The 70,506-nt window shown below is 36.8% G+C and overlaps 6 protein-coding genes and 1 long non-coding RNA gene across 12 annotated transcripts; 3 read left to right on the top strand and 4 right to left on the bottom strand.

Annotated features, from left to right (window-relative positions):
- Positions 1 to 18,290: 18,290 nt before the first annotated feature.
- Positions 18,291 to 21,508, bottom strand: LOC149926399 (zinc finger protein Noc-like). Its single transcript, XM_090159127.1, has 2 exons — positions 21,023 to 21,508; positions 18,291 to 20,444 (listed from the first exon to the last, which is right to left on the bottom strand). The coding sequence occupies exons 1-2, from the start codon at positions 21,080 to 21,082 to the stop codon at positions 19,008 to 19,010; spliced, it is 1,497 nt and encodes a 498-aa protein (XP_090015253.1). The 5' UTR covers positions 21,083 to 21,508; the 3' UTR covers positions 18,291 to 19,007.
- A 12,403-nt stretch (positions 21,509 to 33,911) lies between these two features.
- Positions 33,912 to 34,830, bottom strand: LOC149926398 (uncharacterized). The gene is made up of 3 exons (XR_016473800.1): positions 34,707 to 34,830; positions 34,419 to 34,593; positions 33,912 to 34,350 (listed from the first exon to the last, which is right to left on the bottom strand). It is a non-coding gene; the product is annotated as an uncharacterized LOC149926398 (long non-coding RNA).
- On the top strand, positions 34,754 to 35,971 carry LOC149926397 (ATP synthase F(1) complex subunit epsilon, mitochondrial-like). 2 transcript variants are annotated; one of them, XM_090158493.1, is made up of 4 exons: positions 34,757 to 34,953; positions 35,177 to 35,301; positions 35,443 to 35,479; positions 35,861 to 35,971. In XM_090158493.1, the coding sequence occupies exons 1-3, from the start codon at positions 34,925 to 34,927 to the stop codon at positions 35,454 to 35,456; spliced, it is 168 nt and encodes a 55-aa protein (XP_090014619.1). In that variant the 5' UTR covers positions 34,757 to 34,924; the 3' UTR covers positions 35,457 to 35,479; positions 35,861 to 35,971. The 2 variants fall into 2 exon arrangements, with proteins under 2 accessions (XP_090014618.1, XP_090014619.1); XM_090158492.1 differs by lacking the exon at positions 35,443 to 35,479 and having other exon boundaries at positions 34,754 to 34,953.
- Positions 35,972 to 37,340: 1,369 nt separating this feature from the next.
- On the bottom strand, positions 37,341 to 39,732 carry LOC149926396 (mitochondrial coenzyme A transporter SLC25A16-like). 2 transcript variants are annotated; one of them, XM_090158491.1, is made up of 9 exons: positions 39,231 to 39,732; positions 39,070 to 39,162; positions 38,934 to 39,010; positions 38,740 to 38,803; positions 38,566 to 38,687; positions 38,439 to 38,505; positions 38,212 to 38,374; positions 37,729 to 37,797; positions 37,341 to 37,646 (listed from the first exon to the last, which is right to left on the bottom strand). In XM_090158491.1, exons 1-9 carry the CDS (start codon positions 39,286 to 39,288, stop codon positions 37,475 to 37,477), a joined length of 885 nt encoding a protein of 294 aa, XP_090014617.1. In that variant the 5' UTR covers positions 39,289 to 39,732; the 3' UTR covers positions 37,341 to 37,474. The 2 variants fall into 2 exon arrangements, with proteins under 2 accessions (XP_090014617.1, XP_090014616.1); XM_090158490.1 differs by having other exon boundaries at positions 38,877 to 39,010; positions 39,231 to 39,729.
- LOC149926393 (N-acetylglucosamine transporter UNC93A-like) lies at positions 37,716 to 63,449 on the top strand. Of its 3 annotated transcripts, XM_090158486.1 has the most exons (8): positions 37,721 to 37,805; positions 49,209 to 49,369; positions 49,789 to 50,032; positions 52,103 to 52,395; positions 53,064 to 53,221; positions 55,123 to 55,469; positions 56,815 to 57,085; positions 62,669 to 63,449. In XM_090158486.1, the coding sequence occupies exons 3-8, from the start codon at positions 49,826 to 49,828 to the stop codon at positions 62,884 to 62,886; spliced, it is 1,494 nt and encodes a 497-aa protein (XP_090014612.1). In that variant the 5' UTR covers positions 37,721 to 37,805; positions 49,209 to 49,369; positions 49,789 to 49,825; the 3' UTR covers positions 62,887 to 63,449. The 3 variants fall into 3 exon arrangements, with proteins under 3 accessions (XP_090014614.1, XP_090014612.1, XP_090014613.1); XM_090158487.1 differs by lacking the exon at positions 49,209 to 49,369 and having other exon boundaries at positions 37,744 to 37,805; XM_090158488.1 differs by lacking the exons at positions 49,209 to 49,369; positions 49,789 to 50,032 and having other exon boundaries at positions 37,716 to 37,805.
- On the top strand, positions 39,528 to 41,646 carry LOC149926395 (translation initiation factor eIF2 assembly protein-like). The gene has a single exon (XM_090158489.1). It carries the CDS (start codon positions 40,022 to 40,024, stop codon positions 41,045 to 41,047), a length of 1,026 nt encoding a protein of 341 aa, XP_090014615.1. The 5' UTR covers positions 39,528 to 40,021; the 3' UTR covers positions 41,048 to 41,646.
- On the bottom strand, positions 41,087 to 47,902 carry LOC149926394 (carnitine O-palmitoyltransferase 1, liver isoform-like). Of its 2 annotated transcripts, none has more exons than XM_090158484.1 (16): positions 47,382 to 47,902; positions 46,155 to 46,318; positions 45,882 to 46,036; positions 45,430 to 45,552; positions 45,154 to 45,365; positions 44,900 to 45,090; positions 44,700 to 44,831; positions 44,450 to 44,634; positions 43,588 to 43,727; positions 43,322 to 43,521; positions 43,106 to 43,259; positions 42,976 to 43,047; positions 42,751 to 42,914; positions 42,532 to 42,688; positions 42,349 to 42,465; positions 41,087 to 42,280 (listed from the first exon to the last, which is right to left on the bottom strand). In XM_090158484.1, the coding sequence occupies exons 2-16, from the start codon at positions 46,277 to 46,279 to the stop codon at positions 42,095 to 42,097; spliced, it is 2,313 nt and encodes a 770-aa protein (XP_090014610.1). In that variant the 5' UTR covers positions 46,280 to 46,318; positions 47,382 to 47,902; the 3' UTR covers positions 41,087 to 42,094. The 2 variants fall into 2 exon arrangements, with proteins under 2 accessions (XP_090014610.1, XP_090014611.1); XM_090158485.1 differs by lacking the exon at positions 47,382 to 47,902 and adding an exon at positions 46,734 to 46,819.
- Positions 63,450 to 70,506: the final 7,057 nt, after the last annotated feature.

Below are 70,506 nucleotides of genomic sequence, written 5' to 3'. Positions count from 1 at the left end.
ACGTAAAGCGTTCTAAAGGTATTCTTATTTTATGGTAAACTTTTGTGAAAAAATAAATAGAATAATAACATAAATTTAATTTTAAATCAAGCAGTTCTATGTTCAACATCGCCAATAATAGATTGCATTGCTCCAAAAGTTGTTGAAAGCGCAAGTGAACCAGCTCCGGATGATAATGTTTTGTCATTATCGAACTTAGCTGTGCTATCTGAAGTAACAACTGAAGCTCAAGGAAAGGACCAATCTCACAAACCATCTAGAGTAAATGGATTTTTTAAGTTAATTAAGAGGCCATATTCCAATACTTGTTCTTTTTTAAGCCACGAAAATTTGGCCCGAGCAACTTTCTCCATTTTGTTCCCATAGACTACCGAAGGCACATTTAGTTCTCTACCAGACAAATGATTTTCTAGAAGTTTTGAAGCAGTATTTGCTTTATTTTTGGATGACAAAATCTTCTTAAAAGTAGTTCCAGTTAATCGCACTTTTCCTCCCTGTTTCCACTCGTCTGATTTTTGGTCTAACTGAGCGTGCATTTTGGCTTCTTCTAAATCTACTTGAACAAATTCCCTAAAGAACTGGGTTTCTTCAGTTGACATATTACGAGAAAAATTGTTCCCGTAGTGTGCTGGAACATTAATGGTATCCCCTAAAAGGTTACCAATAAAATTATTTATGTCCAAATCAGACGGGTCAATTTGGCGCCGTTTAGTAGGATTGTCAATTATTTCCCCATTTTCTAAGCTGTTAATGCAAAAAACAGGTTTCACAACTTTTCTAACGCAATCTAAATCTTTAATTTTTTGCGAATGATAGTGAGCCTGCACGTTAGCCTTCATTTTTCCCCATTTTTGAGGTTTTGATGTACAAGAGATCTCATTAGGGAGCTGGTCTAACTCTTCATACCGATTTATGTAAAATAGACCTGCTACACTGTGTTTACAAAATCCAGAGTTTCTAAAAAAGAATTTTAAATATGTTAGGGTAACTGCGCTTAAGGAGGCAGATATCGCGTACACAAGCTCTGGCTTTTTGAGTTTTTAAGCGCCTTTGGAAACCCAATCTTGGGCGGTTGACCAAACTTTGTCTATTGAGATTTTGTATGCATCAGCAGAAGTTCCCATTTTCGTCTTTTGTATATAAAAAAATCCCAAGTATAAAGAGGAGAGTGAAGCTTGAGCAACATGGTACTAAAAATAGCTAACTGCTATGCCTTAATCAATACTTTAACTAAGGGTTGATTTGCTAATTATTATTATTATTACATTTTTGGGATATGATGTTTATTCTTCATCACACCACAGACAATAATTATAAATAAAAACATTTACCCGCTTTTACAGGAGCAGTTGACACTTTGAATTACATGTTTTTTATCTTCCAATTTCAATACGTAAAAATTTACCATAACTAAATTTTATTTACGACTATTTCCCATAATTTACCATAACTAAACTTTATTTACCACTATTTACCATTGTTTACCATTGTTTACCATAATTAAATTTTATTTACCACTATTTCCCATATTAACCTTTTATTACCACTATTTACCATTGTTACCAAAATTAAACGTTATTTACCACTATTTCCCATAATTTACCATAACTAAACTTTATTTACCACTATTTACCATTTTTTACCATAATTAAAAGATATTTACCACTATTTACAATTTTTTACCATAGTTTACCACTATTTACCTTTTTTTTCATAATTAAACGTTATTTACCACTATTTCCCATTTTTTATCATAATTCACCACTGTTTACCTTTGTTTGCCACTTTTTACCATAATTAAACATTATTTACCACTATTTCCCATTTTTTACCATAATTTACCACTATTTACCTTTTTTTCCATAATTAAACGTTATTTACCACTATTTACCATTTTTTATCATAATTCACCACTGTTTACCTTTTTTTACCACAATTAAACGTTATTTACCACTATTTACCATTTTTTACCATAATTTATCACTGTTTACCATTTTTTACCACTTTTTACCATTGTTTACCAGTGGTTTGCACAATATTGGAAAACTGCGGGCAAGGGGAATCGAAGGCGGTGTTATTTTATACGTCGTGACAACAACGTCGGAATACTAACGTTTTAAATAACCAATGAGGTACCCGGCTGATTTGATTGACGTTCAAGGGGAGGGGCATACTCGTAGACCCCAAAGTAATTTGGAATTCACTCTGAATATCTTATATATTTGTATATTGCATAAATAACTACATTCTTCGTAATAATAATCTGTGCTCGCGCCATTTACTATTAAAAATGGAAACACTTCATACCTGCCTTCGATAACCTACTAATAAATAATAAAATGACCTATTATTAACATTTTTAGGCGATAGCATAAATTGCGAGGTATACTGGGTAAAATTTATTTCGGGAAACATTTGAGCGCCATCAAACGGTAGAAACCTTTAAAAATAGTCACGTGGTTATAAAATTTGCTTTAATGTTTACCGTTGAACCGCGACTTCCAGCTTCAATAAATAAATCTTTAAAGTTTAACTTTTAAAGAAAGTCATTAAGTCATACTTAAAATTTGGTGGTAAGTTATGTTTTTAAATATTTATACTTTTTTAAGGGGAACGGTCAAGCTTTAACCAGTTAGATACCCCTATAGCCCATTAAAAACTAAAATTTATGGTGAAAACCGCGTCAAAAAATCTTGAGTGGTTAATTTTTAATAAAATAAAGAAATTTCGGGAAATCGAAAAGCGCGCGTCCGCCGCGACACCTGGTGAGAAGTCGGTGAGACCGAAAAACAACGTAAAAGCGCCAAAAATTTGTTTTGTACGCGCGGCACGTTCCAGTTATAAGAGACCTAAGCCTAAATTGCGCGATTTTAAAAGTTAGAATAGTTCGCAAATCGCTCATACGGGGTTAGGGGCGCTGGCGGCAGCCCCTAAGATGGCGGCGAAAATTCAAACCTAAACACCTGGCGTTATTTTTCGTTTCAACTTTTTGGGCCAAAATCTATTTTTTCAAGACAAAAAAAGGTACGTGTTAGTATATTCAACGTCTTGTTAATCTTTTGATACGGAAATAAGGCCATATTTGGAAAAGCTTAGCCGTTCCCCTTTAATAGAAAATATATCATTTTGTAAAACTTAATTTAACGACGACTCGAACATTAGTATTATTATTGTGATAATGATGTTAAGTCATTGACTAGAAAATTTAACCTAGGCTTAATGTTTTGACCACGGCCAATTCCGATCGCGAAAGAGCGTTACAGAAAATGGCAGTTCTATGACGAATTTCCGGGAACATTTTAACATGTTAGCTACGACCAAAACAATTTACGCTATCGCATATTCATTACTTTCAACGAGATTCTCAGCTTGTAAATTTAAAATATGTCATTTTTATAATTTATTAAAATTTCAAGGGTGAAATCTTTAAAAAAAACCAGAATCATTTTTCAGCAAGCACCCACGTTTAACGCACCGTAGCCTTCAATTACGGAAATTAATTTTTTCTTATTTTAGGTTATTTTCCAACGAATTTTCGCGTCTAATTAGCTAGCTTATCTCTCTCGGTAACTTTGAAGAGATATCCGGGCGTATGATTGATTAACAGCGTAACGCCGAAGGAAATATTTCGCCCAACAAAAAAGGCGAATACGCCTTTTAAATTAGAATAATTACGAGCGCCAAAGCTGGTTTTTCGACGTCATTCGCCAAATATGCTCCGCCATGGCGTACAAGAGAGTTCCGGCCACATTTAGGGCTGAAATCGGTTATAAATTACATCATTTCTTAGTGCGCGCGTACGAAATACTTTAATTTGGGGCAATACATAATTCCCTCCCCTCATTTTTCTAATCACACGTTATACGTATTGTGAAATAAGTGGCTTTTGAGGAATCATCCCAATAAAAGTATCCCCGCTTTGGTAATGCTTTTATTTATCAAATCTACTAGAACGCCTTTCGTGAATCTAAAACCACGTACCTCATTATTAAGAAATTATATTTCAATAAACATCCAAATTATAATGAAAATAATTAATTTATAGCTCAGATATTGTTGTTTATATGTTAATTAAGGATGCGTTTAAAAAATAAACACTAAATATGAAACAATAAAGGTTTCAAGTGAGAAAAAACGTTTTCAGGGAGGGCACACTTCCTCTAATTGAAGAATTGGGTGTTTCTACTGTCGTTATACACCAGCGCCATGAGCGAGAAAAGAGAGAAGCTATGGCGCACCCTACCAAACAATTAGTTAATCAAGATTACTATACATACAGTAATATTATTTGACGTAATTTAGAATTTTAGTAGCATTATTTTTGAAAATACAAGCAATTTTATTTCCCGCCTTGTCGATGCGATTTCTCACGAGGGTTTGAAAACAATTTCTCCAAAGGAAGCTATTTTAAGGGTAAGTATGAACGTGACTGAAGTCTACGGTGTTGTTTGGGCTTTTGGCAGGGGTAATTCACTAATGACGTCACGTAAGGGGGTTGTATAAGCGTTATTATGAGTTAATATTATGTATCTTACGAAGGAAGTATCCGTATAAAATACTTTACGATGTAAAATATGAAAATTAAATTAAGTAAGGATATTAAATTATTTATAAACTATAATATATTTCGCCTGCGCAATTGTTTCTACCCTGTCATGGCTTTAAACGTGGCGACAACGCTGAATTATTAGTCAACAAAGTTATCGGAAATCTAGATAGTGGTTCAGCAACAAATCAACAGATGGCGGTAGATGACAGACAAAATCTAGTCTGATCTGATAAGAATTTACAGTAGGTTGAATCTATGGCATGCCTAAAAATCGTCAAAACTGTCATTTTCGTATAAAACCCGGCCACCTGTTTAAGACATTATAAGTCGCTATATGACTGCTTGGGGCCTAAGGCGGTGCCTTGGGTTGGTATTAGCTTACCTGATTATTATTATTATAAGCACATAAAATAAAATTAATAAATTGAAATATAATATATATACAGAGCTGTCTTTAGTACAGTAAGATACAGTGTTTTTTCTCTCGCCTGTTCTGGGTTTTTTGAGCAGGTTAAACATTGTAGCCCTATGACGTCATTTTACGCCAATTCTGTCTTGAAGAAGGAAGTAGTTAAAGGTTAAAGGTTATTTATTAGCCGTAGCAGCCGTAGTTTTGTTTTAAGATGTGGCTCATTTTTCTCATTTATTTATTAATTATAATCAGCTAGGCTAATACCAAGGCACCACCTTAGGCCTAAGTCATCAAGCAACTTTTAATAGCATTTAACAATTTAATTTTCGTAATTAAAAGCTTTCCACATGTGAAGGTGTTCAAAACCCGTCAGGTTTTCGTGAAACGAAATTTAAGCAGACGACAAAGCTAGATTAATCCCTCTACACCACCTTTCGAGGAGGAGTAAAAAGTGTAACGTTTGAGCTCTGGAACAAGCGAACAAAATTCGGGACCGAGTAAATCTTACCCCGAGAACAGGCTACGTTAAAACCTCAAAGTCATTCCTACCATCTTTGCAACGAGTGTTGAGGAGGTGTGTAATTTACGAATGACCCCTTTAAACAGTTTGTTGAACGTTACTCGCGTTGTAGTTTTACGCGCAGTATGGGTTGTCCTTCAACAATGCTTCTTGCTTGCCAAAAAAGCGCCAATTTGCGCGCCCAGAGAAATAAGGGTAGTAAACTTTAACCTGTTTTCAGCTTGATTTATGTTCGCCATAAACTCAGCCAAATGATAATTAATCGTCCCTGTTTCCTCGCGTGCAGTTGCGCTTCCAATTTTTGCGTATGACTGGCTGAGAAAAACTCAACTCCCGTTAAGACGCGGTGCGAAAAGGCTTATGTCAAAGCTGGCTTCCTTGTTTTTAGTAGTCTTTTCCTCAAGGTCTTTGGAAATTTTTGCTGTTCCCGAAACTAACTTTAAAGTGATTGATATTTTTACATAAGATACAATCTGTATCTGTGGGTTTGGAAAATTTTCTAATTCTAATTTTGACAAATATTTGGGCGAAACTAACTAATTTTTGATTAAAATTTTATTGCCTACAAATAATATAAAAAATTATATAATTTGATAATATATATATAGACAGAAGTATATAGTATATTTTACGACATAAGTTTCCAATATTTTCCCTATGTAAATGACCATACTTTCCTGGTAATAGTTATAATGATGTATTTGGAATAACTATGTTGACAAAATCCTCATCGTGGTCGAATTATTCGTACAAATCCCGTACACTCTAAAGAAAAATTATTTTAGAAATCTTGAAATCCACTTAAAAATCCCGAAATCTCGACGAAAATTAGTTCCTAAATATCGAAATCAGTCCAAAAACACAGAAATCAACACGAAAATCTTGCACTGTAATCTCAAAATTAGTTTCACTTAGAGCTATAAGTCACTGATGACATGGCCCTTGCAACACTAAAATAGTCACACGAAAAAATGATAAACAATTGAACTTTAAGATTCAAAATCCCAAATTTTCAACAAAGAAATTCACACTCAGTATAAATAAATAAATTGATTTTTAAATAAGAAATACCATGGCTGACATCCTGTCACGTGAAACTGCTGTTATTCTATAATAGAGACTTGGCACTCCGTAGCTTTGGCATGGCCGCCATTGTGGTATTATTTTTCTCCCCACGATAAAAACTATTTAAAAAAACTGTGACGTAGAACTGCCAAGTCCCTACTGCGTAATTTTAAACCAAAATTTTAAAAGAACTTAATTAATTATTGATAATGTTTTGGTAGTACCGATATCGATGACATGTTTAAATCCGTTCCAGGACAAGGAAGAGGCTCAAACACGGATACGTATTAATTTGAACACGAGGACAGCCCACAAACGATGGACAGCGAGAAATCAGCCCACGGGTCCAACAGGCAGGTAGCCCTCAACAACCGACACGCCGAACCGTTTTTACACCCGTATACTTATCCCGAGAAAATAGCCACCAGCGTATTATTATTAACGAAAGCGCGTTGCAAAAGTGACGGGCATGTATATACACGTAAAAAAAATCCAGAAGTTTGAAATGAGTGAGGTAGAGGAGACCATCCCACCTGTCTCAGGCTCGTTCCATTTCGCTGACAGTGATTGCTGTTTTTGGCGGCTCTTTTGCGCGACTGGAGGCGAGACCCGACTGAAAACATTCGCTCTGCGGGTCTCAAATGAAGGCTTCAAACGGAGATACGCTATACCTTTCTTTGGCCCGCTATACCATCATGCTGGACCTTCCCCTAGCATTTGGTCAGGGATTATCTTAGAGGAGCTATCGCTATAAGGGCAGGCCACCGTGTTTGAAGGTCGCTGGCGCCGTGTCCTGACAGAATTTGTCAATTACTTTACTATCGCCTTGGGACTTTAATTGTACCATCTTTCGGAATAAGTGACAAAAGGACTGAGTTTTATGGGTACAAGATGGGGTTGGACAATCGGCTTTCTCGGAACTTAAAACGCCCGCGGGCTCCTATACCGAACCCCGCCCTGGTACTGTTGATTTTTAATAGCTTTTTTCCTCCCAATTTCCTCCGATAGATGTCAGTGTTACGATTATACGAGGCGCTAAAAGGGAAGGATGGGTTTGGCGTGACAAAAGTGACTGATAAATTGCTACGGCCATTCCCGGAACATTTTTCTTAACATTTACCGACAAAGCCGACAGACCTATACGGTTGGAAGCTTTTATAATTAGACCCTAGGGTTCGTTTTACGACCTTTAAACTTGGTAAAAATCGCGGAAATTTACGACTTATAATTGGCAGTTTCGCCAAAGCACCTCAAGATGCCGCCACCGTAAAATTCCGGAAAATGAATGTATTAGCTTTTCACTTCCCTCTATTTGAAAGACGTTCCAGTCTTGAACTTTTCCCATTCAATGAAATACGGCCGTCAGTCATTCTATTTGATTTGCTAACGATTACCGTTCCTCCCCTCGGGGGGAAATAACAGTAATCCATTCTTTGATTAATCTAATTCCCATAAATCAAGTGTGGTAATTTTTCGCTCGGCGAACGGATCTAATGAGACCAGCCATCCAAAGCCAGATTTGTCATATATAAAATCCAGCGGGCTCATTGTCAAAATGTCAAATTAACTTTTTGATTCTATATTGCAAACAATTTTCCCCCGATTAAACGTCCCCCATTTTACCCCTTATCTTCGCATACCTCATTCATTTTCGACCGTTTGACGTGTGTAATGGATAATAATTTGTAGTTTCCTTCGTCAAATAACTCAATATTATTCCGTACTATTTTTCCTGTTAAGCTAGCTCTTAAATCATTTTTGTTGCGAGTAGAACTATGGAAAATTGGATAAAAATCTCAACCGCGTTTTTTATCTTTTATATCAGAAGTAACTTAATGCGCGTAAGTATGCCACTTCCTATTCTTTAATAATAATCAGCTAGACTAATACCAAAGGGTACCACCTCACTATCATCATCTCACTAAATTTTGGCCGACGAAGAGACTAGAATGAATCGAGTTTCCTGTTCCCAAACTTCCGCTTTCCCAATCACTCCACGAAATCATTCAGTGTCATACTTATTTTTGTTACGTTACTTATGGTATTACCGGTAAATTCGATTCATTCTTTAATGTTTATTTCAACATTTTATTCTGAATTATTGTATGCCAAAATTTTTCTATTATCTAAGAAATATTTTAGTAACGATTTCCCATTTGCAAACCATTTTCCAGGTTTTTCCCTAATTATTTCCCTGGATTTTCCCTGTCTCCTTTTATAACAAAATTTGGCAATTTTTAACAACAATTTGTAAACCAAATTAAATTCTCTGACATTTCTCTGACTTTTAAACTAATTTTTAGAATTCCCCGACTTTTACCTGATTCTTATTCCCATTAATTCCCCGACTTTTACCTGATTCTTATTCCCATTAAATCCCCAACTTTTCCCTGATTCTTATTCCCATTAGTTCCCCGACTTTTACCTGATTCTTATTCCCATTAGTTCCCCGACTTTTACCTGATTCTTATTCCCATTAGTTCCCCGACTTTTACCTGATTCTTATTCCCATTAGTTCGCCGACTTTTACCTTATTCTTATTCCCATTAATTCCCCAACTTTTACCTGATTCTTATTCCCATTAATTCCCCGACTTTTACCTGATTCTTATTCCCATTAAATCCAAAACTTTTCCCTGATTCTTATTCCCATTAGTTCCCCGACTTTTACCTGATTCTTATTCCCATTAGTTCCCCGACTTTTACCTGATTCTTATTCCCATTAGTTCCCCGACTTTTACCTGATTCTTATTCCATTAGTTCCCCGACTTTTACCTTATTCTTATTCCCATTAATTCCCCAACTATACCTGATTCTTATTCCCATTAATTCCCCGACATTTACCTGATTCTTATTCCCATTAAATCCCCAACTTTTCCCTGATTCTTATTCCCATTAATTCCCCGACTTTTAACTTATTTTTAAATTCCCCGACTTTTTACTGATATTTAAATTCCCAGACTTTCCATTAAATTTTAAATTTCCTGACTTTTCCCTGATTCTTAGGCCTATTTTTAAATTCCGGGACTTTTCCCTTATTTTTAAAAATCCCCGACTTTTCCCTGATTCTTAAGCCCATTTTTAAATTTCCAGACTTTTCCCTGATTTTTAAATTACCTGACTTTTCCCTGATTTTTAAATTTCCAGACTTTTCCCTGATTTTTAAATTACCTGACTTTTCCCTGATTTTTAAATTCCCCGACTTTTCACTTATTTTTAAATTCCCTGACTTTTTCGTAAATTTTAAATTCCCTGACTTTTTCGTAATTTTTAAATTTGCTGACTTTTTCTTAATTTTTAAATTTGCTAACTTTTTCTTAATTTTTAAATTTGCTATCTTTTCCAGCTACTGTAGAGGTCGCCACAATAAACTCCAGTCATTATCCGAAATAGTTCAGTATCTTGCTTATGTTTATTTCGCAGCTTACGGTTGTATGAAATTTGGAAGCGGCGTTTGGAAAATGTATCCGAAACGCGATAGATGATCTCGGGGACCTTGTCAAACGTCGTGATTTCTTCTGAAGCCCCGCGGGCTCAATATCCTCTAATCGCGATCATAAATCGAGCTACAAATAGAGCTCATCCGATACTAAAAAGGAAGGTTACGATACGACGAAGTTTGTATGGAAATAAAGTAAGCGCAATTGTCGGCGACGTTTCTGACATATTCGGTTTAATTAGTAGCGCGATCTTGAATTGGTTTTAATCAACTGTCAACGTTTATCGCTTGGTTATATATTATTTCTTCACTTACTGACTTAATGTTTACTGGAAGATTTCAAATTCAGCCTATCTAAGCGCGATAATCACCCATATACGAGGTCTGGGGTTTTTTGCCGACAAGCCGACGTCAAAATTAATTACCCTTCATTAATTTCCTGACGTACAACCTTAAAGAAATAACCTCCGAAAAATGAGGAAATATTTCCACCGTCGCGATTGATAATGTCTTTGCCCTGATCAAAAATATTTTTGTTTACACTTTGACTATGTTGAGATCATTTATACTTTAACTATGTTGAGATCATTTATACTTTGACTATGTTGAAATCATTTATACTTTGACTATGTTGAAATCATTTAGACTTTGACTGTGTTGAGATCATTTATACTTTGACTATGTTGAGAGCATTTATACTTTGACTATGTTGAAATCATTTAGACTTTGACTGTGTTGAGATCATTTATACTTTGACTATGTTGAGATCATTTATACTTTGACTATGTTGAAATCATTTAGACTTTGACTGTGTTGAGATCATTTATACTTTGACTATGTTGAGAGCATTTATACTTTGACTATGTTGAGATCATTTATACTTTGACTATGTTGAAATCATTTAGACTTTGACTGTGTTGAGATCATTTATACTTTGACTGTGTTGAGATCATTTATACTTTGACTATGTTGAGATCATTTATACTTTGACTATGTTGAAATCATTTAGACTTTGACTGTGTTGAGATCATTTATACTTTGACTGTGTTGAGATCATTTATACTTTGACTATGTTGAGATCATTTATACTTTGACTATGTTGAAATCATTTAGACTTTGACTGTGTTGAGATCATTTATACTTTGACTATGTTGAGAGCATTTATACTTTGACTATGTTGAGATCATTTATACTTTGACTATGTTGAAATCATTTAGACTTTGACTGTGTTGAGATCATTTATACTTTGACTATGTTGAGATCATTTATACTTTGACTATGTTGAGATCATTTATACTTTGACTATGTTGAAATCATTTAGACTTTGACTGTGTTGAGATCATTTATACTTTGACTATGTTGAGAGCATTTATACTTTGACTATGTTGAAATCATTTAGACTTTGACTGTGTTGAGATCATTTATACTTTGACTATGTTGAGATCATTTATACTTTAACTGTGTTGAGATCATTTATACTTTGACTATGTTGAGATCATTTATACTTTAACTGTGTTGAGATCATTTATACTTTGACTATGTTGAGATCATTTATACTTTGACTATGTTGAGATCATTTATACTTTGACTATGTTGAGAGCATTTATACTTTGACTATGTTGAAATCATTTAGACTTTGACTGTGTTGAGATCATTTATACTTTGACTATGTTGAGAGCATTTATACTTTGACTATGTTGAAATCATTTAGACTTTGACTGTGTTGAGATCATTTATACTTTGACTATGTTGAGATCATTTATACTTTAACTGTGTTGAGATCATTTATACTTTGACTATGTTGAGATCATTTATACTTTAACTGTGTTGAGATCATTTATACTTTGACTATGTTGAGATCATTTATACTTTAACTGTGTTGAGATCATTTATACTTTGACTATGTTGAGATCATTTATACTTTAACTGTGTTGAGATCATTTATACTTTGACTATGTTGAGATCATTTATACTTTGACTATGTTGAGATCATTTATACTTTGACTATGTTGAAATCATTTAGACTTTGACTGTGTTGAGATCATTTATACTTTGACTATGTTGAGAGCATTTATACTTTGACTATGTTGAAATCATTTAGACTTTGACTGTGTTGAGATCATTTATACTTTGACTATGTTGAGATCATTTATACTTTGACTGTGTTGAGATCATTTATACTTTGACTATGTTGAGATCATTTATACTTTGACTATGTTGAGATCATTTATACTTTGACTATGTTGAGATCATTTATACTTTGACTATGTTGAGATCATTAAACATAGACTATGTTGAGATCATTTATACTTTGAGTCATGCTGTAACAGTAAAATTTCTTCCCCATAAAATAAATCAAATCTGCCCGACGCCATTGAACGTTTTCCTGATCTAACCTTAAATGATTATTTCTTAAAATTTATTAATTTGTAAATATTTTAAATCAAACTTTTATCCGTTGACATGAGTTAGTCAACATTTCAGTCAATATTGTTGACCTAGATTGTTAAAAAAATATTGCGTTGTTGTTCACACGGCCCACATATAAATATTTTGGTTATAAAATTTGTAAATAAAGTCAAAAATTTATACCAATCTAGGCCATTAAAGTGATGCATGTACCTTCACAGGCTAGTGACAGTTTTCCCTCGACACCGCGGATAAATACACCTAATAATATCAAATTATGTACCATGGTTATTTTGAAATAAATAAATACAAATATTTTTATAAAATTCAATTTTAAAGTTTTTATTATTAATAAAGTGTTTTTAACTCCATGAAGTATCAGTCTTTTATAAACCTTTTAAATAATAATATAAAACTTTAAAATTGAATTTTATAAAAATATTGTTTTATTTATAAACTATATTTTTTTAGAATTTGACTATAAGCGTAATATTTAAGTCAATAACCTTAGAGGATACTTCTGATAATAATAATAATATAATAATATATTTGTCCTAACATCGAACGTATATACTTTTGATAATAGTAATATAATAATATATGTGAACTAAAATTGAACGTATATACTTTTGATAATAGTAAAAAAATCATATATGTGAACTAAAATCTAACGCATATACTTTTGCTAATAGTAAAAAATTCATATATTTGTCCTAAAATCGAACGTATATACTTTTGATAATAGTAATATAATAATATATTTGTCCTAAAATCGATAGTATATAGTTTTGATATTAGTAAAATAATAATACATTTGCCCTCAAATCGAACGACTTTCCTAGCATACACCGGTGTTCAGGGCAAAGACAACACCCAGGCGGTTATCCAAAAAAAATCCAAAATTTGTAAATTTCCTTAAACGGGCGTAAAAATCAATTAAAATTGGGAAAATTCCAAAATAAATTCAAAAAGCTTACTTTTAAGTAATCCCCGAAACGTAAACAATTTATACCCAAACCCGCCTAATGAAATAAAACTTTCGTTTGCCATATTTCCAAAGTTCCCTTCCCGCTAGGAGCGACAAACACATGGAGAACGCAGCTAGCCTTTAAACACGCTAACGCAGAGTTGTGTACAAATTTCATTGGACGAGCCTTTACGCTGCACGTTTTACGGGCGGGGGGGAAGACAATTTCCGAATTTTCCCCTTCCGACGGCAGCAGGCGCTAAAGCGTCTAACCAATGAAAACTGTACGCGAGAAAATGCACGACTTTTGACGGGTTGCGTTCTCCTTGTGTGGGGTGTTGTGTTTGTTGCTCCTAGATGGCAGCATCATTCTTTTATTTAATTAATTTCGGTTATCTTTCTCTCTCGGCAATAAGAGTAGATTCCATCCGCGATGTTTTGCCGGCAATGGGAAATAAAACACCATTCTTTCAAGTCGAGCCGCTCGCGAGGAGGGGGGAGGGGATAAGGGGGGCTGTAAATTTTCGGGTTCCAACCCGGAGGTTTTCTCCGCAGACTACGGCGAAGCGAAATGGGGGGTAGCGCATTTTCATTTCTGGCAAAAGAGGGAAATCCATCATTTCCGGCTGGCTTCCTCCATCTGCTTTTTCAAAGCTTAATGGTTCGAAACGGACCGTGCCCCCCCGGCATCCCCAAAAATCGGGCTCTCTTCATTGCCCGCCAGATAAGACAGCCCCGCGTTTTCGGTATTAAAAAGAGGTTCATCTTACCCGCGTAGCACCCTATTCCTTATACAGAAGAGTGGGTTGGTATCGTTGGTGTAGGGGTGGATATACGGAGATAATCCCCCTTTAATTTACAACCATATATTTCTCCAGTTTTGGCGCTCGATCGTTTTATCACGAGTCCGGGTTACGTTTGATAATATAAAACTCGACATAAACGTCTATGGAAATGGCCTTTTAACCTACAACCCGTTTTCGCGACGCGAATCACGTAGACCCTCTCGTTAAGTCCGTCGACGTATTCGCCTACTCCGTGTCGCCAACCATCCCCCCTTTCGGATACCCTTTCGGCGCGGACGTTGCGGAGTGGCGACGGAATGGGCCGGGTTAATAAAGGGACGCGTTACACTTAAATCCACACGAAGAATGGAGTCGTAATTTTGGTCGAACGATGTCGCTTTTACGTGATCGGAGCTGTAAATACCCCTTCGCTAGACGACCGGAACGTACGACTACTAGACATTGCGCAAATTCTGCCGCTATCTCTCTGACATCAGTGGACGGAAGTCACGCGTTTATAATTTAAAAAATATAAATGTTATATGAATATAAACCAGTTGGTTGCTCGCTTGAAGTCTTTGATTTCAGTTACTAGGTCCCTATGGCCATTAGTGCCCGCAATTTTCATAAGCATTTTGGGGATTAAAATCTCGAAATTATAGGATTTTTAGTAAGGATTATTTGATTAAAATCTCGAAATTATAGGATTTTTAGTAAGGATTATTTGATTAAAATCTCGAAATTATAGGATTTTTAGTAAGGATTATTTGATTAAAATCTCGAAATTATAGGATTTTTAGTAAGGATTATTTGATTAAAATCTCGAAATTATAGGATTTTTAGTAAGGATTATTTGATTAAAATCTCGAAATTATAGGATTTTTAGTAAGGATTATTTGATTAAAATCTCGAAATTATAGGTTAATTAAAGGAAAGAATTTTAGTAAAAATTATTTGATTAAAATCTCGAAATTATTAGTTATTTAAACGAATTTTAATACGAATTATAGGGATTAAAATCTCGAAATTATAGGTTAATTATAGGAATTTTAGTAAACATTATTTGATTAAAATCTCGAAATTATAAGTTAATTATAGGAATTTTAGTAAACATTATTTGATTAAAATCTCGAAATTATAGGTTAATTATAGGAATTTTAGTAAACATTATTTGATTAAAATCTCGAAATTATAGGTTAATTATAGGAATTTTAATAAGAATTATTGGGATTAAAATCTCGAAAAAAATGGTTATTTAAACGAATTTTAATAAGAATTATGGGGATTTAAATCTCAAAATTATACGTTAATTATAGGACCAATTTAAAGGAATTTTATAGAATTCAAATATAGAAATAAACAAGTTTTAAAGTAAATATTTAAAACGAGTCAGAAAATAAACTTTAAATATTTTTGTCTTCGGAGAAAATTTCTAGAGGGCCATATTTATTGTTGGGGTTTATTTGTTTTAGAATTTAATCAAGTTAATTTTAAGGAAATATGCTAAAAATATTGGAAAGAGAAATACATGAAGTATACGAACGCTGGAAATGGAAAACACTAAATCGTAAAATTCTAACTATTATTTAAATATTAACAGAACTTTTTAATATAAAGGATAATAATTAATTAACCTACTTAAAATACTGCTATTATTTTATAATAAAATGCGATTAAAAATGTTTTTTTGAAATATATTTAAATATTAATGGTTTAATATAAACGGTAGTATTTAATTAACCTACTAAAAAATACTGCTATTATTTATAAATGTGTTGTTAAAATCCTGCTACAATTTTAAAATGTGTTTTTGAAATATATTTAAATATTAATGGTTTAATATAAGGGGTAATATTTATAATTTTGCTATTATTTTAAAATGAGTTGTTAAAATCCTGCTATTATTTTCAAAGGTGTTGTTAAAATCCTGCAATTATTTTCAAAGGTGTTGTTAATATATATTTAAATTTTAATGGTTTAATATAAAGGGAAATATTTAATTAATCTACTAAAAAATCCCACTATTATTTTATAATATAAGATTATAAAAATGTTGTAGTTATAATATATAAAAAAAATTAAAATTAGTTTGAAAAGTAGAAACACGACGGCGTCAATCGTGACAATTTCAATACTTTCCCCTTAAGAAAACCGCGCGGCACTCTGAAACCAATTGTTTTGTCCAAGTATAGTAGGTGAATCGTATTGATACATTTCGAAGTACGTCACTGTATAGCTCCATTTGATAAGGCCACCCATAAGTAGTTCCGGCATTGATATTTCGCGGTACGGCCGCCCATAGGTCATACCCGTTTGATTTTCTACGGGTATTTAATATCCGAGCCATGATGTGGAAGTGAAGCAAAAATAAAGGGAGTCTTTTTCAAGAGGATCTATGCTCGTAGTCTTTAAAGTTCTTGAAGGAATCACGCTTCAAGCGCAGGAAGGGAGCTTGTCCATCGTGTTTCGCAGCGACCGAACCGAATTTGACGTCTGCCTCTTTTCACGGTGAACCGTATCATACGAAAAATCTAGGCAGTCACGTCAGCTTTCGGACTCATATTTTCTATTCGAAAAAGTGCCTGTTCGGCTTCTGTTTCTTCATCCTCTCCGAAACCGTGTCCAATTCCCACTTTTCATTCGCGTAAAATGCCACACGGGCGTTTTCTCTTCATATTGCCGTGAATGACAAATTTTAACTTGCCTTATTATGGACCATTCAATCGGTGAATACCAGAAGTATATCATATATATTTTACGAGAGAAATACCTTTGATAATGTGCCTACGCGGGCTTGACTGATTTCTTAAAACACGTTTAGGAAAAGTGTTTAATAATAATAATAATCAGCTAGGATAATACGCGAGGCACCACCTTAGGCCTAAGTCATCAAGCGACGGTTAAAGCCATTAATTCGGGTGGCCTGGTTACAATGCGCAGTAGGGTGGTGGTAACTATGAGCAACAAACACAAGGAGAACGCAGCTAGCCTTTAAACACGCTAACGCAGTGTTGTGTACAATTTTAATTGGACGAACCTTTACGCTGAACGTTTTACGGAAAGGAGGAAGACAATTTCCGAATTTTCCCCTTCCGTCAGCAGCTAAAGCGTCTAACCAATGAAAATTGTACGCGAGAAAATGTACGACTTTTGACGGGTTGCGTTCTCCTTGTGTGGGGTGCTGTGTTTGTTGCTCCTAGGTAGCAAGCCCTTCATGCCACGCGATCCAACAGCGCCCTACACTAACTATTACCGTTAACCTCTACAATAGATAAATATTCAAACGACTTTCTGAACTTCCGGTTGTGACGTCATGATTATCAGCGCTTACGAATCGAAGTCATCGGATCCATTCCGTAAAGTACGTTGTTTTTCTTAATATAGGGCTTCTGCTATAAATTCTGCACCTATTTTGTAAAGTGTATTTTAAATGTACCCTTAATTAACATATAAACAACAATATCTGAGCTATACATTAATTATTTTCATTATAGTTGGGATATTTATTCAAATATAATTTCTTAATAATGAGGTACGTGGCTTTAGATTCACGAAAGACGTTCTAGTAGACATGAGAAATTAAAGCACTATCAAAGCGTGAATACTTTTAGTAGGATAATTCCTCCAGAGCCACTGTATTTTACACTACGTATAACACGTGGATAGAAAAACTAAGGGAGGTAATTATGTATTGCCCAAATTCCTGAAAAGGTTTTACTCCCTTTAAATAGTGTGTTAAAGTTATGGCCGTTCAAGAATTTGTTTTAAAAATGAGTTACTAAAGTTTAATTTTTACAATATAAAACGGCTTTTGAAATTAATGACTTTACCAATTAGTAAGCTGACCTAATAAATATTACTTCGAAAAGGACTAAAATAAGGTACATTTAACCCGTTGATTGTAGGTAATTGAATCACTACCACTAACGTTTTTCTTTCCCCCATCTCGTCCCCCCTCGTGATCAACATAGGAATAAACTTAAAATAAGTGTAAATAAGAAATTCGTGTATTCAAATCGATAAAACTTTGTTTATTATTTCTCTTTAAAAACCAAATTAATTTTCAAGCTGGGATGGGCTAAAACTTATTTATTTTTGAAATGGTGGGAACTTAAATATTTATAATTCCTATATAATATGGTAATTAGTTTTTATCGTCTTTTTCTAGGAAATAATTTTAAAGCTTCTTAATATGAAATAATAAAAATATTTCAAAAGGTGAATTTTCCTTTATCAATAATATATTTGGGGTGATTTCCATTTTCTAGTTTAAATATATATTTATCAAGAAATTTTAATTTTTTTTGGCATTCGAGGTTAACAGTTTTGAAATTCTTTTTTCGTAATAATTTATATTCAAGGAATCGAGCGTTAAGTTATTATTACATTCACGGGAGATATTTTCTCCAAAACATTTGTTTTATCTCTTATTTAAAATTTTAGCGATTAGGTCTTCTGTCAAATTAAAAATTAAGGGGTAGGGGCTAAATAATAATTAATAATAATTATTGGCTGTACAAATCACAAAAAAATATTTACATTTACAATATTTATATCATACACATTGACTTTTTTGTTAACGTTTTAGCCGTTCTTGTTCAATATTTAGTACTGTACAATTATTTGATATTTACATAAAAAGTCCCCGTTTCTTTAATATTTTATAACGTTTTTTTAATTAAGGCTACGCACGTGTGTAATCTTGCATGCAGTAATATATAAGAAAAAGAAATATATCATGAAAAAAAAGGGAGAATGAATAGTTTTCAAAGATTCGCGAAACTCGTAACGATCGTAATGGTTTTCCAGGGACAGTAGTTTGATATATAATAGAAAAGTAGAGCACATGCCTGTGGATTAGATTAAGGGTGAACGGGAGGTCCCAGTCTTTGTCCGTAGAGTCCGTAGGGAGAGTAGTAGAGCCCCAGACCCGGGTGAGGAAGAGGCGGTAGTGGCGCCCCTTGGAAGCTGGGCAACGAAGGCGGCTTGTAAGGGTGGTACCTGCTGGCGGCGGCCAAGGAACTGACGGGACTTAGACTGGTGGGGTAAGCGCGTCTCAGACCGGCCTGGCTGCTCAAGGAGGCCGCCGTGGTGTAGTGCATATGGCACGCGGCGTTCCAGGCAGCCACCGAGGTGGAGGGGACGCTGAGAGCGGGCGACATGAGTGACAATGAGGCGGCTGCCGCGGCGGCGGCCGAGCCGTCCGTCGTCGAGAGGTTCGTGTGAGTTCTGAGGTGCTGCAACAGTTCCTCGGAGGTGGTGAATCGCTTTCCGCAATAAGTGTCTCCCACCATCCAACTGCAGACGTTGGGCCTGGGCATAATGGAATGGGGGTAGAGTTGCGAGTTGAGGGCCGATCCCGCCCCGAGGCCCGGGATGAGACTGGGTCCCAAGGCGTGCAGGGCGGAGGCGGGCCCCAGGCGGTCGTGGCTGCATTGCGTGCACCCGCTGGGGCACGCGGAGAGTTGAGCGCTCTGCATGCTGAACTGACAGTTTGTGCAGTAAGGGTCCCTGCAGACGGGCACCAGAGTGGTGCCGCCCGTGGCCGTTTTCACCCTCGCGTAGCCCACGTAAGGCGAGAGCGCCGAGGTGACCGAGAAGCCCGGTTTGAGTTGGTTGGCGCCGTTCTGGTTGGGGAACGAGTGCGGGGTGGTGGCGGCGTCGACCGGGATGTGTCCCGGGACCGGAGAGCACCCGGCGCAGTTGGCCAGAGAGCCCAGCGCCCCGTTTAGTCCGTGTTTGTAGGCGCCCAACGACAGGTGAGACATGGCACTTAGTCCTTCTTTGGCGACGAGGGTGGGGTCCATGCGACCCAAGTCCAGCCCGAGCGAGGCGCCGTACCCCAGTCCGGTCAACGTGTTCTGACTACCACTCGCGTTACCCGACGACAGACTGAGAGAAGCCGATTCGCTCGACGACGGGACGCTGTCCGACTTGCTTCCGTGGCCGCTGTCCGAGCCGGCCGGAGAGGCCTTCCCGCACGATCCGGCGGCCGGAGAGTGGACGCCGATGGCCGGAGAGCCGGACTTGGAAGAGGGCGTCTTCTTGCCGCCCCTCTCGCTGTCGTTGATGGAGTGGTCCTCTTTCTTGTCGTAGGGCTTGAAGGAGGACTTGTCCTCGCTGCCCATCGAGGACATGGAGGAGTTGGAAGACGTCGAGGAAGGGGACTTGTCTTTGTTTTTGTCTTGATCTCTGGCTTTCTCCAACCCGGGGATAATAGGTTTGTTGTTGGGATTGTCGGCTCCGATATTGCTGCAGGTCTGAGCCAATAACGCCAAAGGACTCTTTTTGGCGTCCAACTAAAATAAACAAATTAAAAAAACGATCAGATTAATCACTCGTTAATTACTCTTTTCAAAATTACATCCGTTTAAACTTCAAAGTTTCCTGGTACACATTACAGAAACAGACTTCAATGTCCCGAATATAAAGTAATTGGAAATATAAAATATATATATTTCTCTTTTCGTTTCCTTATTACGCGCTGTCAAATTATGATAAACGGCACTTAATCATTGTTATTTCGAGAGATATAAATTGTCGAAGCGGGCTGGGCGCGTTCTACTTCCATTTGGAACCGGTGGGGGCGCCACTTTACGGAGACTTTCGGCGCGTCGCTACGATTTCGAAAAAGAGAGGGTCGCGTTCGCATCAAGAGAAACGCCGCGAAAACGACCTTAACAATACATTAATTTATCCGCTTCTTGATACTTCATTTAAATTTAATTTCAAAATTAAAATAAGCGTTTAATAATAATATTAAATTAATAATATTACAATCGAGAATACGCGTTTGAAAATTATCGCAAAGTTGAACTAACAATGTAAAACCCCGCCGATTGTGAACTCTTTTAAAAATGTAAGTAAATTGACTTACCGTAGTTGGTAAGGGAGAGAGGTACTCGGGTCGCAAGTACTGATTGCTGGATGTGAGCATATTTGACTATTTCCCGGAAATTTAGGTCCAAAATTGAAGTCTCAATCCGGAGATTATTGGTAAAAATCGGCGTTTTGCGGGAAACGCAAACGCTTCTTTGGGACACTAGTAAACGAAACTTATGACGAAATATCCATTGGTCGTGATAAACATGGTGTCGAGTCCCGTGACGATCATGTTGGCCGCGCTTCCGCGATGCGAATGACTCTCCGGTCGGGTCTGGCGTTGCGCGGGCGAGACGGGAAAATCGTGAGGCGAACGAACGAGAGAGAGAGAAACGTAACTTCCGACTAGTCTGGAGTCCGGCTCGCGTCTGTCAGTTCGTAGTCGGCGTCGTGGTGATCGCGGATCCGAAACAGGAGCGCGCGCGCTCTGGTTGCCGATCTCTTTCGTAGCCGGAGCGAAGTACACTAGATCCGCCAGAGACGAGAGTGAATCCGTTTTCCACCACTTGGGTGCGCGTCAGTCGGCGAGTGTGCGCCGGGAAGACTGAGTGCTTTACGAACCGCGAGAACCAATCGCGGGAGGAGGGACTCCCGGAATAAGTTCCTTTTATTGGCGGAGGGACGCCAAAGTGACGTCACGTAATTAATTTTTCACTCCGAAGCCGGCGCGCGCGGGGGACGACGTTGACGGGAGAAGAGGCGATATAGGGGGACGCGAAAAAAAACCGTCGGCGAAAGGGGGGAGCGGTTGTTAGACTCGAAGATGGAAAGGGGTCGAAAAGGTGGGTTTTTCGCGGCGAGTTATCGCCAGCCAATGAGAGATCCGGTGGGCTAATGACTTGGCAAGCCGCCAGGCGTCACGCTTTACAACGCTATCCATCACGAAGCCGTCAAAAGTGCCAATCACGGTTGATTTATGTCAGCTTTTGTTGTCAGAGAACGCTGCGGACGCCGCCACTCCCGCGCTAAGAGGAAAAGACGCCGTTTTTACTGCCAGGTCTTTCGCTTCGGGACGCGCACGCTGCTAGACGTGACGCGTAAATAACTCTTTAACGACGAATAAATTTTAACAAAAAAATAAAACAATAAACCCATATACGATTGTAAAATTTTTAAAAATGGAGACGCGTTTTACAGCAAACTGGTTCGAGGTGACGCGTGGATGTTTGGCGTTCTAAATGTCGGGGTATATAAGATTGACGTTCCCTTTGCCTGTTTATTTTAAAGTAGCTATAATTTTATCTAGAAAAGAAAAATGTTCAACGGTTTTTCATTCCCTACAATTTTTTCTTACGTTTTAGCCGCCTCTCGAAACCCCGTGGTCTTTTCACCAGTCTCAGGGACTCCTCTAACACATCAAGGGTGGGCTCGTTCCCCGAAATCGCCCATAGTCCGTTACCGGTTTCAACCGTTTCTAAACCCAAAGGCGGACGTGGTAAAGTCTGTTCCTTTCGAAAGGTACCAGCCATTTTCAGCGTGAGGAATTGACGCGTAACGGTTAGTGGGTAGTAATAAAGTTCCATCCGTGAAGAAATTGCAGCGGCACGCTGGTTCTTTCCATCATTTCACTCTTGTTTAATTCATTCCCCCATTCCCTCCCCCACCCCACACACACACTTCAATGTGTATGTATAGAAAAAATCTCCTTCTAGGCTGGGGTACAAAAGATCCCTAGAGTAGTGGCGGAATAAAAAGACTTGGACGGGGGGACCAGGCGCAAACGGGGGTTTTGTTGCGGCCAACTTCAAAAGCGGAGCTGTCGGGGCAAAATGGTAGCTATCAATCACTCCGGGGGTCGGGGTCGAGCGTAGCTAAAAGTCCCCGTTTGAAGGAGACCACGTTAGACGTGTTGAAAATGGCTGACATCTCAATAGGCCCGCGCTTGGAACAATGAAGCGGCTCGCATCAAAGTGACGATTTGCCCCCCAAAAATCCACCCCATCTATCGGCGAACCCCCGAACGAATATTTTAACATGACCCCCTGTTTCTCCGCGATCCTTATCAAACGCTTGTTGGAAGCGGTCCACCTTGACAGCCGCGTAAAATCCTGTTCAAACGCTGGTCGTGGAGCATCGTGGAGAACTGTTAAGTTGACATTACCGTACCTGAGAACCTCTAGCGTAACTAGGTAACTTCAAAGCGTTATGAAAGGTTATCGCGGGTTCCGTTCGATGTTAGGATGTAATGGTCAAAGACGCGCTCATAGTTTCAAAGGGGAATGCCACTTGTTGAATGTCCTGTTCTTCGCCGAGTGTCTTATTTCATTCCCAAAACGAACTTCAGATGAGAGATAGCTTTGGCTGTGACAAGTAAATGACGGGAAATTCGACTATCAACGGTGGAAGGATTTGCTTCGTTGGAAACATGAAAAAAGCCTCGTTTGAGTCGTTTACAAAATCGACACACGTATTTCGTACTGCCCATTTTATGCCAGTGAAAGAATAATGAAAAAGTATAATAGAAAAGTAAGAACGGAGCCAATGTCCTTTTAATAGCAATCTCGGAACGACTTGCGAATTCCTGTTCTAATTTTCACTGGTTTTAATTGTGGAAATTGTTGCTTACGTTACACAGTTTTAAGCATTGAAATTGTTACGTTAAATAGTTTTAAGCATTGAAATTGTCGCTTACGTTACACAGTTTTAAGCATGGAAATTGTTGCTTACGTTACACAGTTTTAAGCATGGAAATTGTTGCTTACGTTACACAGTTTTAAGCATTGAAATTGTTACGTTAAATAGTTTTAAGCATTGAAATTGTCGCTTACATTACACAGTTTTAAGCATGGAAATTGTTGCTTACGTTACACAGTTTTAAGCATGGAAATTGTTGCTTACGTTACACAGTTTTAAGCATGGAAATTGTTGCTTACGTTACACAGTTTTAAGCATGGAAATTGTTGCTTACGTTACACAGTTTTAAGCATGGAAATTGTTGCTTACGTTACACAGTTTTAAGCATTGAAATTGTTGCTTACGTTACACAATTTTAAGCATTGAAATTGTTGCTTACGTTACACAGTTTTAAGCATTGAAATTGTTGCTTACGTTACACAGTTTTAAGCATTGAAATTGTTGCTTACGTTAAATAGTTTTAAGTATAGAAATTGTTGCTTACGTTAAATAGTTTTAAGTATTGAAATTGTTGATTACGTGAAATAGTTTTAAGTATTGAAATTGTTGATTACATGAAATAGTTTTAAGTATTGAAATTGTTGATTACATGAAATAGTTTTAAGTATTGAAATTGATGTTAGTCCACTTAATTAGAAAAGGTTTTGTTAAACTAGAAATTTAAAATTGAATTTTTAGTCGAAAAAACAGTATATCCGTTACCCCTATAAGTTAGCACAATCTACGTAAGTATAGCTCCAAAATGCTGGTGTTGGAACACTTTTAAAGGGGTTAATAATAGACAAAATATCAGAGTTGTGTTCTGAACCAATTTTTACCGTTTCGATATAGTTGGAAAAATAGGCCAACCATATCTTAAAATTTTTAATTAATTTTAAATATTTAAAGTTGTTTATTTTTTATAAGCAATTTTTAAAACATTTTAATCAATAACTCATTATTGTTTCCTACTAAATACTATAAAAGTGGTCGTTTTAAAATCACCTTAAAAACAAATATAAATTACATTTCGGTAGACATAGAAGACTATTACTAACATTAATAATAACCCACCAATAAATTTAAACTCCTATAATTAAATATATAAAAAAGACACTATTATAAAACCTCTTTTGTAAGGTAAACGTCTACTACAGAAATAATAGAACGCTTCGCCGAACTTCCTAAAACAGACAAAAATCCTCTCTACGGTCACCGTGGCGCCATCTATGTTTTCTCTTGGGAACTACTCATCAAACCAATACGTTTTTTGAGGAGTACTTTTTATCGTTGTTGCTGGGTCTACGGGTCTACCAGGTGGGCCAACGAGAGATCAGAGGGTAACAAACCCCCTCCCTGCTATCACGATTTGGCTAACGACAAGTTTGAATAACGTGACGTCCGTGACAGGAACAATTCGATCATTTTCGATATGATACGATATACGATACGAGATCGAGAGGGAACTCTAGAACACACGGAATTTAGTCGTTCGCTTTCCGTGTTGGTTTTTTGCCCAACACGCCATTCTCCCATTATCCAATTATTCGGCATTTTATCTCCCAAATGATCGACTTCGACTTTCGGAGACCCTATTTATAATCTCAAAATTAAATTGACATTTGAAGCCTGTCTGCCATCTAACCCCTTTCCTTCCAAATCACTAATGTTGATAATTAGCCTTTTCAGTTTGCGTTTAGCCACGTAGCGGCCGAAGCGAGAAGCTCATCAAATGTTCGAATTTTCGTCTGCTAAGTTGATGTTTGGTTTTATAATGATAAATCGTCTGATTATTGAACGAAAATTACCCAGTTCATGCGCCAGATAATTTTTGTTCGGTAGGCCAAGTGGGGGCCCTTATTTTTATTTGCGGGCCCCTATATTATTTCCTTAAACAAGATAAATATGAAGGTTTATCCTCAAAATTTAAATTTTATCTCTTCCAATGATAAATTGTCATCGAATTTGAATTAATTTAAAAGTTTTCTCTCAATTATTTTCGCAAATTTTAATTTTTGGGGCCCCTTAGTAAGATTTAGGGTCCCCTTGGTAATATTTCAAAACAACCCATTGCATACCCCTTGGCGCAGCCACTGAGTTACGAACTTCTCGCGTTGGACGTATCGAAACGTTTAGGTTAGAATCAATTACCCACAACATTGGAAAAAGCCCTTTCCACTCTAAGGTGACGAATAAATTTTATTTTTTTATTACGCCACAGATATCACGTCGTGTTTTTTTACAGGCAGTCAAATCCAATTTAATCTTTATTACCGAAGATTTATCGCTTTTAAGTAGCTTTTATTGCCAGCTCTATAGGCCCTGATAAGGGTTTCCATTTCGACAAGCTGGCCCTGTAGTCCCGGCCCGAAGCCCGCCGAATGCCGCTTCTCTGATATCGAGAATTAGTTTTGCATTAGTCCGTATCCGCAATTTTATTTCTCGTTTGCTGGCGGGGGGTTGACGGCTCCTTCCAGCGAGAGGGGTTGTCAGGGAAGCCATCTTCCGCTTCTTGTTCATTTTTACGAGCGCGCCAAAGTCGGGGGCTGACGCTTATCAAAATCCGCGCTCTGGTTTAGGCTGCCGTTTTTTTTTCTGGTTGGGCTGGCTTCGGCATACTTTACTTCTTTAACAATTTAATTGCCCCTCGTAAAACGGGGCGAAGGAAGTTGGCCGCTAGTTTCTCTTTGATCGTCCACGTTTGATTTTTACATCAGATCGCTGCCGACGCCGTTCGCGTAAGCCGCTTATGGCCGCCCTCAAAAAATATAGAACCCTGTTATAAATAATAATAAAATCTTGTTTGTCGCGGAGACCCTCTTAAGGAAATTTCGAAGCTTTGATTTGACCCTGACGATGCCGCCCGCGCTCGCGTATCCGCGCGCTATAACTCAAAAGATCCCTTATTCTTGGAATCTGAGGGTTATAAAAATGATAGAAATTCGGTTGAGTCATTTTTAATAGTTCTAGTCGATAGAACGTCGCAAAATATTAATTTTCTATCTCCTCATATGGTGGGAAAACTAAAGTTGGCCAAAAAATATTCTGAATCTGACAACACTGCTACTTTATGCCCGGCTGAGAATTGATTTGTCTGGCAGCGCTGTTTCTCCACACCGAAAATGGCGGACGTTACGCCGTCGAAAATTTTTATAATTTTGACCGTTATTTTGAATTATCGAATAAGATTATTCATATTGAGTACTTTTAAACTCTCCAAATAAACCCTGAATTTTTAGTACATTCTGTGTGCTTCTAATTAAATCGACGTTGTGTAGCTGTCCCTGGTAGGCAGGTTTACTCGGGTTTACTATGGACATCGAAGTCTGACATATCATATACATGTCTTCTGCGTCAGGAAAAATCGAAAGCAGACGAATATTCGCGTATTCTTAATACCTGAATACATTCTTGGTGGAACCATATTTAAACGGAGAATAAATTTAGATGCTGGATCGGAGAATTTCATGATTTTTTGACACCAAGAGCGCTGTTGTTTACTTTCTGTGAGAAGTCTGTAGAAACTTTTCAGTGATGCCAAGTAGTCAAAATGATATTTTCCTCACAGGGCCTTAAAATTTTCCTTTTTTAACACAAATTTACCCTAGTTTTTTCAAAACCATAAAAACAATTATAACACTTTCATTCTTTATCGGCCTTCAGAAAGTGATATTAGACAGGTTCAGCAAGCACCAGAAAACGTGTCTAGAGGAAACTTGTAGAAGGTGCAGGCTGTGCACGCAAAAGTACGTCCACAAAAAACTTTTCGGACGGTGGCATAACCTGACTATTGAATACGTAGCGACTTCTACGTAACCAATATTCAATTGCAGGGGTGCCAGGACAATCGAAAACATTACGCTTTCTTGCTAAGATTACTTTCTATTAATATTTTCTTCAAATTAAATCAATTGTTTTAATTAAATTTAAATTAGTAGCTTCACTTTCAAATCACCCTACTTCCATTTTCACTCAATTTCGCAAATTTTGGGTCTAATTTCAATATTTCGATTTCTAGGGGTCAAAATTTCCCTAGATCTGGGAAATTTCCCTTGATTGGCACCACTGAGCTTTGTGCAAATTTTGAACGAATTAGTCTTCCCCGATAACCCTGGCTTCCTGGAAGATGATTCGTTAAAAGAAGAAATTGTCAAAATCTATTAGCATAGTATACCGAAGTGCATTTGGCTGACTGTAAAATGGGCTATTAACAATTACATAACTGCCCTTATTACTACCCGTAATTTTCAAAACACTTAATATTATTTTTAAAGAACTCCTCAAAACAAATTTATAGCACCAGATGTTAATGAACTTCTGATTTCTTTTTTGATCACATTTTAATCCATATTTCTATTAATATAATTAATCCACTGTGGAAAATAGTCTTATTACAAATAATTATTTTCCAGCCTCGAAGTGTAATTATATTGTTATACTCGTTCATTAGTCAGCGTTCGAATCAAAATTTGACAGCGCATTTTTCACTTTTTCATCAGAGCCTTTTTTGTCGAGTAGGGAAAAGCGGGAGTCGCTTCTTCTGGCAGCCTCGCGAGCATCCGTTTTTCTTTCGGTTATAAGAGTTTTTATCTCGCTGCAAACAAAGAGCGGCCTGTTTTTCAAACGGCGCGGCATCGACAGAAGTGAGAGACTCGAGCTTTAGCCAGCTCTCCTCTTCAAAGAGGGAGCAATCGGTAAGCTTTAAGTGGCCGAGATTAGGGATAGGAGCGGACGGAGGCGACGGCGCCTTTTCAAGCCATTGTTTATGTATTTTATTGTACAATAATGTTTCTCCGCTGGCTCCAGCCTGCCCAGATACCACCGCGATGTCGAGGGACGCTTTCACGCCATGCCCCCGCTGTTTTTGCGTCTCGCTGTAGGCTCATTTTTTTAGAGTCGCTTTTAAACGCTGATGGATGGCGGAGATATTGCTTTGATAAACGCGCTCTATTTGGGATTTGCTAGTTCCAAGTTTCCTCCCTCGGGCGCCACTGCGCCAGTATCTGTACTTACGCGTTCCTCTAGCGACGTTGCGCGGACAATAATATTGACATGTTACCATATTTAATATATGAACATCTACTCAAAGAATGCATTTAGGTACCTAGAATAGTGGACGACATTCTAAAATCATACTCACTACAGGGTTGCCAACATGCGGAAACAGTTTTCCGCGCACAGATTGAAGATTCAAAGCGTCATTTAGTCGCGACCGAAACGAGTCTAGGTGGCGTAACGGCGCTAGCTTCTCCCAAGGTTCGTAAAAAAGGGAACTATAAGGTTGCCTCGATCGCGTGGTTTTTTTAACAAAATATTACGGCTTTTGCGTCGCTAGGTAAAATTGTGACGTCAGCCAGATGAGATCGTATTGAAAATCAACGGAGGCTCATCTGGGGGACGTCATCAATTTTAATTCGTACAGAAATTCTTTCAAACATCTTCTTGATCGAGACCCCCTTGAGCTTCTCCGAGGTAGCGCCTATGATCTAGCGTCTGCTACAAACAAATTAAAAATTAATGCCTTTTTTCTTAAATAAACTTATCAAAATGTAAGCCAACGATGCAAAAATTATATTAAAATGCAAGTATCATTACTTATAAAGTCAAATGAGGAAAAACTAATAGCATCTGCTTTAGCCGCTACCTATCTAGGTTTCAATGGTGAACCAAAGGTGGCGTAGCGGTAGTTTTCGGTCTCGAATATTAGTTATTAGTATGCAACTGTTATAACACTGTGAAAATGATTAAAAAATACAGTGAAACACGCAGCTGAATTGTTTTTCCACGAATAGAAATAAAAGTTTTCAAACTTTGTAGCGAAAGTTTGTCTGCTTTCGATTTTTAGTGACCCTGACTATTTCCATCTATGCTAACGTTTTGCGATTAAAAAGCGGACACGCTTTCGCTACGAAGTACGCGAGAGTGGTAGCAAAGGCTAATGTTATTTCCCCATTATCGTAAATAGGTAAATTCAGTCTCGCTTTTTTGTATCGAAATATTTGATTTAGTGACAAGCTATATAGATTGTAGAACGACCGTCATCGTTGCACTAAACGGAAGCAGTCATTCATCACTGTTTGAAAAATATCCTCGACAAGCTACCAATGTAAAGCGGCCGAAAGAGGAGAGAGTGGGAGGGCCAAATTAGTCATTAAAATACTTTTTAATTACGCTCCGTTTCATCATCGTCTTTTGGCCGGCAAACAAAGGGACGTCCGTCGAGCGGAACATTCGAGCCGCCCTCCCCCCTCCGACCACACTTTTTTATTCTTCGCTTCCTCTCTCTCTTCTCTTATTAAAACATAATTAAAATCGAACGAAATTAGCTGATTTTGGCGCCAAAAAATAAGAGGTGGCGCTTTAAACCTTACCAATGTTCGAGGTTTAGCGGAGGGGGGAGAGACGGAGCGGCACGCGGCGGGAAAACTTTTCCTTACTCTCCTTCCTTTAAAAATGAAAAATGTATCGGAAATGTAATTTAGAAAACATTTGAGCCAGGGGACGCGAGATCGGGACACGGTGCGGGGAAGAGGCGCCCCGACAAACTCCCGGAGTAAGCTAAACGGAAAAGTGTTCAATAAAATACGTCGATGCTAATTAGCGCACTTTGGAACAAAACAGCGCTTACGGGTTCTTATCTCTAGCGGCGGCTGCGACGGGACGGGGCCGTACACCGCGAGTCCCCTCGAGTTAACGGATGATGTACGTCTAGTCCGCGCGCCGTGTTTGTGGAAATATGTCGTCCGCTATCTTCGTAAGACACGAACCGAGGCTTAAACCGCATTTTTTTAAACAGCATCCGCGGCGTACGGTTCTTTCACCGGGCGTTAACCGTACCCTTCTCCCACTTTCCACGGCGCTATTAGGTAAAATTAGGTTCGCTCAGGAAGCGTCCAACAATGAAAAATCGAAGATTCAATCCCCTTTACTGGCGTAGTTCTTAATTTATCCGTTTTGGGGCGTTGGTACGTATTTTTCGTTTTAGGCGGGAATTAAAGACGCGGAAGGAGGGGGTGGAAAACGTTCCAGTGACAAATGTTTGACAGCGATTGCGCGATTTCGAACGCCCCGTCGCGGGAATGGAATGCGATAGAATTCGGAATCGGAAAAAGAAAATATTTCGAAAGAAGAAAGGCCTGAAAGAGGAAAACGGGTGCCGTTGAAAATTTAAATATTAGGGTAATTAGCGGGTCACTAATAACGCGTTTGGGGTGATTAATGACGTGTCTAGAACCCGTCGGCATCTCTCTGTCTTCTTCGTTTTTGGGTCCGGGTGGGGGCGCCGCGCGTTCAATTTTTACCCGCTTTCAGCAAAAGTTTCGCCAGCGGCCCCCTTTGAAAGAATTAAGCCTCGGAGCGTTGTCTGAAAAATATCAAAATACGCGGTTGTTTTAGGCGGTTTTAAAATGTTCCGAGCCAGAGAAAAGAGGTTTATCTCCGCAATTGCGTTATTGTCGACGCCGTCATTTTTTACGCCTTTTGGTTCCTTTTTGAAGTTTCCGCTAATGATTCCTCCCCCTCCTGGCTTAGTACAAAAGACCCTTTCCGCCCCGACCACGGCCCCCTGGTGACAAAGGTTTCGTACTAAAATTGATTGTTGATTGAGGAAATTAGCCGCGTCAGATTTAACGTAGAAAAATTAGAAAAGAATACGACGCTATTGTTTCAAATTACGAATTTCACCTTGGACAAATAAACTAATGGACCCGAATCGTAAGGGCAAACACCATTCTTCAAATTTCAAATTGCATCGCGCTCCAGCGCTCCTACCGAGAGAATCTCAGAAACCTTTTCACGCAAATGCGAAGCGCGCGCTTTTAATACGTTAAATGTCGAGCTAAAGATATTAGGCCTAATGATGTTCGTTTATTTTAGGCGCGTGTTGAATATTGGGTGGAAATATTTCCAATATCGGACACCGTAGCGCTACAAGCGGCGTGGCTTTAAACGAATGAGAAGAAGACAATATTTTAACAGGATTTTCACGTATTTTTTGCTCTAATTTATTTATTTAACACCAAAAAATTACGGCAACCCTGTTTTCTCGTCAATTTGAAGAACAGCAAGTTCTACCGAGCATCTTTTAGTGTAAAAGAACCCGTTTCTAACAGTTGAACGTTACATTTCAGGTCTACGGGGACGGTATAAATTTAGCTTCGAAATTGTAAGGTCTATTTCAACGAATCCATTTGATAAAATTTACGTTATTTGGGGACCCCACTACATTATCCGTAAAAGAACGACCTACAATAGCTTCTCTTCAAATAAATCAACCGCTTATTTCGAACTATTATACGATTACCCCTCAGTTCCATCAAAGGCGGGTAAAAGGTAAAGTTTATATACGCCCTTTAGCAACCGAAAGGTCAACTCATCCAAGACCAAAAACATCTCAAACTTTTCTCAAACTTGAGCCCCCAAAAAAGCGTATACGTATAGTAGTAGATCTTCTACGGGTGAGTAAGTACACCTAAAAAGATGGATTAGCCACTATTCACCGCTAACTGCCCCGCGCCTATAAATCTCTCCGCCGTAAGAAAAGGTATATAACAATAAAAAAGAAACAGATAATTTGCTTTATCTCTCTTGCCTTTTAGTTCTGCTATATTTATCCGTTCCGTTCCATCCGCGAACCGAACACCTCGCGATCCTCTAGAAATCGGGAGAAAAAAGACATTTTATTCTATCCCAAATGATTTATTTACAATCCTGATTTATTTTATTGGGATAATTCCGCACCTTTCTTCTCTCACGGCGTCTTCAATTCAGTTTGGGACCGGTACAGGGGGAGGGCCACGGCGTCAACAAAAAACCTTTCTTCCTCAGAGACCGTTTAACCGTCGGTTCCAAGCCGTTTTGGTCGATGCTGAAAAATATATTCTTTACAAGCTTTTGAAAGAACGCTTTAAATCACGCGAGACGCCAAAGATATTTGGCTTGTTTGGGGTTTTATTCCGTTCGTAAGGGTCACGGGTCGGTCGAAAGCCCCGCTTTGAAATGGAAATATGAATCATACATTTAAATGTGTGACTCCCATAAAATAATAGGCCTTGTTTATAATAGAATCTAATTTACATATTTTAGTTTGCATATCAGGTAAAGAAAGCGAATTGAAGATAAATTTCGCTATATAATATAAGGTAGGTTCGAGGATAAATATGTTCAGACGATATTTAACGTATCTACCAATCCACCTCACAGTCTGCCAGTACGTCCCTCCCCTTAAATATCAATCAAATCGTCCCGATATCTCATTGGTTCTCTAAGAATTAACGTCTCCCGTCGCGATTGCAACTGGCGCGGGTGACGTTTATCCTTTCCCACCACTAGTGTAGGGTGTAACAACATAATGGTAATTCTCCCCAAGTATAGATAAATACATTTCAGTCATTCTCGCCAAGTATAGATACATACAATTCAGTCATTCTCGCCAAGTATAGATAAATACATTTCAGACAATTTAAAGATTTGAAAGAGTAAGCCTTCTTAAATTATATGAAAATTAATAAAAAAAACCCGCTTCCTTAGAAACGTCAAAATGTCGGATTAAAGCTTGGCGTAAATTTGTATAGTTTTGAATCGTCCATTTTGACGGAGGTTGAAGTAAAAAGGGCTAGACAAGTTTTTGACGTTTGAAACGGCTTACCTCAAAAAGCCAGCAATCGACGAAAGGTTTTTTAATGGATTTAGGCGGGTATTGCCTAAGTCGTCTTTTATTGTTTAAGTGTACTCGTAGAGTCGCGTTATTTTTATTATACAAACACAAAGAAATCGCGCGAATAACCGGTATTATATTATATAATATTTTGCTTATAACCTTTTTATATTTAACGTTATTTGTCAGAAGATTTTTAAAATATAGAATAAAATGTTTTTCTAAATCTTTTCTCCGGCTTCATTCATCCGTCGTTTTCTAAACATGGAAAAAACGTGAAATGTAAAATCGTAAATTATCCGCCAGGGGGTGTTTTCACTCCTTTTTCTGCAGCTTGTTAAAGGTAATAAAATTTATCTTTCTATGGTCGTAAAATACGCTCTTAAAAGGGGAAATTCTGACTCTCGAAAAGTTTACGACGATGTTCCATCAAAATGTTACTAAAAATAGACTCTTACTATAATGGCTTACATTGTGCGCTTTTAGTGTCTATAGGCCTGTTTTACGCCATTCCAATGGAATATAATTGTGAATAGCTTGCCTTGTTTAAAAATCTTCAAATAAAAGCTTTCACGGTATCGGTACCAACAAAAGCCGTTTTTGAGGCTAGCTCGTAAAGTAGTCATTTTTAATTTGTATTTGAATATTCTTTTTTACAAATGGTTTTTTTGTGAATTTTTGAGTATTCTTTAGGGTTTAATTAGCTGTGTAATTGAGGATAGTGGAACACGTACGCCATCTCTTTTCGGTTCTTTCGTTCATCTGATCCCACCAGTGACGTCATTTCTGCTTTGAGACTTCCACGTTGGAAGGACTCCCTCATTGCCAGGTTCATATGCGATCGTTTACCTACAAATGAAAGACTATATAATATAAATTTGCGATCTTCCAACATATGCTCAAGCTGTTCTTATGATAAGGTGCAGTCTGTGGATCATCTTCTTTTCACTTGTGAGAGTGGTAAAAAAATTCGACCTAGGCTTCTGGGTTCTCTAGTCACCGGCAAATATGATACAAATAGAAATGGTGTAAAAAAATCAGTTCAGCATGGAGACCTGGCGATTATTAACGATCTTTGTGACATTTTTAAAGTGGCGAAAATCAATTAATGTTAAGTTCCTACCTTTGTTTTGCCTAGTTTTTTAATTGGCTGTCATTAGATTTCGTCTGTTGTCAGTTTTTTCTGTTTTTGTTTTTTAATTTTTCCTCTTCTTTGCTCTGGTGCTAAGTCCTTTTATGTAATTTTGGAGTGTGTGGTGCGAAGACCCCGCTGTCATAGGCACCAAATAAATATCTTTCTTATTTTGAAAAAAAAAAAAATTATTTTAAATATAAAAAAAATTAGAAACATTTTATATATGCATTGAATTTTATATCAGGAAATTAATTATGGGTCTTTATATTCAATTACTTTAACATTCCATCCATCAGGTTTGTGGCGCTTGAAGGCAGCACTTACGTGACGAAGGTCAAATAAACGTCCCTTTCGGTCGTTTCGGAAGTTTCGGTCATCTGCCCGTTTCTGCTGAATCCTGAACTCATTTTCAAGTTTTTATTCTATTGAAACAAAGTGGGTGTTTTTCCCCATATAATAGGTATCAATTGTTAAACGAGTATTACTCAATAAAGATGACTTACTGGAGACAAGCTGGATTAACGTAAATATTAGTTACATAGTTATTCTAAGTTACCTTTTTGGGAATCCTAGACCATTAGGCTGCCTTACCAAGGCCCGGTCGGCTTCGGAATAAGTGAATTTACGATTATTTTTTGGATCAATTTTTAATACACATGGTTCTATTTAGCTGAACCTATGACCACTTAAAACCAATAAGAATGGTAAAATTTTTGTGTACTCTTTTAATTTTGTTTTACTTCTAGCTATCTTCAATTCTCTACAATTGCTGCGAAAGCTGTTAGGGCAGCTGTAAAAAGTGAGTTCAAGAAGACCATTCAGGACGCTTCAGCGATGAAACAAACGCCATGGAAGGGTGGAAAACCCATTAGTAAGTTATAGTTTTTCGGTTATTTTCGTTTTACCTATTATCCAGCTTTTGCACTTCTAAATGTGCCTAGAACTATTAAATTAAGCTTATTATGGGTTACTTCGTTGATGGTCAATTAAATATCTTTTATTTAAAAAATAGATGTTAAAGAATGAATGTAGGTGCTTTGTGGAAAAAGGTTATCTTTATATTTATTGAGACTGGTTTGACGAGTGGTTTTATACATTAACTCTTAACACTGCGCGAAATTGGTTTTGCTATTACCATTTTAATAATATCAGAAATAAGTAAAGTTCCTTAACTTTCAATAATAAAAAATTCAGATGTTTAATAACACATAATTAGCTAAATTACAAGAACAATTTTGGATTTAAGGGATAGGGTTATAACCTGCTTATACTTTGAAGGGACCCCAAATTGATAGGCTTGGCTATGGTTTGTCTTTTTGATTTTGCATACGGGGCCCTAAGTATTTTGTACGTGGTCCTTCTAAACAATCACCGCATGGCCTTTTCACCTTTCAAATCATGTAATTAATTCTACTTTTTCTTCAACGTAGAATCTTCCAGTTCTTGAGTTCATCTCATGGCATCGCTGTAGACTGGATAGACTATGTGTTAACATTACATGTTCTTGTATATATATAATAAAATGGAATAGTTAAATTAAATTGTTCTAGAATGTACAGTTTGATTTAATATTAAACCATATCTTTCTTATCGTAATATGATAAATAATAGAAAAACGTTATTGAATAATGCTATTTAATAGAAAATATACTTTCTATACAATTTGAAGTTATAATAATCTATAAATATATTGGCGAAAGTCAAATAAGAGTAACGTCAGAGGTATACCGACCAGAAATGGGAAAATGTTTGAAGTACCTTTTTGTCCAGAAATGAAATATAACTTTCTACATATACAGGACTTTGTACGCAAAAATGGGAGCCTTCCAAAATATCTCATCTGATATCACAAACCATTGGTATTCTATTGAGTAATGTAGTGCCTAATTCACACGTTATGTTCCTTTAAGATTTACTGTTAACGCGTAATGGCCATTTGTAAAGCGGAGTACAACATCTTTGGCTAATGCCTTAATGGCCATTAACAACTTTCATTAGTAGATCTGATGTTCGTGAATTTGATAGACCACTCAGCCTTTTTTATGAAATTGGCTAATTTCTAAAAATACCGTATTAGAATAATTTAAAAGTGCGTGGCTTGAAGCAGCTTTTAGTGTTACACAATTACAAGAAAATCAGCTGCTATAGCCTATCAAGTTCAGAAACATCAAATAGGCAAGATTTTAAAATTTTAGAAGTTTACTAGTTAATATTATAAATGTCATTAATTTTTGATTATCAGTATATTGTTTATTGATAAGTTTTATAAAAATTAGTTCAATATCACGTACACGGAGTTAATATGGGATTCTTTAGAGGTATATCCACTATTTTAGGGATATAAAAAAGGCAGCAAACAACTGGAAGAAATATTTTTCACCTTTTGTAGATCAGTGTGAAATTTGATACTTCGTCAGGGAATTAAAAAATTGGCTGAAAAAATCTGGGAATTTTAAAAGTTTAATCATGACATTTTTTTAGTTCATTTTACTCTAGATCTATGGCAAATTGTTGTTATTATTATTAAATCCTTGAAAGGTTTTTTAACGTTGAAATAACTTTTGTACTGAAATATAATTTTTTTAACTTCTGTAAAGTTAAAAACTGTCTAATTTTGGCCTTTAAAAGCCAGGGAAAGGAACTTAAAAACGGTCAGGGAATTTGTTTCAGAATATTGTGACAATCTTGTCAAGGAATTGGTTTCTGAAAATATTGTGGCAACCCTTTTCATAAAATACAGCGATAATTATAGTGTGAATTAGGCATACAGCTCTGTTAGTTCAAATAACGTTTATAAAATAAATACGACTTAAATAATAGCCATTTTAAAATAATTCCCTCAATTTATATATATTATTCCCGTTGCCTTTCTTTGAAGGTAAAAATTATCAATAATCGTATTGCTTTAAATAACTGAAAAAATAGTTTATTTTTAAGAGCTTTGATCATTGTAAAATAAATTCTTAGTTGGATAAAATTTAAAAAGGCCTATTTCCATTTTGGGGGGATTTGATTATACTTAAAGCCATAAATTTATTGTCAAGTTAATCTACTCCAGTATCAAGGCCGAGTAATTGTTTCATGACTTCGTAAGTTGAGAATGAAACGGCAACCATGGGGATGGCCCGTAAATAATTTATGCTCATGCCTCTGTATAGTCCTTTAACAATTCCGTGTTCTTTCAATACAATGCTTAATGTTGACACAACGCCTTTGCTACAATGAGGAAAAAAATATCTATAGAGTAATAGCTATACTTAAACAAATTACAATACAATAGTTTCAATTTAATATTTACCTGAACCTTTCGGTTTCGGGAAACATCATACTTAGTTGCATACGTCTCCTGGCCACATCCATCGGATAGCTATCGAGGTAATATTTTGCATTGTTAGACGATAGTTTAACTAAGAACTGATAGAAGTAACTAAGAACTTTGAAAATATATTATGCTGGCACCATGAAGTAATACTTTTCGAACCAGGGGAATTGAGTGGAAAATTGAATCTATGTATTGTAATTTATTATTATTATTATTTTTATAATTTTAAATTATAATAATGAAAAAATTATTTTCCCAATTTAGAATTTTAAATTAGAGCTGGCGATAAAATATCCCACTTTTGCATTTTCCAGATGGCGCTGCAGACAGATGTTTAGGGCGTTTCTATTTCGAGAAGTATAACATTATAGCAGCAGGGGACAATGTTATCTTACATAGTTCTTAGTTACTTCTATGCGTTCTTGGTTTAACTTTTAAAAGTAATATTCAAATTCTTACGAAACACTTTGCGCAATAGCCCCAGCTAAACCTCCGCATAATAATTTTGCAGGAATGATTAGTACGAGCCCTCCAGTATTCCTTTCGCAGGGTTTTCCAAGCACAGTTGGAAAGTATTCCAAACACAGTCCCTTGAGTCGTTCAAAAAAGTAGAATGATAAACCTGAAATTTAAATTTAAGGTACTTCAAAATTGATTCACAGAGCAGCTGGGTAAAAAATCAATACCAGCGTATGGAACCATTCCAATTAATGTAGGTGATAATCCTTTGTATAAGGCTTTGACTCCCCCTTCCTACAAATTGAATTGTTATACGATATCAAAATTATTTGCGCTACTAGATTAGCTACATACGGATTTAACAATACTAGTCATTGTGTGCATTATTCCAGTGTAGATATGTTCACCAGTAACTTGAAAAGCTAGCCTAGCCCTGATTACGTCCAATGGGTATGTGGCTAATACGGCTGAAACACCTATAGAAGAAATGATTATTAAATACGCTAAAATTATAATAAAATTATTTACCAGCAGCTGATCCTGCAATAAATTTGCTGCCGTGGGATTTCTGGCCCATATGTTTTTTTAACATCTAGATACAAGCACAATTCCATAAATTAGTATTTGTAAAATGATACGGTTTTACACAAAAACAAATACTCAACTCTTTTGAACACTTCAAATGACAGAAATTGCACAGCCCCGTAAGGAAAAATTCTAACCATTTGTGCTCCATTGCCCTTATATAAGCCAAAGATTGTTTCTTTATGAACAATACCTTTCAAACCGCTTACAACACCTACATGGTGTCAAGATTAATTAATGAGGTTTTTTTATTTTAAATAATTTTTACTGTACCATGATGTTTATAATGAGTATTATGGGCTTGTAGAAGTATTTTGATTCTGTCTAAAGGTGCAACTGTTGATTTTGCACACATACCAGCAATACCTATTTCATATTATTTAAAAGGTGTAATTTTTTAATATGTTTAGTTATTAAAACGAATAGCAACTTACCTCCGGCCAGAAAAGATTTCAGAACAAAATCTGAAGTTTTAATTTCCTTTTCACTCATTTTGTATAAATTTTGATTTGTACAATTTAATTTTAAGTGGGGTAAAAAATTGAAGTTGGAGCCACGTCGGTACGCGGTCCTACTTTTAATAAAGTTTTTCCAGCGTTCAATGAATGTTGCCTTCAGGCCATGGTAGAAGTTCGCGGTATCTTTTTGGTATTGACCTTTCCGCGTTTTGCCCCAAAAATATTCTTCTTTTTTATTCCTACTTTTCCGTGTTACGTCTTATTGGCTTACAGAAAAAATATTGTCCAATCAAATCGGAATTACATTCCCGGAAGCATTCTGGGGCCGGATTAAGTGCCCCGCGCTAAGGTGCGATACTACGAAAGCGAGACGCTACCTCCACGCCGTCATTGATGTTTTTTCTTGCGAAGAACGATTGATGTTTCATGCAGTTCCAGTTCGTTCAGTCTACCGAAGGTGCCCCTAGAATGATAGGAGTCCCACCTTATCAAGGCTACAAGGAACCGAAGCCTCCCCGTTGAGTCTCATAGCGGGGGACGAGGGTAGCGCAATTTCCTTTCCCCTCTACGAACTCTGCGTCGCAGTTTATTTGACAAATACTTTTTCGCTTCTCTAATAGCATTGTTAAGCCTTAGGTGTTTTAAAATACTTATCGCCCCCTCATGATGACGATTTAATTGAATTTAGGAGTTCTGTGTTCATGCAATTTAGTTAACTTTAGTGTAGCTATAAGTACCAGGTTGTGTTAAACGAAAATTAAATCAACATGAAGGTTTGCAATGTACTTAACTGCAGTTTTCCCCTGTGGTATCAACGCTTCAGTAAGGTTACTGTTGAAAGCATAATTATTGATTTACCCAAGGAGTTTACTGAATACTTAAAAGCTGATGGAGTTGTCTTACCCGAATGTCTAACACCCAGACCAAATGATCGTGGTATTGTGTCAAATGACAGTGACACTAGTGATAGTGAGGTGGACTGGGGTTCTGCTGATGAAGATGCAATTTCAGCGCCTAGTTTTCCAGAGTTAGACGTTAAAATTAAGAAAGCCATAAATGATTTGGGTGGTAGGATTTATCCCAAAATGAATTGGAGCTCTCCTAAGGATGCTATTTGGATTGCGATGAACAAAAGTCTATGTTGCTATGCCGTTCGAGATATTTATCTGTTATTGAAAAGCTCAGACTTCATTTCTCACGATTTGACTCAACCATTTAAAGATTGTACTGATATTGACTCTGTGGACGCGATGACTCTGAACATAGACTACAAACTTGTACTCCGTAAATGGGTAGAAATAGATCCAGGTTGCGAATTCAGATGTTTCGTGAAAAATAATGAACTTGTCGGGATAAGTCAAAGGGACCATACTAGTTTCTACTCTTATATAGATAAAACTCAGAAGGACATAATCAGAGACATTGTGTCTTTTTACAAAGAACACTTGAAGAATAAATTCTACGACAGTGATTTCATATTTGACGTTTATAGAAAGTGTAAAGATGAAGTAAAATTGGTAGACTTTAACCCTTTTGGAAAGACTACCGATTCTCTGTTGTTTGATTGGGATGAATTTAACACAATGGAATACTCTGGAAGTGGACCTGAAATCAGATTTGTCAACATCAATTGCGGAGTACAACCTAGTCCTATGCGTCATTATGGTCTGCCCAGAGATATGGTTGATCTGTCATCAGGAGAAGATCCTTACAAATTGATAGACTTGTTGTCACTGAGAAACGGAGGCTTGAGGAGAAATGAGGCGTCATCGGACGATGAAAATGGAGATTAAAAACTTATTTAATAATTACTTTCTAAAAATATTTTGAAATTGTAATTTAAACTTTGAAATTTATTTCTGTTGAAATATTGACAATATAAAATCAAGGTGGACTCAAAGACCATACCAAATCTTTGATTTTATTTTCTGTAACACTACAGCCAACTTTGATCTCTCGCTATAGCGGCCAACCCATTCGTTGACGTTTCTATGTTAACCTACGAGCCAAAGATATCTGTATGAGTTTAGCGCCCCTAGCGGAATATTTTCTTTAGAATAGTTTTTTTATACAGACCAAAGGCAGGGAATTCATACATATTAAAATTGTATTATTGTCAATATTTACGCAATTACCTTGGAAATATTAGTAAAGTCTCCTGGTAACATGTATTATTACCATTTAATTGCAAAAATTGCTGATATATTTGATATTTTAAATTAAGCGTATAAGACGCGTTAATAACACCCGTTCTGCATTGAAGTCAATATAAAAAACTGTAGGAGTTCAGCGCCACACTCGTTATAGTGAGAATATGCTTGCTCACAGAATTTTGGTGAATGGCTACGATGCTATAGCGCATGATCAAAGTTGGTCGTGGTACCTCTGAACGAAAATAATTGGGGTAGAAATTTGATTAGAAAATTTCACTCATTTGTGAAATTTGCAATAAATAGCACTTTTGATTGAAAATTAATACATAATCAGTAAAGATTTTTCCAAGCTCTATTCTGTAAGATAGTTCGCTCTTGTACCGTATTTTTTACTGAGAAACGGTATACATGTACAAAAGAATAACTATTACCTAGATAACATGAATGTAGATAAAAGTTCTTTAAAATATTTAACAGGCTTCGTCAGGATGAGTAAAAAAGTAGCTAAGCTAAGTTATCACAGGTTATCTAAACCAAGGCAAAGAAATGTTTTTCTTTCTTGTGTTAAGAAAGAAAGGTTAATGATTATTAATATGAAATGTTTATGCGCCTTTTTTTTAAGTAGTAACCTACTCAAACCTAGCTAAGGTCTAGAAACACTAAATTTTACATTTAATATGATAAAAATTACTGGAATAGACCTTTCATTTCCTCCATACTTTGCAGTAATTGGTCAAGGAAACGCTTTGTATTGGTTGTTTTGCACGATTTTTTACTGGAAATGTGGAAGAAAATTTTCTGATCATTGGGGAATAAATAACTCATTCCATACCCCTCGTCAGATACTGGACCAAAGCCGCCTCCAGGGCAAAGCTAGGGAGTTAACGATTATTAATAAAATAATACGGCTAAAAACCTCTTTGAAATGAAGTATGACTTACTTTATTGGCAAAAACTTGCATTTCAGCGCTTGGTACATTTGTTAATTGTGTGTGGGGTGTTTGGCTTGTAGACAATGTCCAAGGTTGGCTTAAAATTGATTGTAAAAATGGGCTTTCCTAAATTTAATATGTAGCTCAAAATTAGCTTTCAAATTTCTTTATCAATGGGTTAATATAACTTACGTAACGGAGCCCTTTGCAAGCCACAAACAAGGCAAATAGATGCCTATCAATTCCCTTTCCATTCATGCCATCTCTATAAAGTTTCTGATGCTTATTAGCCGCATTTCTCATTAGCCTAATTTTTTCCTCTTTGCTTATTTCATTGGAAAGCATGGCTCTACGTGTAAAAGTCAGTTATAATTTCCCATACCAAACAGTAAATTTAGTGAAAGAACCTACTTAACGAAATCAGCAACTTCTTGGGTACACGAACGAACAGTTTCTGTTCTTCCGCATAAATACATTCTGGTCATACTTGCTTCGTAAGTTAGAGCAAAAAGTCCTTCGCTAAGGCGATAATACGTTAATTGTAAAGCCATTTGAATAAAGGCGTCTGGTGATATCTATAAAAGATAAAAATTTACTAATTTTCATAAACACATGATTGAAAATTCAAAAACTTACTTTGCATTTCTTTATGGCTCCTTTACCCCATTTAACATTGTCAAATACTATTAAATCTAAATCTTCATTGTTCTACATTACACAATAATATTAGAATAAATTTAAGTTTGCTTTATAAATTTTTTTATACTTTGATATTAAATTGAAACGCTGATTGTATTTTGTTTGCAAACTCGTCATTTACTTCCCAAACTAATCTTTGAGGGTCTTTTAAGTTAATAAAACGATGGGATTTAGGCATGGGCATGCATAAACCATTTTCATCGTACTGTTTTTCCATTACTCTACAACGGAAATTTAAATATTGAGCCGTATAGTATAAAAATACATATTAGTATCAAATTACTCTTTAGTGAGGGCATATTCCCACATATGGGCCATAACTGGCGCATCTGCCATGCTGTGTTCACAATTCATGCCAACATTGGCATTCTTGAATACGACCATGCTTATGGATTTGTCGAACCAAATGCTTTGACCATCTCCAGCTAAGATAAAATGCCCGCGGTCAGTCAGCGTATCCATTTCTCTATCTGAGAATGAAAACTGAAGGCAAAGAAAAAATATAACATCAGGTTATTAAGTTAAGAATTAAATATAGTATCATCTTACAAAAAATATGGAGCTTTCCACCACTTCAAGGTTTTCCTTGTTAACCCCAGACTGAAGGAACTGCTTTCTGATAGTTGCCCATTCGGTACGGCCCAAACCAGTCAAACTCGCTATAGATTTGGCTTCTTCACTTACTTCGGCTAATTGTTTCAATATAAAATTTGGCTTTAGTACTATTAAGTAGGGGCGTGCCAGTCCTCTTTTTATGGTTTAGAGTCTTGGGCAATGGAGAATTGTACTCACAAGTCTCGAGTACAATTCCCGAGTACTCATTTGAGTCCTTAACAATTAGTTCGAGTCTTAACTGTTCAGAACCACTTCTAACTTCTAAGAGTCTCATAGTAGTTTAAGTAAACAAAAGTCTGAACTTTTTAAGTCTAATGTAAAAAACTAAAGCCGCGTAACTAGCAGAAAGGAAAGTCGTCTCTTCAGTCTTCATTGCAGAGTACAGAAATCAAAACTAAAATCGGAAAAGATGCCTGCTTACTGAGTCACGTGATCTCCGTTAAAGCAAAGGGCAAACCAACCATTAAAAATGAAAGCAACTACCAGTGCTATTACGGGATTTCAATTGGTCGTGAGCAGTTGAATGCAACTTTGTTAAAATATGAAAGAAAAAAACAAACTCCTTGGAATAATAAAAAAATAAGGGACTCTTAAGACTCGTAAAAAAATAACGGACTCGGTGGAATATTTATTAACTCGAGTCCACTTAAGAGTAATTTTTAAGCCTTGACAAAGGACTTGGGTACTCATACGAGTAGTATATTAAGACAGTCAGAGTATTTGTACTCGTCTCGAGTCAGAGTTCTCGCACAGGCATACTATTGTTTTAAAAATGTATTTTAGAAAAAATCCTTACATTGATGTTTTATGGCATCATCAATAATCCACTGAAACTTCTTTTGTAAAGTGTAAGGGCACAGTAACCGGTTTTGAGCGTCATAAACGTCCAATTTGTAATATAATCCTTTACAAAATACCAACACGTGTTTAGAATCTTTAGTTTCGTAATGTCGTAACTCATCCATATCTTCTCCAGGAACTCTTTTAAAATGAATTTTGTTTATCAGCGATTGTTTCCATATAGAAAGTTCCCATGTATCACTAACCTAACTGTGGAAAACATGCGCTCATATTGAGCCATACAGACTGGAACTGTGTTGCGTAGCATTAGCGGAGGAAGCTCTTCCCTATCTACTAACCTCTTGAATAAGAGGCAGTTGTGAACCACAGTCGCTGCCCTGTGTATGGTTTAAATTGTCAGACTTATTTGCAAATTTTTCCAACAACCCAAAATAATTTAACTTACCGGCAAACGGGATTGTCTGTGGGGTTCCAATAGCTTTGGTCAAGGCAATAATAGTTGCTATTTATAGCTAGGGGTAGTCTACTTCGCAAGTAAACGTACTTTTCCCACCAGTCACTAACGTAATTTTGTGAGATCCATGATTTTAGGAGTAAAATCTTTTGAAGTTTAGGGCCGATGCCTTCCTCAAATTCCTAAAAATAATATCATATTTTAATCTAAGAGAAATAAATCTTTGAGAATCTCAAAATTAGTACTTTTGCTTGTTTTTTGAGTAAATTTAATTCTTCCTCTGTTGTTAGTGGTTTGAGGGACTCTAACAACTGTTGGATTGTATCCTTAAGCGGAGGTACTGGCAATCGTGGTAAAGATCTCTGACAACTGTACAAAGAAGGCTGATACCCGCTCACTAATTTAACTGCTAGGCACCATAATAATGTAGAATTTGAATGTCCTTTGACAGGAATATCTAAAAAAACATTACGTTTCGCGTCAATGTAAAATTTCAAGGGAAATATTTAATAAAATCTTACACATCCAGCCTCTATAAGACAATAATATCCTAAGTAAATATTGTCTGATGATCATCAGTAAAATTATAAAAGTAAAACCAGCTAGCGACGCTATGCATAATGCTTGGAAAGATCGTGGCAAACCTTAAAAACAAGAAACAATTTTTCTTTTAAAAATATTAATTTTTATATTATTCCGTGGAAAATTGAGACATTTAATGTATTATTAATTTTTGTTTTGATTTAAGGGAAAAATTCGTGTAATTACAAATTTCCTGTAAATATATAAAATGTGCGTAGGAAATTTTTTTAACTATAATTTATTTCTTTATGCTTAAATGAATTTTCCTCTTCCTTAATAAACAATAAGAAAGTGTCTCAATTTCAACAGGAAATTTATGCCTACACACTACAAGTGTCGTTTTAGCTATAAACAAATTTTATGGTTAAACAATGGATTATAATTATAATACTTTTAGGCAAATGGAGAATATCTCTAAAGCTCCATAAAGTTTGGTTGAGGGCCGAGGTTAATTGAGGTTCCACTATTAGTAACAACAGGAAAAACGATACTGCCACAGTCAGGTTTGACATAGAAGAAGGCCACATTCCATTTCTTATCGAATTTCTAAACAATTATCATTATCAATCATTTTTCTCTTATTCTAACCATCTGGACTATTTTATGAAAAGTGCTGTTTTCATTTCTTCAAAATTGGAGCAATAATATTATGTTACATAATTACCTCGTTCTGAAAAAGAACCTGAGAATAGAGGTTTTCCACGCTTTAGCTATATCTTTCCATGAGTCCCTTCCTTCGTCTAATTCTTGAACTCTTGGTTCAGCCACTGCGCTTCTTGCTTCGGCCATCGTGAAACTTAACAGAAATGTTTTGTTTTTTCAAAATCTCTGAAAAATAAATTATTTTAATTTTATTGTGAGATTCAAAATTAGGTATGCGTGTAATTCCCAAATTCAGGCCAAAGACCAATAATTGTCTTTTTATTAATTATATGACCACCAAAATAATAATGCTTATATAACCTCAATATCTTCTCTTTAATTTATAGGGTCTTCTTGATAGAATTAAACTAGAAATTTTTGATCACAGAACACCCAAAATTATACATTTTCATTTGTAGAAACACAAATATTTTACCGATTGGCAATTATTCATAAAATACTTCATTTGTGCTCCTCTTTCAATTAGATTAATAATATTTAATTATATTCATTATAATATGAGATCACAATTTTGTTATAAATATTAGTCAAATTGTATTTTTTGTGTCTGCCTACTATAAAAATTTTCATTTTGATATACCTTCTATTTCGTCGAATCATGTTTTTGAAATGGATTGATATTTTTGTTTGAATAGTTTCTCTCTAGAAGTTAACACATTTTTCTAAGGGCCTCTGATTATAAAATTATCAAAAAAACAGTTACATAATCTGTTATGATAAAGAGAAACAAAAAAAGTTAAGTGTGTTATTTGCCTTCTAGGTTTTTGATCAGTAAATGGCCTCTAGCTCCCACAGTAGCCCCATTTTATTGAACCATTTAAATTATTATGATTTGATATATTTGTTTAAAACCATTAACAAACTATTATTTAATAGTGCATTATGTTAAACATATGTCATTTGATAAAGAGCCAAGTAATTTAGTGTCTGATTTATCCTTTATATATTAATTAAATGACTCATCATCACTGTAATCTAGCCACCCTCCCAAACCTCCACCTACGCATTATTCCCATACAGCCCTCTTTTGATTGTATGTACAGGATTGCAAGGATTGCAGTGCGGTACCTTTTGATGATAATATGCCTATGAAAGTACCGGGAATTCGAAATTTCATAAAGAACATGAACCTTGTAGAAATTATACATTTTGGCCACGGGAGGGTCGGGGGCTATTTTTTTAAAGCAAAACACGAAAATTCTACAAAATAATACTAAAAAATACTTACTACAAAGCATGGATATCCGAAACTAATATTTTTAGGACACAGACTGCGAGTCGTGTGTTTTAGTCCAGGGCGATCGGACGAAACATTTTTTGCGATATATATTTTTAATATTTTCCCAAAAAAATGTTTCTTTCCAATGTTGAGAAATTTCGGTTTGCCGAAGCGGAACACCCTATTGAAGCGACTGAAGCCTTTTCTGTTTTTGTTGTATATTTTTCCTTCGCTATTTTCTCAGGTCTGGTTTTTCTGCTTTTCACGCCGCAAACAAAGCTTGGCTTCTTCGAGGATGGCTACCTTTTGACTCGCGACCTTCTAGCTTTAAACGCTTAGCATCGCTCAACAACAATGAATTTTATCTTCAGGAAGCGTTCGTAGGAGGGTTCTTTAAAAAAAAACTAGAATATACTGGACGATAATGCTTTCCAGATACCCTACGGCCCTCATTTTCGGGAGGGCCACGACCGATTTCTATCCCCGAACGCTGAACCAGAATTTTTTTACTCTCTACGAGAGAGGGGCTTATCTGTCATTGACTAGTGCTATTGACGATGTAAGCTCCTAGATCCGCTATTGGACTAGGCTTTTTGACGATATGATCAAAGTTTCCGGGTAATATCGAAAACTATCGTGATATTTTCATCTAATTTAACGAAATTTGATTGGCCCACTTTAGGTTTTTCCCCTTCAATTTACTTCCTATAACCTTTCTCTCTCGTTATAACCGCCGAAGGTTCTAATTATCAGGTGTACAATCGTAGTATATGTATCAAGCTAGTCCTGACATCTGTCATACTTCAATAAACCTTGAATTATAAAACTGTAATTATATTAACAATTTGACGTATTTTAAGGTCATATTCACGGCTAAATTGTTTATGATTTTATAAATATTTGATGTATTACTATATTTATTATTAATAAAATGTGGATTAACCAAATTAGTTTTTTATAAATCATTATTCGCGACCGAAAACTACCGTTACGCCCCCTTTGGTTCGTCGTTGAAACCTAGATAGGTAGCGGCTAAAGCAGACGCTATTAATTTTTTCCTCATCGTTATTCATAAATTTGACTTTAAAAATAATGATATTTGCATTTTAATATAATTTTTGCATCGCTTGCTTACATTTTGATAAGTTTATTTAAGAAAAAAATTTATTTTAACTTTTTAATTTGTCGGTAGCCGACGCTAGATCATAGGCGCAACCTCGGAGAAGGTAGTGCCGTTAGGCCACCTAGAATCGTTTCGGTCACGAATAAATAATAACGCATTGGACTTTAAAGAATTAACTTTAATTCGATAAATTAATTCAAAAGGTATTGATCAAAATTCAAAAAATGCTTCCTGAATTTGAACTCCTCTTGTATTAAAACCAAAAAAAAATCTGTATAATCTAGTAAATCTCGTAATCAAAATAATAATATTGGAAAATAGTTTGCGTTTAACCGTCCATAGATGGTAGTATTGCATCGTGGTTGAGATAAATAGAATTTCGACGCACGATTTTCAACTTCCCTTTTCGAAGGAGCCTTTCTACTGTACATATCGTAATGCCTACTTCCATATTTTCCATAAATCTCATGTTTAAATATATATGTATCGAATTTAAGTGAAATTGAGCTCAGAAAAACAAAATAAAGCTGTTTTTATTTATTAATTAATCCATGTCGTGGATTCCAAAGAATTTCCTTATCAGGACGTGTGCGATTGCGTCATGTTTTGCCATCATATTGTAGTTCCTAAAGGGTGTAATAAAACAGGGGGAGAAGGAATAGCCGCGAGCTCTCGGCTTTCGGCTTATTTTAGGTATTTATTTATCCATCCAGGTCAGAAGAGAACGGGGCTGCGTGTCGCATTATTTTGCAAGAAATCAGCAAAATCGTATTAGAATATATATTACTTAAGTCGTTTGTAGAATTTTATTCATCTTTGCGTCTCCGGGTTGCACGTTCGTTTTGTTGGATTTTCGCGTCAAGAAATAACTTTGGTGAGTAAAGAAAGAAGTTTTAACCTCCAATTCAACAATAGAATTACGTAGTATTATTGTTACCTAAATTATTGTTTGTATTTCCGAGTACAAAACCTTTAAAAATTTAGTATTTTTTTTAAATAAAATGATTGTTCAAAATTTCCGCGAAGTTTTTAAAGGCCAAGTTATTTTATTTCTTGTTTTGATTTTTATTTTACGTTACTGTCTCTAACTTTTACAAGACTATTAACGCGTTAAAAGAGTCCCGAGGAATTTATAATATTTCAGTGCATATGCAAATTGGGTGTGCTATGATTATATAGTCTAATAAATCAATGTCTTGTGACGAGATAAACATTTTACACTTGTATTTTTTGTAATTTTATAGTGCAAAATTATTGTATGATTTGTATATCAAAGTTTCCGTACCCTTGAAGGTTGGAAACTGTTTATCTGAAAAAGAAGACAGCAAACATGTCGAAAGATGGTGTCGAACTTGAGCATTCGAAAGGTCGTATGAATAAAGGATTTAAAAATACGCAGAGCGATTCATCGCTACAACGACTCGAAAATGGTTGGTCCACCGATGGTACAATGCCAAGTTCTCTAACCAAAAAAGCCATATGGAAAAATTTGTTGGTCATATGCGTGGCATTTCTCTTCATGTTTTGCGCGTTTCAAGTAAGGATAATACTCTTATCGTAAAAAATATAGAAAAGGAATAGCAACTTGTTAGATTTATTGTCTCAGGGTATTTTAGACTCTTTAAAGGGGTCTTCGACAAAGATTGCTTTGCAGGTTATATTCCCTTTAATCTTCCGGTAATGTTATGACTTAGCAGGGTTGCCGCAGTATCTGGAAAACCTGGCAAAGTCAGGAAGTTTTAAAATTAGTTTAAAAGTCAGGAAGTTTTAAAATTAGTTTAAAAGTCAGGAAGTTTTAAAATTAGTTCAAAAGTCAGGGAATTAGAAAATTAGTTCAAAAGTCAGGGAAATGATTCTTAAAGTCAAGAGAATCTGAAAATGATTCTTAAAGTCAAGAGAATCTGAAAATGATTCTTAAAGTCAAGAGAATCTGAAAATGATTCTTAAAGTCAAGAGAATCTGAAAATGATTCTTAAAGTCAAGAGAATCTGAAAATGATTCTTAAAGTCAAGAGAATCTGAAAATGATTCTTAAAGTCAAGAGAATCTGAAAATGATTCTTAAAGTCAAGAGAATCTGAAAATGATTCTTAAAGTCAAGAGAATCTGAAAATGATTCTTAAAGTCAAGAGAATCTGAAAATGATTCTTAAAGTCAAGAGAATCTGAAAATGAGACTAAACATCAAGAAATTTGAAATTTAGTCTAACATCAAGAAATTTGAAATTTAGTCTAACATCAAGAAATTTGAAATTTAGTCTAACATCAAGAAATTTGAAATTTAGTCTAACATCAAGGAAATTTAATTTTGGTTGCAAATCGAAAAGGTTTACTAAAATATGAGTAAAAAAATTTGCATAATTTTCGCTAAAACAAATGTCAGGGAAAATCTCAAGAAATTGTCAGTGAAAACCTGAAAAAGTCAGGAAATTTCAATGTAAAAAACCGTGGCGACCCTGCGTAAGACTTTTATCTTGTGAAGACTCACTTCCCCTACATCATAATGTCAGTTGTTGTTTTGGGAGGTGCGCGTTCTTCTTGGTGATGTGAGGTGACTAGCGGTGTCCACCAGGGTTCGGTTTTGGGTCCAACTCTCTTTGTCCTCTTCATCAATGACATGCCCCTGGTTGTCAAGGAGTCTTTTATGAAACTATTTGCAGACGACAACAAAATAGGCCGCAAAATTTCGTCACTGGGTGACTCGACGTCCCTACAGAATGACATCCAAGCTCTTGAGTAATGGGTGTCTTCCAATAGCGTGGGTTTCAACGCCTCTAAGTCAATGGTACTGCATTGTGGGGATAAAAACCCCTGTTTTGGGTACCGTTTGGGTGGTAGGCTGATTGAGGCTCGAACTGTAGTCCGTGATCTTGGGGTTATGCTCGGTGGCCGTATGTTTGGAGCTCCTCATAGTCGTGCTGCCGCTGCTCGTGGTACGCGCGCTCTTTATTTTCTACTCCGTTCCTTTTCGCATTTCAGTGTTAAGTCGTTTACAATATTGTACAATGTATATATTCGCCCTCATCTCGAATACTGCTCGAGTATTTGGTCGCCCCATCTAGTCAAAGATATTGAGCATATCGAGAGAGTACAAAAAAAAGGCACGAAATTGGTTAATGGTACGCGTACTCTTTCTTACGAAGAGCGCCTTAAACGCTTAAATTTAATGTCCCTTAAGGACAGACGTGCGAGAAATGATCTCATTGAGACGTTCAAAATTATTCATGGTCTCTACAATGTCCAATATAACGAGTTTTTTTAGGTCAAATGGTCTGGGCGCAAAGCCCCCACAATTGTCAAAAAGCGCTGTAATAGCGCGTTGCTGTTTTTCACTCAACGGGTTATAAATGATTGGAATCAGCTCCCGACAATTGTGAAGGTTAAATCCTCAGCCTCAGCGTTCAAGACCCGCCTTGATAAGTTTTGTGGCTGGTAAAAATAAATAAAAAAAACAAATTTAACCCTCTGAATGTACGAAACAACCAATTGAAATATATATTAAGCGTTAGTAACCCGCGCAAAGCCCTTATAGCTTTAGAACCTAACCAAAGTTACAGTACATTGATATTCCACTTCTATATTTTCTAAATTTATTGCGAACCTTTTCTAGGCACTGGGCAACCTCCAGAGTACCATAAACCAGGATGAGAATCTGGGTACTTGGTCTCAGAGCGTCATATACGCCTCCCTCATCCTGTCGTCATTCTTCCTGCCGACGTTTGTCATTGAAAAACTGGGAATAAAGATGGCGCTGGCCGTTTGTTTGGCCCTATATTGCCCCTATATCGCCGCTAACTTGTACCCGCATTGGGGGACCTTAATACCCGGAGCTATCATCCTGGGCTTCGGAGCGGCACCAATGTGGTCCGCCAAATGCACCTATCTCAACGAGATTGGTTTCAGGTTTGTGTTTTGTCAGAAGAATCTTTCTTTAGTTTGCCAGAAACGAAAAAGCAAAGAACATATATAAGAGGAATAGTTTAGACGCATTTGCTTCCGGTAGTATAATAACTTAATCTTTTAAACCACCAGCATCTTATGCAAAAGCCTAGCTTTAAATCTTCAAGGTACATTTTAAAGGTTTGACTTAGATAAAGTTCCTATTCCTTTTCTATATTTTCTATGATAAAAAGGGAACACTGCCCAATGATAAAATTTTCAAATTACACTGCCTAAGGATACGACTTACAAATTAAACTGCCTAAGGATACGACTTACAAATTACACTGCCTAAGGATATGACTTACAAATTACACTACCTAAGGATACGACTTACAAATTACACTGCCTAAGGATACGACTTAAAAATTATACTGCCTAAGGATACAACTTACAAATTACACTGTCTAAGGATACAACTTACAAATTACACTGCCTAAGGATACAACTTACAAATTACACTGTCTAAGGATACAACTTACAAATTACACTGTCTAAGGATACATATTCTGTATAGTTTCTGTACGTTCTTCGTATTGGTGAGGGCTTATGAAGTGTCTCTCCTTACTTCTTGGCAACTTGTCATCTAGGTACATATCCCCGGTAAAACTAAAGTTGTCGAACGTGTTTAGGTACGCCAAAATGACTGGAGATCCGTCCGTCACCTCTACTGAGAAGGACACATTCCTCAATTCGATAATCGCCAGGTTTTTTGGTATTTTCTTCGCCTTCTTTCAATCCAGTCAGATATGGGGGAACCTCATCTCCTTTTTGGTCCTGGACAGTCCCGGTAATTACCTAATGCACCCTGCGTCAGCAGTGGCGGCGCCAGGAATTTTCGCGAGGGTAGGCAAACCAAATAAATGGGCCCCCGACCCGGAACCCCCCTTTTATCAACGAAATCCTTCAATAAAATAAAGAAGTGATGTACATGACGAACAAAAAAGTTCTAACTCCAGTAAAACGAGTCCAAATATAACAGAACTGGTTTTATTTACTAGGAGATACCTCAAAAATGTCTAAATACATTATCGACATTTGTTTCATTGTTATTTATAAATAATTTTATCTCTTGGGACAATTTTGAGACCCTTTCTAGATCAATTTGGGGCCCCTTATAGGGTGATTTTGGGGCCCTTTCGAAATTTTAAGGTAGGCAGTGGCCTACCTGGCCTACCCCCTAGCGCCGCCACTGTGCGTCAGTGCCGTCTTAGGGCATGGGTATGATGGGCGCAAGTAAGTCAAATGCAAGAGAAGCCAAGTTCCATCCCCGCTAGTGGCACCTACGAGCAACAAACACGCCCCACATAATTGGAACGCGCCGCGTTTTTAGACACTCATTTTCTTGTGTACATTTATCATTGGCTAGATGATTTAGCACCTGCCACCGTCGGAAGGGGAAAGGTCAAAATATGTCGCCAGTAAAATTCTTTGCCAGAATAGGGCGTAAAGGTTAGCTGCGTCGTCCTTGTGTGTTTGTTGCGATTGTAGACCATTGGACCGAAATCCCATTCGTCCGAATGTACCATTCAACCGAATTCCAATCGACCGAAAACCGCGTTTTGCGCGGTTTTCACATATTTATATATCGTAGGTTACGTGACGATAGTATATCTAATTTGGACTAAACTATGTCTTTCCCTTGAAATTTAATATTTTCCGGGTTTAATTTTGGAAAATAACCTTGATAAGACCCGACGTTAAATAGTTGCCTACCATATCTAACCTAACCCAACCTAACCTAACGTAACCTAACCTAACCCAACCCAACCCAACCCAACCTGAACTAACCTAGCCCAACCTAGCCCAACCTGAACTAACCTAAACTACCTACCTAACCCAACCCAACCTAACCTAACCTAGCCTAACCTAACCCAACCCAAAATAAATAAATAAAATAATCTAACCTAACCTAAAACAACCTGAACTAACCTACCCGAAGTGAAAACGAACCAGATTTAAATTTCCCATTCAACTGAATCCCGCCATGTTGGGCTATAAACGAAAATACTTTTCGGTTCAATGGGATTCGGTCAAACGGGATTCGGTCCAATAGTATACAACCGTTTGTTGCTCCTAGGTGGCATTGGTTTAAAAACTCGGAACAACTCAGCGTATAGTTTGCAAGCTCTCTCCACCACTGGTTTATATTAAAGGGATCCATCACTCACAACAGGGGGAGGCAGAGGGGTAACATTAAATCCAGACTTGCAGTGTGCTTCAAAACCAGTTTTTTGTGACCCCTGTGCCTTCCCCTGTTGTGAGTGAGGGATCCGTTTAATAAGAATCGGCTAGGCTAATAAACAAGTCATCGAGTGACTTTTAAAGCCATTAATTCAGGTAGCCGGGTTATAATGCGTAGGAGGGTGGTGGCTAGGCCTTCATGCCACGCGAGACAACTTACTATTACCGTTATCCTCGACAAGTTTTTATGGTTTCGGTTAACGGTAATAGTTAGTGTAGAGAGCTGTTGGCTCGCGTTGCCACCACCCTCCTACGCATTGTTACGTGACCACTTGAATTAAAGGCATTAAAAGTCGCTAGCTGACTTGTTTATTAGCCTATCTGATTGTTATTATCACCATACCTAAAATGGCACCAGGTTTCATGATGCCCATGACCCCAAAATCCTTAACACAGCTCTGTCCTTTGTTTAATAACTAAACTTCAATGAGTGTCTGTTCCGTGTAGTCGATGAGAACAGCACCGAACGAGAGAGCGTGGCTTGCGGAGTGGACTTTGATTTCCAGGCTGTAGCCAATGGCAGCTCCGTCATTACGCCACCGAGTGACGAGAAGCGGTACACTCTGATGGGCATCTATTTGGGGATGGGTGTCGTGGCTGTGTTACTAATCTTGTTCTTCTTGGACCCTCTGGATCGGGATAACGGGGCTAATAAGTCGGAAGTTATGTCGCCCGTGAAACTGATCATGTCCACCTTCAAGCATCTCGTAACCAACAAGGCGCAAATTATTCTGATACCATTGACGATGTACAGCGGACTGGAACAATCCTTTTTCCTCTCGGAGTACACCAAAGTAATTAACCTATCTTGTCGTTCAGTCCACCAGGAAACTATATACGTATACACTTTGAAATGGGCGTGATTTACAACGGAGAAGTGCTATGCTAGAATTGGCTCCTAGTCACCATTAAGCCTTGTTCACTTAAATTTGTGCTCTTTTGGACCCAAATATACCTAATGTAATGCTTGTTGAAATAATGGAAACTTTTCACCTGTAAATAGAACGCCATGTTTTTGCTAAGCCTTAATACGTAAAAAAAAAAGATACCTGGTTAAAAGGAAACACTTGTTGCATACCCTACAGGTGAAAAGTTTACATTATTTCAACAAACACTGTATAAACAGTGATTTGCAGGTCATGGCTCTTGCAAATATTACTTCTTGGTAGGGCTGTGCGAGTAGTGGTTTTATACATTTATCGAGTCGGGTTTCGAGTATTAATAAAATTTTAATCGGGTAGTCGAGTCGGGTAATATTTTGAACGAGTCGGGTTGTCAGAAAAACCCGTTTGGGTACTCGAGTACTCGAGTAGTTAGGAAAATCGTTCGGGTACTTGATTAATCGACGAGTTCTATTCGGATAGTCGAGTAATTAAGAAAAATGATAAATAGCCTACTAGTTACTACTTAAATGGATTTTAGGGCAAGTTGAAAAAGATAAAAATAATTAACCCAACGAGTGGTCGATTACCCGAATATGGTAGGCGGGAAAAACAATTCGGCGAGTTTTACAGGTGGCTTATTTCGAGTACCCGATTAAGGTAAATTTCTGATACTCGGTAATCGAAGAGTATTTAACATTTTCTTATTCGAGTTCGCGTATCTGACCTCAAAAATTAATAATAATAATAATAATAATCAGCTAGGCTAATACCCAAGGCACCACCTTAGGCCTAAGTCATCAAGCGACTTTTGAAGCCATTAATTCAGGTGGCCGGGTTACAATGCGTAGGAGGGTGGTGGCGAGCCCTGCATGCCACGAAATCGAGCCAACAGCTCCCTACACTAACTATTACCGTTAACCTCGATAAGTTTTTATGGAAGGGGAAACCGAAGAACTCGGGGGAAAACCCCTTAAACCAGTGGGGAGAGAACTTGCAAACTCAACGCAGAAGGAGTTGTTCCGAGTTTTCACCCAGTGCAACAAGCTGGGATCGAACCCGGCTCCTCTTGCTGCGAGGCGAAAGTGCTAACCACTCCGCCACCCCACTTGTCGAGTACTCGCACGGCCCTACTTAGTTGTAGTTCTGTGGTAGTACCTCGGGTATTAGCCTAGCTGATGGCTCCAAGTCATTCCAAGTGTATAAATATATAACTTCCAGCTCCGCGTGATATCTTTATTAATTTGTCTTGAAATAGGCCTACGTCGCCTGTTCCTGGGGGATTGGCAAGATAGGTTTCGTGGCCATCGCTTTCGGAGTGGTCAACGCCATCTGCTCTCCATGTTCCGGTCACGCGATCAAGATCATGGGCCGGAAGGCCATTTTCATACTGGCGGCTCTGATTAACATTGGTACCTGCGTGGCGCTACTCTTATGGAAACCTAGTCTCGACGACCCCAAAGTCTATTTATTCCTAGTGGCTGGTCTATGGGGGATCGGAGACGCCGTCTGGCAAACTCAAATTAATGGTAAATATATTTCTGGTATCATCAAACCTTGACCTTTTGTTCAATTTCACCCGAAGCTATAGACCCACGCTTCATATATCTTGGTCACTTGTACGCCTTTAATCAGGGACATCATTGCAGATCCTGCAGGATTTTTTAGGAATGGGCAGAACTTAAGGGGGAAGACTACAGTGGCCATTGTCTAATTTCGCGATATTTCAAGCTGAACTCTTTTAATTGTGTATTTTAACTTACAAAATTAATATTTAAGTGTTGAACAACCTCTTGTTTAGTGACTAAAATAATTTTTACAATTTAAAATTAAAAATTAATTAAGTTATTACGTTGTAATTCGGACCCCCGGAGCTAAACAAGTTGGGCAAGCTATTGATATTACAATTATCAAAATTATTTTAAGCACTAGAGGAAGGTTCAGCCTAATAAGAAAAATATAATTCAATTTTGTAATTGTTAAAACAGAAACGTTCAGCTTGAACGAAAAAGAGGCTTTTACTGTATTCTTCCACCTTAAGCTCCGGAAAACAGTTTTTTTCAAAGTTCAAAAACGCGTCAAATTTAATATTTTTTGCATTTGTAATCGAAATAGTTATTGCATAATTGCTAGTGATTTTCAGGATAATAGACAGAACAAGATTTCCCTTGTACTTCATGATTCATCCGATTCTGAGTTGGTATTAAAAAAATTCCCGGGCTGTTCGCGCTACAGCGGCCAACCCATTCGTTGAAGTTTCTATGTTAACCTATGAGCAAAAGATATCTGTATGGTTTGAGCACCCCTAGCGGAATATTATTTTTAGAATAGTTTTTGTATTGAAGCCAATGTAAAAAAGCGTGGCGCTGCAAGGCCGTTTTAACATTTCGGACCTTCGTAGGCCATATTATATGGAATCGTACTATCGTAGGCCCTAATGTCTATTAAAATTTCCGTAGGCCTTAGGTACTTTGCCTAGTCTGCCTTATGGATAAGGCGGCCCTGTGGCGCTGAACAGTTTATAGGGGGGAAATTCTTGCTCAAGGAATTTCGACGAATGGGTCAAAGTTGGCCGTGCCCCACCCAAATGACGTCCCTGTGGTTACTTCCACAAGCTTTCGCGTACATTGTTTCGTGAAATTCAGGTTGTATATGCTGTAAGGAGAGCCACGTGGGAGTCTGGTTTTACCCTTCATTTCTTAATCGCGCATTGATAACATTAGGCGCGTTTGCCTTATCTCAGAATGACGAACATTAGTATTAGTTCCTCATTGCGATTAAGGTTTATCAAGTTTTAAATTCCCTGACTCGTAGTAAGTGTCAATTTAGTTCTTTTTATAAAGAACGTGGCGTTCTTGTTTAAAGGCCGACTACATAGATCTTCGGTTTACTCTGTCTTTCACTGGAAGTAGGCTGACTGCGTGGCACACGTGTATTGCAGTAAGCCTACTTCCAGTGAAAGACAGAGTAAACCGAAGATTTATGTAGTCGGCCTTTAATGAAGCTCTTACGTCACTGTCTTAAATAGGTGGTATTGTTTTCGCCTGTTCTGGGTTTTTTGAGCAGGTTAAAAAGTGTAGCCCTATGACGTCATTTTACTCCGATTCTGTCTTGACGAAAAAAACGAGTTGGACTAACAAGGAGACATCCCGAAGTGTAACCCACCGATTTTGTTCAAACTCGGGGGATTGGTTGACCTTCATGTATCATGAAAAATCCTAAAGGGAATTTATTCAATGGGCAACCGTTTTGCCATGGCAACGAAAAATGTTTTTGACAACACAAAATATTAAGTTTTCCCATTGAAAATAACATGGGATTTTGACCTCAAATTGATCAACAGTTGATCAATTTTGATGTTTTTTTTTTGTCAATTTTTATCTTATTTTTTCTATTTTTGGCATTTTCGAAATTTTGAAATTTGTTAAAATTTTTTACAGGGGGGGGGGGGTCCTAGGAATCGGTCGGAATCCCATGTTATTTTCCATGGGAAAATTTCCATTTGTTTTTGTCAAAAACATTTTTCGTTGCCAAGGCAAAACGGTTGTCCATTGAATAAATTCCCTTTAGTATTTTTCAAGTTACACGAAGGTCTACCAATCCCCCGAGTTTGAACAAAATCGGTGGGTTACACTTCGGGATGTCTCTTTGTAAGAAGGGAGTAGTTAAAGGTTAAAGGTTATTTATTAGCCGTAGTTTTGTTTTAAGATGGCGGCCGGTGGTGAGGTCATCAACATATGGCTATTTTTTCTCATTTATTTATTTATAATAATAATAATAATCAGCTAGGCTAATATCCAAGGCACCACCTTAGGCCTAAGTCAGCAAGCGACTTTTAAAGTAATTAAAGTGAATATAACCTGCAAAGCAATATTTATGGAAGACCCCTTAAATTTTTCAAATTTCCATATACAGTGGCGCCGACCATTTCTAAAGCCAAAGGCAAGAGCGGCCAGAGCTGCAAACGTTGGTTATATTCCCTTTAAATAGCATTTAACAATTGGATTTTCGTTATTAAAAGATGTTAAAAACTCGTCATGTTTTCGCGAAACGAATTTTCTATATAAGCAGACGACAAAGCTAGATTACTCTACACCTCCTTTCGAAAACGAGTAAAAAGTGTAAACTTACAATTGTTAGAGCTCTGGAACACAAGCGAACAAAATTCGAGACAGGGTAAATCTTACACCGAGAACAGGCGAACAAAACGTTTTAGGGTCAAAAGTTTACACTTTTTGTCCTCGGACAGGCGAAAAAAAAAACACCTATAGAGTAGTATCACTCTGTAGCTTTGGCCATGGCCGCCATTGTGGACGCGAATTTTTTATGAATAGGAAAAAGTATGGGTGACGTCGTGTAATATAGCACTGCCATTACTCTATTTTTACAAGTCTACAAGCGCGCTACAGTCGCCAGAGGAATGTAGGTTTTTCTAGCGCGCGTCCAAATCGCTTTTAGACCCTAACATGGCGGCGTATTTTCACGCGCAAAATTAATTTTAAGATCCACCAATATACTAATAAAGCTGTGTCTTGTGACGTAAGAGCAACATTTTAACAAGTTGAACAAGATCACTTTTTATAATATAAAAACAATTATTTTTAAGATCAAGAATGGATTTATAAATGCTGAGACGATTGTTAATGTCGTGTCGAATCTCCCTCATGATTAATAGCGTTTTCCATTTGACTGCTCTCGAGCGCTCTAGATCGTTCTGATCAATATTTTATGTTCCATTTGCGTGCTCGTATCTGCTCCGATCAAGTTTCGCGTGTTCCATTTCCCGCTCTCGGGTGCTCCGAGATTGCCCAAAACCGATCTGCCTAATTCGACAGATCAACGGATCGAGATCGAGATCGGAGCAAATTTTTGCGTGTTCCTTTTAGATTTTTTGGCAAAATGGCAGACCAAGACGCGAAAATTCAAATTACTAGCAGACGAAAAACAACAAAAGTGCGAGAATATCGTAATTTAATGTTTCATTTGCGATTTTACTCTAATCGATTAGGGCGAGATCTATGACATCAGAGACAGATTCGGAGCGAATCTCGAGCAATCAAATGGAAAACGCTATAAGTTCCTTCCCACCGAAACAAACTAAAGTCAGAGCGTATCTCATTGGTTCCCTAAATCTGACGTCCTTCGACGCTATTACCAGAGGTGGGAAATAGTCATGATGCCAGCAGAAAACGGAGGGCCTTTTTTGAAGCGCGTTGGGCTCGACAAATCATCGAGCGTTATGTCGTCACGTGATAGACGCAAAAATTCGTAAGCCTACTTTTAAAGACTTTAAAAATTGCTCCGTATATCACTTGACAGCGTAACGCTCGTTTATTGGTCGAGCTCAAAATGGTTCCAAAAACCGGGAATATAAAGTAGAGCTATTTCATAATTTTTCTAAGTTTTCTCGTTTACCGGCAGCGCTCGCGGGGGTAAAATCAGGCAAATTTTGTCTGTGTACTGTATACAGTCGTTTTCCAGTGCGCCAGAGCAACTTGAAACGAAAAAATAGAGAAAAGCAGGATAACACTGCCCGTGTGAACAAGCCTTTAGAATAAACAAAGAGAATACAAACCTCGTACCCTAGATTTGAAATAACTGCCTCGCTGGTAGTCAACAGCTTTACCCACTTCTTGTCGGAACTCCGAAATAATTTGCTCCATAGTTACCATGGTAACCAACTATAGATAATACCACCGCCAACTTTGATGACGTGCTATAGGACAATACAGCGACCGATATTATTTATATTTGATTATAAACAAATACATTATCTCTGGTAGTTATGATTATAAAAGTCCATTTATAAGATTCAATAGCGAATTTCTCTCAACATCTATACATTCCATCGTCATGACAACGGGTAGTTCCAGGATCCCCGTTAAAAATAAGTGTGAAGGGTGCTGCTTATCGGTTTCCTTTGCGGCAACGTTCCAAACACAACGCACTCCAAGTGTCGGATAACGCATTCGATAACAAGTAGGAACCAAAAACCCATTATTCAAAAGTGCAACAGAAGATTTATTGCTCAGTTTATTAAATGTAAGTGGAAAGATTGCCGATGTGAGGGTTAAATTAATTAACACAAGGTCAAATCAAGAATTTATTTATTTGTACTCACAAGGAGACGACCCGAGGTGTTACACACCGATTTCGTTCAAACTCGGGGGATTGGTAGACCTTCATGTAACTTGAAAAATCCTAAAGGGATTTTATTCAATGGGCAACCGTTTTACCATGGCAACGAAAAATGTTTTTGATAACACAAAATATGAAATTTTCCCATTGGAAATAACATGGGATTTTGATCAAAAGTTGATCAATTTTGATGTTTTTTTGTCAATTATTATCTGTTTTTTATATTTGGTATTTTCCAAATTTCTATTTGTTGTTGTCAAAAACATTTTTCGTTGTCATGGCAAAACGGTTGCCCATTAAATAAATTCCCTTTAGGGTTTTTCAAGTTAATTAATAATTAAAACAATTGAAAAAAAATGTTTTAATTATTAATTAACCACGCCTACTAAAAACAAGGTTATAAATTAAGTGAATTTTTGTAAACGGATCATTCCCCTGATGACGGCACAATAACGTAGCCGAAACTAGTCGAACTTAAATAAAATTTTATTATGTTTTAATAAAAATTTCTTGTGCACTTTTAACTTTTTGTTGTTTTAATTTCTATTCAATTAACGTCAGATTTTCACACAAGATTCCAATTTATAGCCAGTTTTCCGGCGTACGATAATTAATTTCTGAAATCGATAAATTTTTGGCTTTGTTACGATAATTTGAGTTTCAGGAACTGGCAACGCTGCCGTATCATTTCACCGTAGTCATTCTCGCCAAGTATAATTTTCAAATTTTCAATCGGTTTAACGTCAGTATTTAACACAAGATTCCAATTTATAGCTAGTTTTCCGGCGTACGATAATTAATTTCTGAAATCGATAATTTTTTGGCTTTGTTACGATAATTTGAGTTTCAGGAACTGGCAACGCTGCCGTATCATTTCATCGTAGTCATTCTCGCCAAGTATAAATAAATATATTGTTGCTAAAATATTATATTTTCCGATAAGCATGGAATTAATATCAACCATTGTTCTTTAGCTCTTTACGGAGTGCTGTTCAAAGGAAGCGACGAGCCAGCGTACGCCAACTACAGGCTCTGGGAATCTTTGGGTTTCGTGATTGCTTTTGCCTACAGTCCGTCTTTGAACATTGTACCCAAAATTTCGGTTCTTTTGGCGTTCTTGGTTGTTGGAATAGCGGGCTATCTCTTCGTGGAAATTAAAATAGTGCCGTCTACCGTCGAAAAGAATAACTGAAATTGTGATTTTTTAAATCATCTTATTCCCAGTAAACTCTGCAAGGCTTAACTTAAAACTTCGAGTTGTCTGCTTTGATTTCCGTTGTGTAATGAAACTATACTGTTACCTGTGTTTTGAACTAATTGAGTAGGAGAATGAAGTAACGTGCTTTATTGGTATTTACAGATACGGCAGAACTGCCAAAACAAAATAATAATATTTCCTAAATTGCGGCCAACTCTAACAATCTGAGTTTAAAAACAACGTAACTTGGGCTTCGTTGGAATTATGATTTTTTTAAACTAACGTAACGAAAGAGTTTGTAGACTCCGTGGCAGACGACGCAACATTTTAACCCTGTTAATCCTTGCCGCGTGTATCGGGAATAAGAACCAACTTTTTTAACGCGCTGATCGTTGCCATATTAGATAATATATATATATTTTTATAGTTGAAATATAAATTTTTCATAATTTTATTTTGTATACACGCATTTATTCGTAACCATGAACAAATCTTATTTTTATAGCTCAATCAACCTAGTTGGGAGTGAAATAAAATACGTCAAATTATTTATAACCCCACTGAATGTCTTTGTTTTTTATGGGGCTGATAATAACACCACAGACCCTAATAATTATTAATTCTACCCTATCGGAAATTGCATTACTCTACGAAGCTTGCATGTAGCTGACAATAGATAAAATGATTTGACTATATACAGGGTGTCCATTTTTAATCGAAAAAGTGATTTTTCTCAATAACCGTTGAAGTTAGAATATATAATTTTTTTCTGTGAATTGTCAGTACCGGGGGCCATTGTTGTACATAATGTTTATCGATTTTAAAATAATATTTTAAAATTTTGAAAAAATAAATTTTGATGTATTGGAGCTCGTCAAATTTGGCCAATGAGAAAAATGTAGAGCGGCGTCGAAAACATAAGAATAACGTTTGGTCGTTGAAAACACAATCATTTTTCACGAAATTACACGCGTTTGAAAATTGACTTAACGGGTAAACAAAATAATTGGAAAAATTAAAAACTAAAATCTTTTGGATGCAGTGGAAGTCGTAAGACAATATTATTTTCAGGATGAACTAAATATTATTTTTATTTATTTAATGCATGATTCTAAAAATCTAACTCTCATTTAAATGCTATATTACCATAGAACATTTTCGTTCAGTAAATACTCGGGGAACCTTCAAGATATCACGTATCTAATATCGGGGATATTGTTTTTGGACTTGCGGTTATTTTTCATTAAATTTAATTTAAATAAATAAAAATTGTATTTAGTTCAGTCTAACAATAATATTGTCTTACGACCTCCACTGCATCCAAAAGATTCTAGTTTTTGATTTTTTCAATTATTTGCTTTTACCCGTTAAGTCAATTTCCAAACGCGTGTAATTTCGTGAAAAATGATTGTGTTTTCAACGACCAAACGTTATTCTTATGTTTTCGACGTCGCTCTACATTTTTCTCATTGGCCAAATTTGACGAGCTCCAATACATCAAAATTTATTTTTTCAAAATATTAAAATATTATTTTAAAATCGATAAACATTATGTACAACAATGGCCCCCGGTACTGACAATTCACACAAAAAATTCAAAATTCTAACTGCAACGGTTATTGAGAAAATCACTTTTTCGAATAAAAATGGACACCCTGTATATTGTCATAGTGTACCATTTTTGACAGTTCGTTACTAATGTATCTGGTTTTTCGCACTTTACAGAAGGAATACACTTTTTGTTATGGGTAATTTTGTTGAAATTTCTTTAATTATACCTAATTAAATATTTTTAGATCAAAATATGCCAGGCACGAAGAGAATGAAAAGTAAATCTTCGATGATAATTATATTACCAAACACCAGGAGAATACGTACTAAATAACTTAATTTATTTCTTTTTATGTAATAAAATTAAATTATGATCCATAAATAACTTAATTCAATTTAGTTATTTAAAAAGGAAAAACTAAGATCTCATATGTCTAACCGAAACTTGGCTTAATTCTGACTACTTAACGAATAATTATATCGTTTTCCACACCGTCCTAACAACGGGAAGTTGCGGAGGAGGCTCTTAAATAAGCATCAAGGACAATTTCAAAGCAGACGAACGGACCTTGATCGCTACGAAGCTATTTGGGTAGCAGTATTTTTTGAAAGTCAAGGACGCTATTTGGGTAAAAGTACTTTTTGAAAGTCAAGGACGCCTACTTCTTGATGTGTTTATATTTTCCCAGATACCCCTATATCAAATTACAAAAATGAAACGAAATATATTTTGAGCTCTCCTACTCAATAATAATATCCTAGATTTACGACAAACTTATCATCAAATATCCATAGGGCTTAAATTTGTAGCACGTTAAATATACAGGGTGTTAATTTAATTGTTCCCGGAAATTCTTCATAGCACTGCTAACTTCTAGAACGCGCTTCCGGGATCGGGGTTGGGTTAGCCGTGATCCAAAGTTTCCAAACCTAGGGGCTCCTTCACTAAGCATAGGTTATAAACGTGTTCTAGTCTTAAGCATTGAGTTGGGAATATTAATCTAGAGGTCCAATCAAATCTGCTCCCCGCGAAACAAGTTTTTGAAAATTACGAATGTGCCGTCTCCTCTAAAATGACGAAGAAAGCAGGCTGAGAAATTAGGAATTTTTAAAACTGGACCTGTGGTCAGTAGAGCCTAGGTTGTTTAATTAAAAAACTGGCCACTGACTATTTTTATCTATGTTATCTTCCCATAGACGCTAATACAGTAAAAGGCAGCAAGCTGTTGTTTCTCTATAGACCCGACCCGAACAAGCCTACTGACCTTTCTTCGTCATTTTAGAGGAGACGTCTCATTCGTAATTTTCAAAAACTTGTTTCGCGGGGAGCAGATTTGATTGGATCTCTAGATTAATATTCCCAACTCAATGGTCTTAAGTCTTTTCAAGTCAGAGACTTAACATCACTATCACAATAGGCCTAGTGCGTAGTTTAAATTTTGGTCATACGTATCGCCGCCTACCGACCGAGTTTTAAATTGAATATATGAAAGCTGTCTGCTCGTTCAAAAATGTATCTGCAATGCAGAGTCTGCACAACCGAAAAACATTCTTTCTTCACATATTTAGTGGACGGATATTAAGCCAGATGGCGCTATATTTCCTATGCTCGAAGCCTATTAATAATACTAATGTCAGAGTCGTCGTTAAATTAAGTTTAACACATTAATATTTTTTCTATTAAAAAAGGATAACTATTTGAAATCATAACTTACCACAAGATTTTAAGTATGACTTTCTTTAAAAGTTAAACTTTTAAAGATTTATTTAATGAAGCTGGAAGTCGCGGTTCAATGGTAAACTTTAAAGCAATTTTGTAACCACGTAACTATTTTTATTATTCTACCGTTTGATTGCGCTCAAACGTTTCCCCGAAAGAAATTTTACCCAATATACCTCGCAATTTATGCTATCGCCTAAACAACGCGTAGGATAGTGCTGGCGAGCCCTACATGGTACTATTTCCGTTAACCTGTACAAGTTTTAATGGCAAGGGGAAAGCGGAGAAGTGGTTCCGAGTTTTCACCAAGCAGGGATCGAACCGGCTACTCTTGCCTCGAGGAGAATATGCTAACCACTTGATTGCCATAACCCAGTTATTACTATGTAACTATTTAAAAACTAATATACCGAAAATGAAAAGATTCAATCAAGTGAATTTACATTTAAACAAGTTGGCAAGCCAAAATATACCTCTCCTCGGAACAGTTTCTAATTTTCAGTGAAGTGTACAATGTATCCGTGGTTCTGTGATAGAATGCTCACCTGACGTGCAGGAGGGCTCGGGTTCGAATCCCGCCCGGTACTAACGCAAATTGAAAAATATTTATACTACACCCAATGACAACAAAAACGGGCCCGTTTGGAAAAACCTTTTCCCTAATTTTAAGAAACTGCGTACGCAGCGATTACCCTTTGCCCCGAAAATGCGAACGCGTTCGCAGGCCTGACAGACAGACCCACAGACAGACAGACAGACACGGTGGTTGTATAACCCCTCCTAGGGTACAAAGTCCCCTCGGAGAGGTAAAAAGGAGACTATTTTAAACTGTATACGCCTATGTTTAAAGGTGGGTAAAATTACCGACCCACTCAGCAATATTTACATATAAATCAAAATTTCGTAGACTGGCTCGACATTTTTACCCACCATTTAATATAGGCAATTAGGCATACATTCCTACTAGATATGGTAATTGGATCCCAGCTTATTTTTCAAGAAATCTATATTATTGCGTTAGCTATACAGGGTGCTTCAAAAGGTTATGCAAAATTTTTAAGGAGTTGTAGGGGATGAGTTGAGAAAAATGCCTGTTTTTTTTCATTTTTCTACGATGAGTTAAAGCGCCAAAGAGCTTCAAATATGGCCTACTAGCCCCTGGAAGTAGGCAATGGTAAAGGTTCGTGCGACGGGGATGCGCCGGTTCGGGTAACTTTCCTGGTAGAGACGTTGAGCAGCCAAAGCATTGCCATCCGCTAGTCCATACACGAAATGAATATCCGCCATTGTTGCAGTTTGAACGTGATGAGAAATCATGGTCCATCACGATTTTAAATACTGTTTAAGTTTACCTTTTTACGCTGGTTATCTCGATTTGTTTACAAAGTCCTTTATAACCTATCACACGAACCAAAACCTTAATGATCTCATTTCCCTGAGTGCTTGGTTTGGCGCTGGTTGCAGCCTACTTCCAGGGGCTAGTAGGCCACACTTTGAAGCTCTCTGGCGCTCTTTTCACTTATCGTAGGGAAATGGGGGAAAAACAGGCATACTTCTCAACTCACCTCCTACAACTCCTCAAATTTTTTTCATAAACTTTTGAAACACCCTGTATTACCGAGAATATTCGAATCTAAAAAAACAAATAGCAATATCCAAACTGGTTTCAAGGGAGCTTATAATATCTCCAATAAACGAACTTTACTATCATAAAAAAATAAACCATAAAATAGCTCGGGAAATGTATATAATATTTAAAAAGTGATAAAAATATACTTGATTGAGATGTCAAGGACGTTTAAAGGGAATATAACCTCAGGTATTTGGTGTGGAACACCAACGCTTGCAGCTCTAGCCGCTCTTGCCTTTGGCTTTAAAAATATTTGGCGCCACTGTACAGGGAAATTTAAAAATTGAAGGGGTCTTCCATAAATATTGCTTTGCAGGTTATATTCCCTTTAAGTACACACAATCAATACGATTGATTAAATATATTGTGAATATTAAATTTAAATTTGAACCAATCTTCTATTAACGTAATAAACGTACTATAATAATCCAAGTGATTTTTTTCTAAAATGAGCGTTTTTGTCAACCACCTTCTACAGGGTGTTTTGAATTGCTCTGACTGGGTATTGGTTCAGAAACTGCAAGAGATAGAGTGGCGAAATCTTCAGGGTATTATTGGTATTTTTTCATCAGCTCATATCTTCGTGAAAAAGTGTTCTTTTCCAACGAAACCAATTTCTTTGAACATTTTCGACAGCACTCTACAACTTTCTCATTGAAACGTTTTTTCTAACACCTATCGGTGAAAAAATATTTTTTACAAAAACCCGAAATTATTTCCGATTTTTCTGAAATTTAGGATTTAAAGCGATCCCACCCTAAAAATAATACCCTGAAAATTTCGCAACTCTATCTCTTGCAGTTTCTGAAACAAATGCCCAGTCAGAGCAATTCAAAACACCCTCTATATTAAAAACAATATCCCAATCACCCTATCATTTAAAATAACTAACCAACTAAACATTAACAACCCAAGAGTACTTTGAACTTGAAGAAAAACCCGTGACCACGCCTTATTAATCACACTGTTCATTAATTTAGAACACTATTTCAATCGCCCTGTACATTAAAATATTAAGCACACTATAACAACCTATAACCAAAGTATTAACCGCTATGTACAATAACTCAATCACCCGGTTCTTTAACAACCGAAGAGTAACTTGACCACAAAAATTAATTACAATGCTTTGTCCAACATCCAATAACATAGCATAGCCAACACTTTTTCTAACAATAGTCAAGATAGCATAAAGTAGCATAGCTCCCTGTATAACAAATAGTTCGTAGAGATTTCCAAGGTCGAAGATAAAATATTTTGAGACAGATGCGGGTTTGTAAAAGTCATTTAATCAAGATTTCGATTGTTGTATCATTTACCATTTTACTTTAAACGGTTCGTCAGTTATACCACGAACTCCAGCGGCGGCGGCTACATACCAGGTGAAAATAGTACACACAAATCACTTAGGGATTGTGACCCCAAAACACTTTGAACATACGTCAATTGGCCTTTCTATAAAGTAACATTGGCCTTATTGTTTAGATGTATCGGGCGCGTCACTCGTGACGTAGAAGTGACGTTTCACTATTATAGCCAATAGACGCTAGCATAAACTATTTACGTCTTATTCAACTTGTTAAAAAGTTCCACGCGCGTCTTGATATTTTAGCGTAAATGGGCTCGAGCGATTTCGCGCGTGCTCCCTGAAATGAAAAAAATGCACGAGCCTTTTACGCTAAAATATGAAAGAGCGCGTGGAACATTTTAACAAGTTGAACAAGACACGAATTAAAATTCGACGAGTCACCCTTTTTATAAAGATCTAACCTTCAAAACTGAACTGAACTCCTACGTATTTCGTGACGAAAGCGATATATTAAAACAAGTTCGGCAGGTGTAATGACCTTATAGGAAAGCTTATTGTGAATATAACAAGTTCGCAAGCCAAAATATACCTCTCCTCGGAAGAATTGTCCCTATAGTGGTATTAATTTCTCGAGACGTCCCTTAAAGATATCTCCGCAATTCAGAGTTATTTACTAAAAACGTAATCCCGGTTCAATCCCGGCCAGTATAAAATTTTAATTATAATTAAAATAACTAAGACGAAACAACCGAGTTTAATTTATTCAGAATATTATAAATTAAGTAGTTACAACAGAGAGGGGTGTGGCCATCTGGTGATTGAGAATTTCATTCTCAATCACCAGAAGGACACAAAGCTGTAGCTCCCTCCGTTCACCCGTTCCTCCCGCCGTTCACCCGCGCCTCTCCCCCTTAATCACCAGAATTTCTAATCACCAGATTCTCCCGTTCACGGGTTGCTTTCCCCCAACCCCCATTCACTGGATACTTTATCTCTCGTTCACCAGCTCCTTTCCCCCATTGCTTTCACCCCTTCTAATCACCAGTTGCTTTCCCCCATCCCCATTCTCCAGAATTAGTTTTCCTCGTGCAGATATCTGGAGATTAGATTTTTACCCGTTTGCTTATCACTTCTGAACCCCTTAATTTCTAATCTCTAGGCAATAAAAACAAGAAATATACATTTCCAATTTTATTTTACTTTTAATTACATGATTGCGTAAAACAGGTTCTAATATTAGACCGACAATATAAATAACGCGTTTAAATCGCATTTTATCAATATAAAAAAAATTAACTCGATCTTCGTAAGGAATATGTACAATTTCATTTAATGGGCTGAAACGAACTACCTTCTGCAAGTGCGGTTTGTATAAATAATTTTATTAAAAGTTCTACCTCACCA

Source organism: Leiobunum rupestre, chromosome 9 (genome assembly GCF_980474605.1).
Source record: "Leiobunum rupestre chromosome 9, qqLeiRupe1.1.hap1, whole genome shotgun sequence".
Taxonomy (NCBI): domain Eukaryota; kingdom Metazoa; phylum Arthropoda; class Arachnida; order Opiliones; family Sclerosomatidae; genus Leiobunum; species Leiobunum rupestre.
This window is presented reverse-complemented; position numbering and strand designations above follow the sequence as displayed.

Coding starts and splice junctions, on each gene's coding strand:
- LOC149926399 (XM_090159127.1), bottom strand. CDS start 21,082: ATGCTCACATCCAGCAATCAGTACTTGCGACCCGAGTACCTCTCTCCC. Junction 20,445..21,022: donor TCTCTCCCTTACCAACTACG/GTAAGTCAATTT, acceptor TGTTTATTTTAG/TTGGACGCCAAAAAGAGTCC.
- LOC149926397 (XM_090158492.1), top strand. CDS start 34,925: ATGACTTACTGGAGACAAGCTGGATTAAC. Junction 34,954..35,176: donor TGGAGACAAGCTGGATTAAC/GTAAATATTAGT, acceptor TTTTACTTCTAG/CTATCTTCAATTCTCTACAA.
- LOC149926396 (XM_090158490.1), bottom strand. CDS start 39,288: ATGAGTGAAAAGGAAATTAAAACTTCAGATTTTGTTCTGAAATCTTTT. Junction 38,506..38,565: donor TGACTAGTATTGTTAAATCC/GTATGTAGCTAA, acceptor TTCAATTTGTAG/GAAGGGGGAGTCAAAGCCTT. Junction 38,375..38,438: donor TGGAATGGTTCCATACGCTG/GTATTGATTTTT, acceptor TTTAAATTTCAG/GTTTATCATTCTACTTTTTT.
- LOC149926395 (XM_090158489.1), top strand. CDS start 40,022: ATGAAGGTTTGCAATGTACTTAACTGCAGTTTTCCCCTGTGGTATCAA.
- LOC149926394 (XM_090158484.1), bottom strand. CDS start 46,279: ATGGCCGAAGCAAGAAGCGCAGTGGCTGAACCAAGAGTTCAAGAATTA. Junction 43,048..43,105: donor CGTTTCAATTTAATATCAAA/GTATAAAAAAAT, acceptor TGTGTAATGTAG/AACAATGAAGATTTAGATTT. Junction 42,466..42,531: donor CTTGCAAAGGGCTCCGTTAC/GTAAGTTATATT, acceptor TATTAAATTTAG/GAAAGCCCATTTTTACAATC.
- LOC149926393 (XM_090158486.1), top strand. CDS start 49,826: ATGTCGAAAGATGGTGTCGAACTTGAGCATTCGAAAGGTCGTATGAAT. Junction 50,033..52,102: donor TCATGTTTTGCGCGTTTCAA/GTAAGGATAATA, acceptor AACCTTTTCTAG/GCACTGGGCAACCTCCAGAG. Junction 52,396..53,063: donor CTCAACGAGATTGGTTTCAG/GTTTGTGTTTTG, acceptor GAACGTGTTTAG/GTACGCCAAAATGACTGGAG.